Source organism: Astyanax mexicanus, chromosome 11 (assembly GCF_023375975.1).
Source record: "Astyanax mexicanus isolate ESR-SI-001 chromosome 11, AstMex3_surface, whole genome shotgun sequence".
Taxonomy (NCBI): Eukaryota; Metazoa; Chordata; class Actinopteri; order Characiformes; family Acestrorhamphidae; genus Astyanax; species Astyanax mexicanus.
Genome location: NC_064418.1, coordinates 46,794,828 through 46,866,916, shown reverse-complemented (window position 1 = coordinate 46,866,916; position 72,089 = coordinate 46,794,828). Strand labels below are relative to the sequence as shown.

Genomic DNA, 72,089 nt, shown 5'->3' with positions numbered 1-72,089 from the left:
TTCAATCTTCAGACCTGCAGGTGATTTTAAACATGATTTAGTCTCATTTTTATCTGTAGAAATCTCTCATAGTTAAATAAACTTGTTTTATATGATCCAGAACTACCTGTGACAGACAGACTGACTCCAGAGCTGCCAAAGTATTTACCATCAGGATCATCAGTGATGAATCTGAAGTTATATATCTGAGAATCACTCGCTTTCAGATCAGTGATTCTCACTGTGTGGTAGAGCTGGTTCTGGTTCTGGTGATACTGCACTCTCCCCTTATACTGATCATCATCTAGCAGATCTACAGGCTCAACTCCAGTCTCATTAATGAACCAGAATGATTCAGTCACTGTGAGTCCTCCAGGGTGTTTATAAAAGCAGGAGAGATCAACTGATGAACCTTCCAGAGCACACACACTATCAAGAGTGTACATCACGCCCCACTGCTTCTCACCCAGTTCACCTGGAACACAGAATTACAGTCAGTACAGTGCTGATCAGTCAGTACTGAAACAGTTCTGAGCAGTTAAATTAGAAACAGATAAATGAAGAATTATATTAACTAAACACATCAGTGGAAACAGCAGAACTGAAATACTGAGTGTGAGTAAAACACTGTAATATCTACCCTACCTGTGGGCAGGTCTGCACTGATTGTGGGCGGAGCTTCTATTCTAAAGCAGATAAATCAGTGACTGTGTTCTGCATTTGGTTCTATAGTGTAGTTTTAGTGTTTAGCTTCATTAACTTAATTACATTTTATTATATTTAGTTAAACTCATGAATCACTGAGGAAAGCAGGGCGTCTTCTGTCTTGTTTTTCCTGTTGATTATCTAGACAGACAATCTGTTTTAAATCTGAGGTTGTTTTGTTTTTGTTGTTTTGGTAAATGCTCAATCCTAAAGCAATATAACATGTTCATCCTGACATAATGTTTATTTTATTATTACATTTATACTGTGTCATAATATAAACAGTGTCTCTTATTTGATCTGGAAGAAGATGAAAGCACTAAATTTATTTCATAGCTTGATCAAAATAATAATAATAATAATAATAAGAAGAAGAGCTTAATATGTAAAGAATGTTTAATATATTGAAATGCATGAAAGGTGAAAGATGGAAAATTGCTTCACAATGCAGCACATTAAACATTAAACCGTGTATTTAAAACAATAAAAAATAATTAATAGAAAATTAACTAAAAAAGGGGTAATAATATATTTGAAATAAAACGTTAAAAAACAGTTCAGAAACTAAATATTAATAGTTTAAACATCAACTGAAGCACTGTTACTGGACTGAGTTCTCTGCTAGTTTATTTTTAATACCTAGTCCTGCTACAGTTTTTAAAAGGAAGTCAGGAAAATTCTGAAATTGGAAATATAAAAATGTTCAAATATTCTTTGTAAATAAATCCAATAAAATCACTCAAAAACTCAGTTTCAGAAAGTGAATCAGGATTGGGCTGTTTCTCAGTGTGGATCAGGTTTGGGGCGCTGAGTCCACAGAAAGCTGCTGGTGTTTCCCACACAGAAAAAAAAATTGCATTTGAAAAGAATTTACAGATGTCTACAGCATTGCTCTGCTTAAATACACGCAAGTGAACACAGCACGTGATATCAGGCTTACTCTCTGCAATGAAATATGCAGTCACTGTTCTTATAGCACTGATGAACTATATGCTTAAAAAGTATATCTTCAATATGACATGGACATTTATAACAATACAATAAAATATGATATTGTCCACTTCTACTACTGACCAATCAAAGCTGCTCGTTAGCATGACTTCATTGATGCTGTTGTGTTTGTGGCTGTGTTTCTGTAGGTTCCTCTATTACAGAAAATCTTTGCAAATTTGGTTTATTCATATTTATTTAGGTTTAATAATTAATTCTGAATAACCAACAAAAGCTGCATAAAATCACAGACTTACTACTGCTAAGAAGGATTAAGATTTTAGAATGGATAACATTTTGAGTAAGTGAGATCTGAAATGACTTTAGTATAAATGTTCTCTTCAATTTAATCAGCTCTCAATTAAAACCTTCAGCAGATAAAAACGTGGGAGGAGACTAAGAGGCAGTATCACAGTCAGCTTCTGCTTACAGCTAGAAAACTAGACCTCCTCTGATAAATACAGACTGAGACACACTACTGAGGCAGAGGGAGGAGAGGGGGGTGAGGTTACACCAAAAACACATGATTTATAAGGTTTTAGATTAAGAAGTGGAGTAGCTTCAGGGATTCTGTTATTTCATAACTTCACTTAAAATAATGAACACGAGAATTATTTGAATTAAAATGTTTATCTTTGTTTGGTCCCATCCTGAATAAAGTCTATTTACCAAAGTGTATTTACTGTACAGGAATCGAAAGTATTAAGATAAAGAAACTAATTATTCTACTGAAATCAATTTGGTACTCAGTATCTCAGAACTGCACAGAATACAGAAGAAACCTCATCGTTCTAAAGTAGAACCTGATTTCCTGGTTTTATCAACATAAATGATTCTCTTTAGTGACACTGAGAGACAGACTGACTCTGTACTTACAGTATGGAAGAGAGCAGACGTAGGTATAGACATTACAGGAGTATGCATACTGATCAGATGAACCGGTGGATTCAATCCAAACTGTGGCAGTAGCTGAACAACCAATGCTAGTTGGAGTGCTCTGCCAGTAACCTCCATCTGTGTGCCAGTAATCTGAGATCCAGCGTTGTTTTAACCAGTTGTAGTAACAGTTTCCACTGCAGGTGTGACTACAGGTCAATTTACTCACTCTGTGTCCTACAACCTGCTGATCCACCGTCCCCTGCTGAGCTACACACACACACACACACACACACACACACACACACAATTATTTTTTTTTTCCAGGAACCCTTGTTGTGGCACAAGGAGTGTGTGTGTGTGTGTGTGTGTGTGTGTGTGTGTTTGTGTATGTGTGTGTGTGTGTGTGTGTGTGTGTGTGTGTGTGTGTGTGTGTGTGTGTGTGTGTATGTGTGTGTGTGTGTTTATTTACCTGTTTGTCCAGATGAAGCTGGTATCTGGTGGCCTGGTGGAGAGAGTGTTAAATCCACAGTGTTAAATACTGCTGCTTATATTTAATATATAACATTAACAGAATCATGAGCTGCACAAAGACATGTGAAGGTAGATTTGATGAACACAGAAGAACTGAGCTCAGTTTAAAGTGTTTAAGAGATTTACAGTTTTAATTTCACAGCTCTGATCAGCAACATCTCCCCTTTAAAGCTATATTATATGTTTGCGGAAAAAAAAACAAAAAACATTTGTTTTTATAAATAATCTTTAAATCCTGAAAGTAATCAGTAGATTTAATGCTCTGATTACATAATGATTTGGACTGGACAGCATACAGTACCTGCCTGTCTACCCCTCTACCCCAGGACTTCTGCAGAAGGACAGAGCATGTTCATGAGGCACATTTTCAAATGTCACAGCCCATTTCAGACAGACACACTATTTACTGTGTGTTAGGAGCAAGCAATCCTTACAAGCTAACACAGCAAAGGATATTTGAAAAAAACAAGATAATCTTGTTTTTAACACCCTTGATTGGTGGACAAAACAATAAATTAGCAGATTTCCCAATACTTTAGTTAATATATTTCTGGATTTATTGAAGCTTTTAAAAACTATTCACAGAAACACTTATATACAGTTTATAGTCAATATAAAGTCCTTAAATAATGGTAATACCTTGCTAAAATTTTATTGCACCTTCTAACGCCAATCATGGTGCCAGTTCAAGGAGAAAGTCCCGCCTTTCATGAGAAACAGCCAATCAGCTTGCTGGTTTTGCAGAGCGCAGAGGAGGGTCAGTGTGGGGAAGCCCCCTGTCGCTGTGAGTTCAGGCAGCTAGTCGGAGCAGCTGACGTTAAAACTGATCTGGATATATAGTGATTTTTCTAAAAGAAAGGTAACGGAGCTAACCATGTGATTTTTCAGCAGAGAAACTGACCAGATAATTTACGAGAACACCAATATTAATTTATGATGTATTCAGTTTTTTTTTTTTTTTTAAAGATGGATTGTGCACTGCAGCATGTCCTTGTGTGTGTGATGAGTGGAACTATACACACGTTAAACATGAGCAGCGTGTTTAGGTTTATTTGTCAGTGGCACACCTTGGTTCCATCACACCATTTGGCGTAGATATTTCCAACTCCATTGCTATTTAAATGGTGCAGGTGCAAGGCATCAAAATGACTGTTGGCAGGGTATAAGATAGTAATTACCATCATAATGTGCCTTGCGCAGGGTGTAAGATAGGGCCCTTAATGTTCTATTGATAGATCAGTCTGATCTCCATCCATGAGCTAAATATAATCAGGTTCAGCAGGAAATCAATGATCCAGAACAGAAAAGCAAACCCACATCCAAGCAGCTGAACAGAATTAATACGAATATTTAGGAATGACCTAGGAAAGACCAAAGTCTCCTACAGAGAAAAGTGGAGTTTAAATTTCTCCACAATGATGTGAATGACTGAAATAGGTTTTACACACAGGTGATTCACATATTGGTTAAGATTATTCCATAAATAACATATGTTTATTGTTTATCATGGTTTAATATAGCATTGTGCTTAAAGATCTACAAACATTCACTTCAACAAATCTGCAACAATAAAGAAAATCAGTGAGATAAAAAAAAAACCTGATTCAGACTTAGTCTAAACACTTTCAGTTCACACTCATGGATATTAAACAGTTGAAACTAATTAAAATAAAAAAGATCTGAAATGGTAATAAATGTAAAAGTTTACCTGCCAGTAAAATGAGGATCACTGCTGCTGTGATATTTGCTGATCTTTGGGGAGACATGGCAGCATCACTCTTTAAACACAGCTGATATCAGAAGATCCAGAAGATCCTCAGTCCTACTGTCCTTCACTTCTGATCTGCTCTGGTCTAAATAGAGAGAAGAGTCAGAAGAAAAGATGACGGTGTGTTCTGCAGTTTCCATTCTGTCCTCACATCTCCCCATAGCTCAGAGCTACTTCCTGTCATCTGCTGCTCTTTTACACTTCGCTTAAGTATAAATAAAAAAAAGCTTAATTTATTTATTTATTGTGAGGACTATCTGATCATTCTCATATCATTATCAGTAAAGGATTAATGATGTTGAATTTGTATGAATAATAAGGCTGTAATAACTTGTGTAAAACCCTTATATAGAAGAGGTGCGGAGGTGTAAATGTGGTTAAAGGGTTATGAAACAGGAAACAGAAGATGAGAAATGAGAAATGGGCTCATTTCACACCATCAACAAGCGCAGTGTTTGACCACATGATTTTAGACACACTTTAGACAACCCTTAAACTGGGGAGCTCTTTATACAAGTTTAAGTTTAAGTCATATAATATTGTTTTCATACCGTAATAGTAATTTTCTTTTAAATCGTAATACATTGCATTTTTTGCAGTATTACAATATATTGAAACATATATAGATAATAATAAATATAATATTAATGTTACTCTTAACTGCTGGACAGGAGGCATTAAACCAATAATCAGAAAATAAATTTTCAGTCTTTAATTTCCACTGATTAAATTCAGGAGTTTCTGTGACTACCAGACTCTGATTATTTAATAATGATAAGTATAACATTTGCTGAATAAAAATACAGTTAGTGGGAACAGAATACAGGTGTTTCCGTTATTGTGTCCAGCCGAAGCTCTGAAACAGGGCAGGAGACAGCAGGTTCCAGTGGACTGAAGCAGAACTGAAAGAGAATCCTGACTGTTAGAACTTGCAGACCTTAAACTAGAGTAAATGTCCAACACTATTAAAATATGATGTATAAAACAATCTAATTAAACAGCTGGATGGAAATCTGGACACTGCTGACTTTAACATGGACTGACCTCATATTACTGACAGGTTGATCTACACAGGTGGAGTTTGGGAGGTAAACAGGTGGAGAACTGACTCCCTCTACTGGATTTATGGTGTTAAAACTGCATCTCTGTTCACTTCCTGCTCTCACTGCAGTCCTGTAACATAGCAAAGAGTCTTAACTATCAATACATAACTAAAAAACACAAAAAAAACTGATTAATAAAAACAATAACAACAATAATAATGATACATACAACAGTACTGCTTTATTACTTTATTTTCAGTCCATGTTAGAAATAACAAAAATGCATGAAAATTATGAAAAAAAGAAAATATATTTATATACAACTTTGAAAACATTAAGAGACCACTTCAGTTTGATAAAATAAAAATATTGTCATTTAGAGCATTTATTTGCAGAAAATGAAAAATGGCTGAAATAACAAAAAAAGCTTTCAGTCCTCAAAAATTCAATTCAAGCAGTTCAGCTTGGTTTGCTGGCTTTTGATAATCCATCTTCCTCTTGGTCATAATTTAAATTAGTTAAAATCAAAGAAACTTATACTTTTTAAGTGATCTCTTTTTTTCTCTCAGAGCTGTATATGTATGACAAATTTAAAATTAAGAAAATATATATATAAAAAACAGCCCAATATAAAAGTAAGTACAATATTGACTAAATTAGTTAAGACAAATGAAATAAAAGCATCTTAAGATATTCCTTATTTCTTACTGCTTTAGATAAAATATAAAAGTTCTCATTTTCTGAGAGACTCATGAAACTAATTTATATTTCTATATTTATTATATATAAAGAAACACTATTATACAGCAACAACTTTGATTACAAAGTTGATAAAACATTATTTACAGATAATACAATTTTATCCAATAGTGAGTTTATCCACTTTATTTTCTATGATTAGTGAGGGGGACTGAAAGAAGAGGAGAATTTCACTTAAACAGCAGAGATTCAAATACAAGACTAATAGACTAATAGATGAGAGTTTTGTGGAACTCCATATAACTTCTATCCACCACCAGACAGAGGAGCTTTGAGTGAATCTGACTGAATCTCTTTATGAGTTTAGGACAGAATCTGATGAGTGATGATCTCTAGCTGTCTAATCCCAGAAATGCTCCTCTGTTCCTCTATAAAGATCTGAATCTTCAGCAGTGAATAAAGAGGAACTGAACACGGCTGTTAGTTATTCTCCTCGTCTGGAGCTCCGCTCTGCACCGGGGGAGGACCAACAACCTGAACACAACACACACAGAAACTGTTATATACTGAACACACACACACACACACACACACACACACACACTGCAGGCTTACCATCAGAGTGTCGTACTCAGAGGACGTCCTGGTTGCAGGGTTGAGAGTTGAGTGTGTGTCGTTGGCAGAGTGTGTAGCGTGCTGAAGATAAAACAATATTAACATTATTCATAACTAAATATACTTCATTTGGTTGATGTTATATCAGTTATTTAGGATATCTGCAGGATAGAAACAGCTAATAGTAATAGTATAATGGTTTCTCTTTAACATTAAGAAAACACGTACAGTAATTTAACTAATTTAATATTTAATTATTACATGTTTTAAGATATTACATTATTTAGAGCATTTATTTGCAAAAAAAATTGAAATGGCTGAAATAACAAAAAAGATGCAGAACTTTCAGACCTCAAATAATGCAAAAAAAACAAAACAAGTTCATATTCATAAAGTTTTAAGAGTTCAGAAATCAATATTTGGTGGAATAACCCTGGTTTTTAATCACAGTTTTCATGCATCTTGGCATCATGTTCTCCTCCTCCAGTCTTACACACTGCTTTTGGATAACTTTATCCTGCTTTACTGCTGGTGCAAAAAAACAAGCAGTTCAGTTTGGTTTGATGGCTTGTGATCATCCATCTTCCTCTTAATTATATTTCAGAGGTTTTCAATTTGGTAAAATTAAAGAAATCATTTTTAAGTGGTCTCTTATTTTTTTTTCAGAGCTGTATATGACTATGTTTTGTCTTTTAAGGGATCCTGGGGGAATGCTGGTGGCAGGCTGAGATGTTTTGCGAAGAGATCTGTAACGTAATGATGGTCCACTGTGGATTAAATTCAATGTTACCTAATTATACTAATAATAAGAGCACACAAACACACACATACACTGCACTGACTTACTGTCAGAGTGTCGTACTCAGAGGACGAGGTGGTGGCGAGGTTTAGAGCTGTGTACGTGTCGTCTCCAGGCTTTGGAGTCTTTTAGAGAGAGATGAGGAAACACAGATTAAAGTCTATACTCAGTAAAACTCTATAGGAACATTTTCATAAAGAGCTTCAGTAGAATCTTCTCTCAGTACCTGAACATCAGCACCTCTCTCTGCTCTCCTCTTCCTCCTGATCTCACATTAAACACAAAACACATCTTTAACTGTTTCCATTTGAGGCTGAAGTTTTATGTTGAGGTTAAAACTGTATTTAGACAGATAGTTCAGATATTCAGTGTAATAATGAAAGAATAATGTTACTCACTGAACGCACAGAATAGCAGTAAGAAGAGAGAGAGCCAGAGCAGGAACCAATCCAACAGCTGCCCAGACTGCATTCTGCTTCCACCAATCAGCTAAAAGAGATAAATTAAATATTCAGCACACATTTTATACAGTCCACTCCAAAAGTATTGAAACAGTGAGGCCAATCCCTTTATTTGTATCGTAGACTGAAAATTACTTGAGTTTGACATTAAAAGATGAATATGAGAATATGAGAAATTAATATTTCCAGTTATTCACACCTGGATCTGAAACACACTTCAGAAGATAGCATCTTCTGTCTGAACCCACCTATTTTCATGTGAGCAAATGTCGTGGAACATGTGACTGTCAGGTGTGTTTTGTTGCCCAGGTGTGTACTGATACATTGAATTGCACTTATAGAAAAACAGAGCGGTATGTGAATGAAAATAAGCAATTGTGATGTAAAGAGAATGTGCACAAATCAGAGCCACTGTTCTCAGTCATTAGCTATGGTTCTGTCCAGAAAACTGAAAAGTAAATGAATATCTGAACTCACACACTGTATCATAGCGGAGACCGCGACCTTCAACAGCACAGCTGTAGCTGATCTCTCCACTGAACACAGCTACAGAGCAGGAGGCAGATCTACACTCAGATACAGGCTGTCTGTTCCTGTACCAGATGTAGTTGGAGTAGGACTGAGAGCTACACATCGAGCTACAGGTCAGTGTTACTGTCTGTCCTTCTGCAGGAGCAGCTGCAGCACCTTCCACTTTCACCTGCAGACCTTCAAACCCACCTGAAACAAAGAGACTCATAGAGTTTATCTGTGTGTAACAATAAACACACTAAACCAGGCCTTCCTGATATCAGTCCTGAATTACTGTATTTTTGTTCTTTTTTCACACACAGCTTCATTTGTTAGGACCTCCCTCCTTTCAGATGAAATATCTTAGACCACCTTTTCTGGGTTTACAGTTTAGTCTAAAGGACCAGAAGCAGAGCGAATTTTTCCCAGAATGCCCAGTTTATCCAGCTAGTATAATGTTTCACCAGAAACAATGATATTATTACCAAACCATTTACATTTCCATCAAATTACACCAAAAAGAGATCTGGAGATTAACTTTGTTTACTTTGAGAAGAACTGAATAGCTATGTTTTATCCACAAATTTAACCTCTGAGCTGCTGCAATACAGTCAGTGCACACCAGTTAACATTAAAATAAGATAAAATACTGTTTTAAACAGTATATGGTCACTAAAAAACACTAATGTTAGATGGCTGGGTAACAACTGATTCGATCACATTGGCAATTTTACACTCAGGCTTCAAACTAAGACACTCAGTATGAAACAACAACAATAAAAAACAACAATTTTACACAAAATCCAGACTTACTGAAAAAAAACAAGAAATAACTTCATACAGAGAGACGGTTAATGAGACCAACAGCATAATAACACCACATGATCAATTATAGTAATTAATAATGATGATTAATTAACCAGTTTCCTGACAGATGGACTACAACTTAGCTACTCCATGTGATGCAGAAAAGATGTTCCACCCAAAACTGTTAATCCCTTTATTAATTAATTCAAGGGTGAGGCTGTTCTGTCATTAAAATATATGGGGATGGGTGGATCTACACATCATACAACAGCCAGCTAGACCTGTAGTGATGTCACATGTGAGTGTACTGTGCAAATACTACAGTATCACATGTGCTCACTGGGGTGTTGAAACTTCTAATACAAAATATGAGAGTAACTGAATAAACTGAGTGTAGAATCCAGTAGAATCTGACAGTGAGATGATAACAGAGTGAGTGCAGTGTAAAGTGATGTCTTACAGACAGCAGCAGAGCGGATCTCCTCGTGTCCTTTCACAGCACAGGAGTAGCTGCCTGCATCCACAGTGCGGTCCCTCAGATACAGTACAGCTCTGTTCTGCTCAGATACAGGCTGTTCGTTCCTGTACCAGATGTAGGTGGGGTTAGTCAGAGTGCAGGTGGAGCTACAGGTCAGCTGCTTTCCTCCTTCCTGTGTGTCTGACACTTCAATCTTCAGACCTGCAGATGATTTTAAACATGATTTAGTCAAACCTTTATCTGTAGAAATCTCTCATAGTTAACTAAACTTGTTTTATGTGATCCAGAACTACCTGTGACAGACAGACGGACTCCAGATCTGCCAATGAATTTATCATCTGGATCATCAGTGATGAATCTGAACTTACCGGTAGTCTGTCTGTTTATGAGCTGAACATAATCAGGTTCTGCAGAAAATCAAAGACTCAAAACAGAAAGGCAAACCCACATCTGAGCAGCTGAACAGAAACTATATGAATATTTAGGAGTGGCCTGGTTAAAGTTTCTACAGAGAAAAGTGGAGTTTAAATTTCTCCACAATGATGTGAATGACTGAACTATGTTTTACACACAGGTGATTCACATATTGGTTAAGATTTACCCATAAATAAAATGTGTTTATTATTTATCATGGTTTAATATAGCATTGTGCTTAAAGATCTACAAACACTCACTGCAACAATAAAGAAAATCAGTGAGATAAAAAAAAACCTGACTCAGACTTAGTCTAAACACTTTCAGTTCACACACATGTATATTAAACACTTGAAACTAATTAATATGAAAAAGATCTGAAATGGTAATAAATGTAAAAGTTTACCTGCCAGTAAAATGAGGATCACTGCTGCTGTGATATTTGCTGATCTTTGGGGAGACATGGCAGCATCACTCTTTAAACACAGCTGATATCAGAAGATCCAGAAGATCCTCAGTCCTACTGTCCTTCACTTCTGATCTGCTCTGGTCTAAATAGAGAGAAGAGTCAGAAGAAAAGATGACGGCGTGTTCTGCAGTTTTCATTCTGTTCTCACATCTCCCCATAGCTCAGATCACTTCCTGTCCTCTGCTGCTCTTTTTTACTTCCCTTAAGATTGTAGGGACTTTCAAACATTATATTAAAATAGTCAGTAGATCAGTAAAGGGTTAATGATGTTCTGCTATCAGATTTGGGTTTTTATTTATCTGTGTGGAGAATTTGTATGAATAATAAAGCTGTAATCTCACTGTGCAGTGAATTCTACACTTAATACTCTAATATAGAAGAGATGCAGAGCTGTACATGTGAATGAGGCGTAATAAAACAGGAAACAGAAGATGAGAAATGAGATATGGGCTCATTTCACACCATCAACAAGTGCAGTGTTTGACCACATGACTTTAGACACACTTTAGACAACTCTTATACTGTGGAGCTCTTTATACAAGTTTATTACCAGTAGTTTTATTAATTTCTTTGACTGCTGCTGAAATATTACCATAATGATTAGTAGGGGTGTAAAAAAATATTAATATATTGAAGTATTACAACTTTATAATTGAAGTATTGTATTAATTCCTAAAAAAACTGTATAGATTTTGAATTAATGATTTATTTAGTATTATTTAGTGTCAGACAGTGGATCATTTGATTTTGTGTTTGAACCGGTTTGAAATAATGTTGGACTGATTTTACTGGATAAAAATTGTAATTTTGATAAAAGTCCATTTTTATTCATACAATATTGTGTTTCTCATACCATAATAATTTTCCTATTTTCTTTTAAATCTCAATATATTGCCTTTTTTTCAGTATAACAATATATTGAATCAGAATGTATTATTGTATCACTAGGTTCTTTCTAGTACACAGCTCTAGGTACAGATACAGATAATAATAACTATAATATTAATGTTACACTTACTGCTGGACAGGAGGCATGAAATAAACTATGTTTACTGATGTTTTATCCAAAGTCTGATCTGTAGCTTTAAAAAAAAAAAAAATAAAACATTGTCACTTCTTTGTTTAATCTACCAATTAATCAGAAAATCATTTTTCAGTTTTTTATTTCTTTGTGAAAAGAGAAGAAAACTGAGTCACTATGTGTTTATACTGTGTTGAATCTACACAGATTAGATACAGAAGTTTCTGTGACTGTCAGAATCTGAATATTTAATAATGATAAGTATAACATTTGCTGAATAAAAATACAGTTAGTGTGAACAGAATACAGGTGTTTCCGTTATTGTGTCCAGCCGTAGCTCTGAAACAGGGCAGGAGACAGCAGGTTCCAGTGGACTGAAGCAGAAATGAAAGGGAATCCTGACTGTTAGAACTTGCAAACCTTAAACTAGAGTAAATGTCCAACACTATTAAAATATGATGTATAAAACAATCTAATTAAACAGCTGGATGGAAATCTGGACCCTGCTGACTTTAACATGGACTGACCTCATATTACTGACAGGTTGATCTACACAGGTGGAGTTTGGGAGGTAAACAGGTGGAGAACTGACTCCCTCTACTGGATTTATGGTGTTAAAACTGCATCTCTGTTCACTTCCTGCTCTCACTGCAGTCCTGTAACATAGCAAACAGTCTTAACTATCAATACGTAACTAAAAAACACAAAAGAACTGATTAATAAAAACAATAACAACAATAATAATGATACATACAACAGTACTGCTTTATTACTTTATTTTTAGTCCATGTTAGAAATAACAATAATGCATGAAAATTATGAAAAAAGTAAATACATTTATATACAAAATAAGAGACCACTTCAGTTTGATAAAATAAAAATATTGTCATTTAGAGCATTTATTTGCAGAAAATGAAAAATGGCTGAAATAACAAAAAAAACTTTCAGACCTCAAAAATTCAATTCAAGCAGTTCAGCTTGGTTTGCTGGCTTTTGATAATCCATCTTCCTCTTGGTTATAATTTCAATTTGTTAAAATCAAAGAAACTCATAATTTTAAGTGGTTTCTTTTTTTTCTCAGAGCTGTATATGTATGACAAATTAAAAATTAAGAAAATATATATAAAAAACATCCCAATATAAAAGTAAGTACAATATTGACTAAATTAGTTAAGACAAACGAAATAAAAGCATCTTAAGATATTCCTTATTTCTTACTGCTTTAGATAAAATATAAAAGTTCTCATTTTCTGAGAGACTCATGAAACTAATTTATATTTCTATATTTATTATATATAAAGAAACACTATTATACAGCAACAACTTTGATTACAAAGTTGATAAAACATTATTTACAGATAATACAATTTTATCCAATAGTGAGTTTATCCACTTTGTTTTCTATGATTGGTGAGGGGGACTGAAAGAAGAGGAGAATTTCACTTAAACAGCAGAGATTCAAATACAAGACTAATAGACTAATAGATGAGAGTTTTGTGGAACTCCATATAACTTCTATCCACCACCAGACAGAGGAGCTTTGAGTGAATCTGACTGAATCTCTTTATGAGTTTAGGACAGAATCTGATGAGTGATGATCTCTAAAAGCTGTCTAATCCCAGAAATGCTCCTCTGTTCCTCTATAAAGATCTGAATCTTCAGCAGTGAATAAAGAGGAACTGAACACGGCTGTTAGTTATTCTCCTCGTCTGGAGCTCCGCTCTGCACCGGGGGAGGACCAACAACCTGAACACAACACACACAGAAACACACAGAAACTGTTATATACTGAACACACACACACACACACACACAAACACACACACTGCAGACTTACTATCAGAGTGTCGTACTCAGAGGACGTCCTGGTTGCAGGGTTGAGAGTTGAGTACGTATCGTTGGCAGAGTGTGTAGCGTGCTGAAGATAAAACAATATTAACATTATTCATAACTAAATATACTTTATTTGGTTGATGTTATATCAGTTATTTAGGATATCTGCAGGATAGAAACAGCTAATAGTAATAGTATAATGTTTCTCTTTAACATTAAGAAAACACGTACCAGTAATTTAACTAATTTAATATTTAATTATTACATGTTTTAAGATATTTCATTATTTAGAGCATTTATTTGCAAAACAATTTGAAATGGCTGAAATAACAAAAAAGATGCAGAACTTTCAGACCTCAAATAATGCAAAAAAAACAAAACAAGTTCATATTCATAAAGTTTTAAGAGTTCAGAAATCAATATTTGGTGGAATAACCCTGGTTTTTAATCACAGTTTTCATGCATCTTGGCATCATGTTCTCCTCCACCAGTCTTACACACTGCTTTTGGATAACTTTATCCTGCTTTACTGCTGGTGCAAAAAAACAAGCAGTTCAGTTTGGTTTGATGGCTTGTGATCATCCATCTTCCTCTTAATTATATTTCAGAGGTTTTCAATTTGGTAAAATTAAAGAAATCATTTTTAAGTGGTCTCTTATTTTTTTTCAGAGCTGTATATGACTATGTTTTGTCTTTTAAGGGATCCTGGGGGAATGCTGGTGGCAGGCTGAGATGTTTTGCGAAGAGATCTGTAACGTAATGATGGTCCACTGTGGATTAAATTCAATGTTACCTAATTATACTAATAATAAGAACACACAAACACACACATACACACATACACTGCACTGACTCACTGTCAGAGTGTCGTACTCAGAGGACGAGGTGGTGGCGAGGTTTAGAGCTGTGTACGTGTCGTCTCCAGGCTTTGGAGTCTTTTAGAGAGAGATGAGGAGACACAGATTAAAGTCTATATTCAGTAAAACTCTATAGGAACATTTTCATAAAGAGCTTCAGTAGAATCTTCTCTCAGTACCTGAACATCAGCACCTCTCTCTGCTCTCCTCTTCCTCCTGATCTCACATTAAACACAAAACACATCTTTAACTGTTTCCATTTGAGACAGAGGTTTTAGGTTGAGGTTAAAACTGTATTTAGACAGACAGTTCAGATATTCAGTGTAATAATAAAAGAATAATGTTACTCACTGAACGCACAGAACAGCAGTAAGAAGAGAGAGAGCCAGAGCAGGAACCAATCCAACAGCTGCCCAGACTGCATACTGCTTCCACCAATCAGCTAAAGGAACTAAATAAAACAATATACTGCAGTTTAGCTCCACCCAGCCTACACCAGTTTAGCTGTATATATACACTCCACTCCAAAAGTATTGAAACAGTGAGGCCAATCCCTTATTTGTATCGTAGACTAAAAACATTTGAGTTTGACATTAAAAGATGAATATGAGAATATGAGAAATTAATATTTCCAGTTATTTACAACTGGATCTGAAACACACTTCAGAAAACAGCACCTTCTGTCTGAACCCACCCATTTTTCACGTGAGCAAAAGTATTGGAACATGTGACTGTCAGGTGTGTTTTATTGCCCAGGTGTGTCCTGATACATTGATTATTCAATCAACAATTAGCGCTGAATATCAGATTCAGATTTGGGTTTTGCCTGTGCAGACTGAGCACTTACAGAAAAGCAGAGTGGTATGTGAATGAAAATAAGCAATTGTGATGTTAAGAGAAGGTGTAAAAATCAGAGCCATTGCAAAAATTTTGGCCATAGCCGGTTGGACATTCCATTTGTAATGTTCTGAAGAAGAAAGTCGTCACTGGTGTACTGCATTAAAGATGTTAAACAGGTAGACCAAGGAAAACTACAGCAATTAATGACATAAACATTGTGTCTGCTGTAAAGAAAGACGCTAAATCAACTATAATGACATCAGCAACAACCTACAGGTCAGAAGTCAGTCTAATTTTCATAGAAAAATTCATGCTTCCCCAGAAGATGAAAACCACTATTAGCAAGAAGAATAGGAAGGCCAGGCTGAGATTTGCCAAGAAGCACAGAGACATGCCTATTTACTGATTATGGACTGATGAGACAAAGATTAATCTTTACCAGTGTGATGGAAAGGCTAAAGTGTGAGAAAAAAGGATCTGCTCATGATCCCAAACATACCAGCTCATTTGTGAAACTCAGTGAACTCATTAATCTACATAAATTTTCGCAGCAGGAAAATTAACTCACAAATCTAAAGATTTTATTTTTTTTTTCTGTCAGTTTAAAAGAATCAGCAACCAAACGGACTGGGAGATATTTTATCATGCAGCAAGATAATAAAAAAGAATACAAAAGTTTAGTGATTTCAGTGATTCAAAGGATTGATGCAGTTATTGCAAGCAAAGTATTTTTGACTAAATATTAAATTCTTATTCACTTTAATCGTTTTAATATTTATCTGTTACAACAGTCTTGCTCACAAAAAATGATGGAAAAAAAAGCTGAAATATTGATCATATTTAATGTCAGATCCAATTATTTTCAGTCAACAGCAGGAATTGGCCTCACTGTTCCAGTACTTTTGAAGGGAGTGTATATGTAAATGACACCACAGAGAAACAAGTAGCGGAAGTAAAACTGATTTTCTTCAATTTAACACTGAATTTCCTACAATAATTTATGTCTTGATTGTTCACAAATAGCTGAAAATAGTGTAAAATTTATTAAACATATAACACACCTGTTGTAAACGGCCACTCTGATGAGTTGGATGATCCATATTGATTCTCTGCCAGACAGTAGAAAACTCCAGCTGTTTCAGCAGCTAAAGTTAAATTAGAGCCGTTTCTAAAAGGTTCAGAGCTGCTTCCTGTCTTCCTGAACCAGGTGTAGGAGCTGGCAGGGTTGGAGTCGCTGACGCACAACAGCGTGATCGAGCCGTTAAACCCGTTAAACTCAGATAGAGATGGAGGTCTGGGAGGATCTGAACAGCACAGAGACTGAGCTAATCACTGAACTTCTTACACTCAGAAGAAACAGGATCATACAGAACAAACTGCACTTACAGAACACGTCCAGACGGGCGGGTGCAGAGCTGTGCTGTCCGAGCTGGTTGAGAGCGGTGCAGTAGTACAGTCCGCTGTGCTGGGAGCTGATGTTGGTGATGCTGTAATTCTGGCCTGTTCCCAGTGATTCATTTACACTTTGTTTAAACCAGTTGAAGGTGAGAACAGGAGGATCTGCATCACTGCTGCAGGTCAGAGTCACTGAATCTCCCTCCTTTCTCCCTCCAGAGGGAAGAACAACCGCTCTGGTCTCTTTAGGAGAGTCTAAGTGGAAAACAGATATTAAAATACTCCTGATTATATATTAATCTTTAAATGCACTGAAAACTAAACATCATTGGCATGTTGGAAAAAGAATAAAGCTCTACTATCATATTTCAGTTTTACATGATCAGATAAACATGATAAAGCTGCATTCAGTTACATTAGCTATTTGTTTCAGTCCAGACGACTGACTGAGAGGTAAATAAGTGAATGTTAAAATCTGAACTCACACACTGGAGGAGAGCAGAGACCACGGCCTTCAACAGCACAGCTGTAGCTGATGTCTCCTCTGAACACAGCTACAGAGCAGGAGGAAGATCTACACTCAGATACATGCTGTCCGTTCCTGTACCAGGTGTAGGTGGGATTGATCAGAGAGCCAATCGGGCTACAGGTCAGTGTTACTGTCTGTCCTTCTGCAGGAGCAGCTGCAGCACCTTCCACTTTCACCTGCAGACTTTCAAACACACCTAAAACATAGAGACTCAGAATTAGTGACCCAAACTCTCAGACTGAGCAGGACAGATGTCGTAAACAGCACAATGAATAATAACTAGATTTATTCAGTTTAGTAACTGTTTTCGATATTGGATTGTTTACATTCTGTCCTGCTCCCAGTGCTTCATTTACTCTATGCTAAAACCAGTGTAAGGTGAGAACAGAAAGATCATGGAATCTCCCTCCTCTCTCTCTCCAGAGGGAAGATTGACCACTCTGGTGTCTTTAGCAGAATCTGAATGGAGAACAGAATTACACGTTAAAATACTCCTGATTATCTACAAATTACTAAACGGACTGAAACCTAACATATTACTGATATGCTGTAAGAATACAGAACCAAATTCTCAGGTCAAATTATCAGATAAACACGTTAAAGCTGCCTTTAGACACGTTAGCTGTGTTCTCGTTTAGATATCAGCCTAAAAGGTAAATTAGTGAACTCTGAATACTCTGACTGAGCAAGGGCGTAGGAGCAGGTTTCATATTGGGGGGGGAACACATTTGCTAATATGAACCAAAGCCTACCGTATAGTTTTCAAAAACAACATTTGTGGAATTACTTTTAATTACAAATAATCACATTTTTTCTGTATTCTGTTTATTATTAGTTACATCCAAGTAAAGGTGACTTTACAACCTAAACATTAGAAAATACTCCATTAAACATTAAAAATACTCCACTTTACATTTACTGTTGTTAAAAAAAAATACGTTCATATTATATACACATGACAAAAACTGATCAGTTATCACCTAAAATTTTAAATAATATAAGATTTGATGATGATTATGATTATTATTATTATTATTATTATTATTATTATTACTTTGTATTGGCATATCAATTCTGTTGTATATTTACATTTTCTTTGGGTCCTGCGCTTTTCATTTTTTTTTTACTGAAAGCACTTCTTTCCATGCTGTCCGTTTATAAAAAAGAATGTAACTTTACGTTTCATGGAGATTTTTGGCAGAAGTTAAGATAAACGTTAGACGTCAGGACTTGTGGTCTTACTGTGGTCGTACTGTGAACCACAACTGAACAGAAGCCAGGATGGATCAGTGTTTCTACACCCTGTTCCTGCATATTCCCACTGTTCTGCATATTCGAGTTTTCTCTGCTTTAAAGGTACCTAATAAAGTAAGTGGTGGTATACATAATGATTGATTTATGATCCATAGGGGCTAAGAGATTTTAACAGGTAAACTCAGTAAAATGACTGTTTATTAGCTAATCAGTTGGATCTGGTAGAAAACACAATTTTAGGGCAGAGATCATGGTTAAGAAACTGCTAAACATAAAGTTTTGTACTAAAGTCTGGCTATCCACTACATCCAGCTTCTAGCAAACTAGTTATCTAAATGAATTGTTGTTCATTATATCTCACAGTAAGTCCTGCAATCCTAAATTAATAAACACAGTTTGAAAATGAAATAGTGATTAGCTGATCAAGTACATCAGGGCAAGTTGAGCATTGCATATATAGTTATTTTTTTCTTCCTATTTAGGTAATTCCAAAGTTAAGCTAACTGACTAACACAGCTGAATTAATCACACAGTGAATTTAATCTGTGTGTTTTGATTCGGAGACGAGTCTTTTTAATCAGAAACAGTGTCATCACAGTTTACATGGTTAGCTCTGTTACCTTTCTTTAAAAAAAAATCGCCGTTTATCCAGATCTGTTTTAAAATCAGCTGCTGCTTCCCGATCACGCTGCTAAATCTCACAGCAAAGGGCGGGCTTCACCCCACCAGCACACTGACTTTACTCCGCGCGCCGAAAACCAGCAAGCTGATTGGCTGTTTCTACTGAAAGGCGGAACCCCCCCCCCGGTTCCTACCCCAATGTGACTGAATATAATCCAGTAGAATCTGACAGTGAGATGATAAGAGAGTGAGTGCAGTGTAAAGTGATGTCTTACAGACAGCAGCAGAGCGGATCTCCTCGTGTTCTTTCACAGCACAGGAGTAGCTGCCTGCATGCACAGTGCGGTCCCACAGATACAGTACAGCTCTGTTCTGCTCAGATACAGGCTGTTCGTTCCTGTACCAGATGTAGGTGGGGTTAGTCAGAGTGCAGGTGGAGCTACAGGTCAGCTGCTTTCCTCCTTCCTTTGTGTTCAACACACCAATCTTCGGATCTGCAGGTGATTTTAAACATTATTTAGTCAAATTTTTATCTGTGGAAATCTCTCATAGTTAAATAAACTTGTTTTATTTGATCCAGACCTACCTAAGACAGACAGACGGACTCCAGAGCTGCCAATTAATTTAACATCTGGATCATCAGTGAAGAATCTGAACTTATATATTTGAGCATCGCTCACTCTCAGATCAGTGATTGTCACTGTGTGGTAGAGCTGGTTCTGGTTCTGGTGATACTGCACTCTCCCCTTATACTGATCATACACTCGCAGATCTACAGGCTCAACTCCAGGCTGGTCATTAATGAACCAGAATGATTCAGTCACTGTGAGTCCTCCAGGGTGTTTATAAGAGCAGGAGAGATCAACTGATGAACCTTCCAGAGCACACACACTATCAGGAGTGTAAGTCACTCCCCACTGCTTCTCACCCAGATAACCTGGAACACACAGAGTCACAGTCAGTACAGTGCTGATCAGTCAGTACTGAAACAGTTCTGAACAGTAAAATCAGAAACAGATAAATGAAGAATAATATTTATTAAACACATCAGTGGGAACAGCAGAACTGAAATACTGAGTGTGAGTAAAACACTGTAATATCTACCCTACCTGTGGGCAGGTCTGCACTGATTGTGGGCGGAGCTTCTATTCTAAAGCAGATAAATCAGTGACTGTGTTCTGCTTTTGGTTCTATAGTGTAGTTTTAGTGTTCAGCTTCATTTACTTCATTACATTTTATTATATTTAGTTAAACTCATGAATCACTGAGGAAAGCAGGGCGTCTTCTGTCTTGTTTTTCCTGTTGATTATCTAGACAGACAATTTAATCCGTTTAAATCTGAAGTTGTTTTGCTTTTGTTGTTTTGGTAAATGCTCAATCCTGAAGCAATATAACATGTTCATACTAAAATAATGTTGTTTTTATTATTACATTTATACTGTGTCATTAATATTAACAGTGTCTCTTATTTGATCTGGAAGAAGATGAAAGCACTAAATTTATTTCACTGATTGATCATAATAATGATGATAATAATAATAATATTATTAATAATAATAATAATAATAATAAGAAGAAGAAGAAGAAGAAGAAGAAGAAGAGCTTAATTTGAATGTTTAATATATTGAAATGCATGAAAGGTGAAAGATGGAAAATTGCTTCACAATGCTGCACATTAAAACATTAAGCCGTGTATTCAAAACAATAAAAAAAGAATAGAAAAGGGGTAATAATGTATGTGAATATGTGTAGTATATATCTAAAAAAGGTAATAATAAAATGTTAAAAAACAGATTTCCTGCCCTGTTAGTTCTGGAGAAATCACTGCCTTGTTACATTTGTTGGAAATCAAGTACTGGTATCAAGTACTGAAAAGTCTGACAACCATCAAGACATGCCTGAAAATAATTTTTAAACTGTTTTTACACCAAAAATCTGAATCCTCTCCAGCTCACACTGTCTGTCAGAAACTAAATATTAATAGAATAATAATAATAGATGAACATCAATTAAAGCACTGCTACTGGACTGAGTGTTCTGACTTAGTCCTGCTATTTATTACATATTTGCCTTCTTTTTTCCATATTTCAGGCAGCTGAACATTTTAAAAAGTAGTCACGAAAATGTTCAAATTAGAAATATAAAAATATTCAACATAAATAAATAAAAACAAATAACTTAAAAACTCAGTGTTCAGAAAATGAATCAGGATAGGGGTCAGTGTGAAGCTGCTGGTGTTTCCCGGGCTTTCCACGGAAAAGCAATTTCTCATATCAGGCTTACTCTCTGAAATGAAATATGCAGTCACTGTTCTTACAGCACTGTTGTTAGCATGGCTTCACTGATGCTGTTGTGTTTGTGGCTGTGTTCCTCTTCTGCTGGTATTTAAAGGGTTCTGTAGGTTCCTCTATTTGAGAAAATCTTTATGCAACCTTTGTTTATTCATATTTATTTTAGTACTAATTATGTTTAATAATTAATTCTGGATAATCAAAAAAGCTGCATAAAATCACAGACTTACTACTGCTAAAAAAGATTAAGATTTTAGAATGGATAACATTTTGAGTAAGTGAGATCTGAAATGACTTTAGTTTAAATGTTCTCTTCAATTTAATCAGCTCTCAATTAAAACCTTCAGCAGATAAAAACGTGGGAGGAGACTAAGAGGCAGTATCACAGTCAGCTTCTGCTTACAGCTAGAAAACTAGACCTCCTCTGATAAATACAGACTGAGACACACTACTGAGTCAGAGGGAGGAGAGGGGGGTGAGGTTACACCAAAAAGACATGATTTATAAAGTGTTAGATTAAGAAGTGGAGTAGCTTCAGGGATTCAAGTTATTTCATAACTTCACAATAATTCAAATAATGAACACGAGAATTATCTGAATTAAAATGTTTATCTTTGTTCGGCCCATCCTGAATAAAGTTTTGAATAAAGTTTTACAAAAATGTATTTACTTTACAGGAATCGATAGTATTAAGATAAGGAAACTAATTATTCTACTGAAATCAAATGTTTGGTACTCAGTATCTCAGAACTGCACAGAATACTGAATGAACCTCATCGTTCTAAAGTAGAACCTGATTTCCTGGTTTTAAACAGTCTGAATGATTCTCTTTAGTGACACTGAGAGACAGAATGACTCTGTACTTACAGTATGAAGGAAGCTGGATGTTGTAATTGACCCTACAGGAGTATCTAGATGAACTGGTGGAGTCGATCCAAACTGTGGCAGTAGATGAACATCCAATTCTAGTTGGAGTCTGCCAGTAACCTTCATCTCTAAACCAGCTGTAGTAACAGTTTCCACTGCAGGTGGGACTACAGGTTAATTTCCTCACACTGTGTCCTACAACCTGCTGATCCACCGTCCCCCACTGAACTAAACACACACACACACACACATGCACAATTACAATGTTTTTTCAGAAATCCTTGTTTGTGGCACGTGTGTGCGTGTGTGTGTGTGTGTGTGTGTGTGTGTGTGTGTGTGTGTATGTGTGTGTATGTGTGTGTGTGTGTTTATTTACCTGTTTGTCCAGATGAAGCTGGTATCCAGTGGCCTGGTGGAGAGAGTGTTAAATCCACAGTGTTAAATACTGCTGCTTATATTTAATATATAACATTAACAGAATCATGAGCTGCACAAAGACATGTGAAGGTTGATGGAGATTTTTGATAAACACAGAAGAACTGAGCTCAGTTTATAGTGTTTCAGAGCTTTACAGTACTAACATCTCCCCCTTAAAACTATAGGACATAATTTATATAATTAATATTTTAATCCTGAAAGTAATCAGTAGATTTAATGCTCTGATTACATAATGACTTGGACTGGACAGCATACAGTACCTGCCTGTCTACCTCACTACCCCATAATTTCTGCAGTGCATTTCCAGAGCATGTTCATGAGGCAGATTTTTAAATGTCACAGCCCATTTCACACAAACACACACTATTTACTGTGCTAGGAGCTAGCCTTACAAGCTAACACAGCAGAGATCGTCTAAAAAAAACAAGATAATCTTGTTTTAACACCCTTGATTGGTGGACAAAACAAAAAATTAACAGCTCTCCCAATACTTTAGTTAATATAGTTCTGGATTCATTGAGTCTTTTAAAATCTATACTCAGAAACACTTATATATATATATAGTCTATAATCAATATAAAGTCCTCAAATAATGGTAATAGCCCTCCTAACATTCTTATTGCACCTTCTATCTTTAGCTAGAGAACAGTATGTGGGTGAAGAGTTAGTTATCTGATATTAAATGTGAGAAATTATTAATGTTTTTCATTCACTGTGAGGCTAAGCTTCACTCTCTACTGTCTGTGTGTGATGTGGTAAAGGCTTAGGGCCCAATTTTAGAGATATGTAGGTGAGCCATAAACCAATCAACATGTGTATTGATTTAAGGTGTGTCAGTGTGTCTTTGCTTTCGTAACGACAGGAAAAGTACACCTTGTGCGGCTTGAAGCTCGGAAAGGGCATGTACTTACTCTCTTAATTAATCATGGGTGTGTTTTGGGCGTAAAGTGAAATAAACCAATTAGTGTGTTACTTGACATTCGCTTTAAGAACCAGTTGAGGTCTGACTTTGGCATTTTGGTATTTTAATGTCGCAGATACCTGGACGTGTCCAGCTCTTCTCAGCAGAGGAAACCAATCAGATCATTTACGAGAACACCAATATTAATTTATTTTGTATAATGTTTATTTTTTATTTAAAAGATGAGTTTGTGCACTTCAGCATGTCCTTGTGTGTGTGATAAGTGGAAGTATACACACGTTGAGCAGATAGTAACTAACATCATAATGTGCCTTGCGCACGGTGTAAGAATAAGTGCCCTTAATTTTCTATTGATTGATCAGTCTGAACCATGGTTCTTCTAGTAGAAACTCATATAAACAGTAAACATGGTGGTGGTAGTGTTATTATTGTGAGGATGTTTTCCCATCTCAAAACCTGTACAACCTTATTTTATTAAATAAATCCTGAATTCAAATCCTGAATCCTGTATTAAAGAATTATTAATTAGTCTGTCTGTTTATGAGCTGAACATAATCAGGTTCTGCAGAAAATCAAAGACTCAAAACAGAAAAGCAAACCCACATCTGAGCAGCTGAACAGAAACTATATGAATATTTAGGAGAGGCCTGGTCAAAGTTTCTGCAGAGAAAAGTGGAGTTTAAATTTCTCCACAATGATGTGAATGACTGAAATATGTTTTACACACAGGTGATTCACATATTGGTTAAGATTTACCCATAAATAAAATGTGTTTATTATTTATCATGGATTAATATAGCATTGTGCTTAAAGATCTACACACACTCACTGCAACAATAAAGAAAATCAGTGACATAAAAAAAACTGATTCAGACTCTAAACACTTTTCAGTTCACACTCATGGATATTAAACATTTGAAACTAATTAAAATAAAAAAGATCAGAAATGGTAAATAAATGTAAAAGTTTACCTGCCAGTAAAATGAGGATCACTGCTGCTGTGATATTTGCTGATCTTTGGGGAGACATGGCAGCATCACTCTTTAAACACAGCTGATATCAGAAGATCCAGAAGATCCTCAGTCCTACTGTCCTTCACTTCTGATCTGCTCTGGTCTAAATAGAGAGAAGAGTCAGAAGAAAAGATGACGGCATGTTCTGCAGTTTTCATTCTGTCCTCACATCTCCCCATAGCTCAGATCACTTCCTGTCCTCTGCTGCTCTTTTATACTTTGCTTAAGACTGTCAGAATTTAATGGTCAATCATTAATTAATTAATTTATTTATTGTGAGGACTACATGATTGTTCTCAGTAAAGGGTTAACAATGTTGAATTTGTATGAATAATAAGGCTGTAATAACTTGTGTAATACACTAATATAGAAGAGGTGCAGAGGTGTAAATGTGGTTAAAGGGTAATGAAACAGGAAACAGAAGATGAGAAATGAGAAATGGGGTCATTTCACACCATCAACAAGTGCGGTGTTTGACCACATGATTTTAGACACTCTTTAGACAACTCTTATACTGGGGAGATCTTTATAAACGTTTAAGTTTAAGTCATATAATATTGTTTTCATACCATAATAGTAATTTTCTTTTAAATCGTAATACATTGCATTTTTGCAGTATTACGATATATTGAAACATATATAGATAATAATAAATATAATATTAATATTACTCTTAACTGCTGGACAGGAGGCATTAAACCAATTAATCAGAAAATAATTTTTCAGTCTTTAATTTCTTTGTGAAAAGAGAAGAAAACTGAGTCACTATGTGTTTATACTGTGTTAAATCTACACAGATTAGATACAGTAGTTTATGTGACTGTCAGACTCTGAATATTTAATAATAATAAGTATAACATTTGCTGAATAAAAATACAGTTAGTGTGAACAGAATACAGGTGTTTCCGTTATTGTGCCCAGCCCTAGCTCTGAAACAGGGCAGGAGACAGCAGGTTCCAGTGGACTGAAGGAGAAATGAAAGGGAATCCTGACTGTTAGAACTTGCAGACCTTAAACTAGAGTAAATGTCCAACACTATTAAAATATGATGTATAAAACAATCTAATTAAACAACAGTCCTGTAACATAGCAAAGAGTCTTAACTATCAATACGTAACTAAAAAACACACACAAAAAAACATATTAATAAAATTAATAACAATAATAATAATACATACAACAGTACTGCTTCATTACTTTATTTTCAGTCCATGTTAGAAATAACAAATATTGTCATTTAGAGCATTTATTTGCAGAAAATGAAAAATGGCTGAAATAACAAAAAAAGTTCAGCTTGGTTTGCTGGCTTTTGATAATCCATCTTCCTCTAGATTATAATTTCAATTTGTTAAAATCAAAGAAACTCATCATTTTTAAGTGGTCTCTCTTTTTTTTCTCTCAGAGCTGTATATGTATGACAAATATTAAAATAAAAAAATGTATATAAAAGTAAGTACAAAATTGAGTAAATTTGTTAAAACAAACAAAATAAAAGCATCTTAAGATATTACTTATTTCTTACCTCTTTAGATAAAATATAAAAGTTCTCATTTTCTGAGAGACTCATGAAACTAATTTATATTTCTATATTTATTATATATAAAGAAACACTATTATACAGCAACAACTTTTATTACAAAGTTGATAAAATATTATTTACAGATAATACAATTGTATACAATAGTGAGTTTATCCACTTTATTTTCTATGATTGGTGAGGGGGACTGAAAGAAGAGGAGAATTTCACTTAAACAGCAGAGATTCAAATTCAAGACTAATAGACTAATAGATGAGAGTTTTGTGGAACTCCATATAACTTCTATCCACCACCAGACAGAGGAGCTTTGAGTGAATCTGACTGAATCTCTTTATGAGTTTAGGACAGAATCTGATGAGTGATGATCTCTAAAAGCTGTCTAATCCCAGAAATGCTCCTCTGTTCCTCTATAAAGATCTGAATCTTCAGCAGTGAATAAAGAGGAACTGAACACGGCTGTTAGTTATTCTCCTCGTCTGGAGCTCCGCTCTGCACCGGGGGAGGACCAACAACCTGAACACAACACACACAGAAACACACAGAAACTGTTATATACTGAACACACACACACACACACACACACAGAAACACACACACAGAGATCACAGAAACTGTTAAATACTAAACACACACACACACACACACATTGCAGACTTACCATCAGAGTGTCGTACTCAGAGGACGTCCTGGTTGCAGGGTTGAGAGTTGAGTATGTGTCGTTGGCAGAGTGTGTAGCGTGCTGAAGATAAAACAATATTAACATTATTCATAACTAAATATACTTCATTTGGTTGATGTTATATCAGTTATTTAGGATATCTGCAGGATAGAAACAGCTAATAGTAATAGTATAATAGTTTCTCTTTAACATTAAGAAAACACGTACAGTAATTTAACTAATTTAATATTTAATTATTACATGTTTTAAGATATTACAGATGTATTTCAGTGTATTTTCAGTTCAGGAATCAGTGTTTTATAGTTACAGTATTTCTGTGTTTATCAGGTTGGTGCTTCATTTCTTTTTACTGGGAAAATACAAGTGATACCTGAGTGTTCCTGTTCTGCACTACGTGTGAACGTAGTCTGATCCCAAAAGAAGGTTTCAGAGATGGATTATTTTTGTTAACATCTTTTTATTCATTTTAAATTTTCTTACAATTAGTAAGAGACCACTCCAGTTTCTGAATCAGTTTCTCTGATTTGGCTATTTATAGGTTTATGTTTGAGTAGTTGATGCTCGCATCAAATTCAAAGCTCTTACAATCGCCTACAAGGTGATGACAGAACAGCTCCTTCCTACCTGCACTCGCTCCTGAAGGCTTACGCTACCTCCCGGCCGCTGCGCTCCTCCAATGAACGTCGCCTCGCTTTACCAAACATTCACACAAAGCAATCCAGACTGTTCTCATACAGAGTTCCCCAATGGTGGAACAAACTACATTCCACTACCAGATCAGGAGAATCTCTCACTATCTTTAATAAACTCCTGAAGACAGAGCTCTTCAAAGAGCACTTACTCTCCTAACACCTCTAACTAACTACCTTCTACTACCAGATCAGGAGAATCTCTCACTATCTTTAAGAAACTCCTGAAGACAGAGCTCTTCAAAGAGCACTTACTCTCTTAACACCTCTAACACACTAACTACTTCTAACCTCATTTCCTTCTTCCTCTCCTTCACTCCTCTATCCTATTATTCCCCTTTGTCCTCCTTTTATCCCTATCCAAAGATGTTTTACCTTTAAACTTATTTTACATTGTACTTGACTATTGTAAGTCGCTTTGGACAAAAGCGTCTGCCAAATGTAATGTAATGTAATGTAATGAGTAAAATGAACATTGTTGTTTTATTCTATAAACTACAGACAACATTTCTCCCAAATTCCAGATAATAATATTGTAATTTAGAGCATTTATTTGCAGAAAATGAGAAATGGCTGAAATAACAAAAAAGATGTAGAGTTTTCAGGCCTCAAATAATGCAAAGGAAAAAGACAAGTTCATATTCATAAAGTTTTAAGAGTTCAGAAATCAATATTTGGTGGAATAACCCTGGTTTTTAATCACAGTTTTCATGCATCTTGGCATCATGTTCTTCTCCACCGGTTTTACACACTGCTTTTGGATAACTTCATGCTGCTTCACTCTTGGTGCAAACATTCAAGCAGTTCAGTTTGGTTTGATGGTTTGTGATCATCCATCTTCCTCTTGATTGTATTCCAGAAGTTTTCAAATTGGTAAAATCAAAGAAACTCATCCTTTTTAGGTGGTCTTTAATTTTTTCCAGAGCTGTATATGACTATGTTTTGTATTTAAAGTAATCCTAGAGGAATGCTGGTGGCAGGCTGAGATGTTTTGCGAAGGGTCCACTGTGGATCGAATTCAATGTCATCTAAATGTACTATCAATAAGAACACACAAACACACACATACACTGCACTTACTGTCAGAGTGTCGTACTCAGATGATGTCCTGGTTGCAGGGTTCAGGGTTGAGTAGGTATCACTGGGGGAGTGTGTAGCATGCTGATGAAGCAAGATAAATCGACATTAAACATTGTTAATGTTCATAATGTACTATGTCTAACAAGAAATACACACAAACACACTGCACTGACTTACTGTCAGAGTGTCGTACTCAGAGGACGAGGTGGTGGCGAGGTTTAGAGCTGTGTACGTGTCGTCTCCAGGCTTTGGAGTCTTTTAGAGAGAGATGAGGAAACACAGATTAAAGTCTATATTCAGTAAAACTCTTTAGGAACATTTTCATAAACAGCTTCAGTAGAATCTTCTCTTAGTACCTGAACATCAGCACCTCTCTCTGCTCTCCTCTTCCTCCTGATCTCACATTAAACACAAAACACATCTTTAACTGTTTCCATTTGAGACTGAGGTTTTATGTTGAGGTTAAAACTGTATTTAGACAGACAGTTCAGATATTCAGTGTAATAATAAAAGAATAATGTTACTCACTGAATGCACAGAACAGCAGTAAGAAGAGAGAGAGCCAGAGCAGGAACCAATCCAACAGCTGCCCAGACTGCATACTGCTTCCACCAATCAGCTAAAAGAGATAAATTAAATATTCAGCACTCAACATTTAACTTGCTGCAGTTTAGCTCCACCTATTCAGCCTACAGCAGTTTAGCTCCACCTATGCAGAATTGTTAAGGTTTCAGATTTGGTATTTATATATGCAGTCCACTCCAAACGTACTGAAACAGTGAGGTCAATCCCTTCATTTGTGTTGTAGACTGAAAATGTTTTATGAATATGAGAATATGAAAATTTTACATTTCCAGTTATTTACATCTGGATCTGAAACACACTTCAGAAAACAACACCTTCTGTCTGAACCCACCTATTTTTCATGTGAGCAAAAGTATTGGAACATGTGACTGTCAGGTGTGTTTTATTGCCCAGGTGTGTCCTGATACATTGATTATTCAAATAACAAATAGCGCTGAATGTCAGACTCAGATTTGGCTTTTGCCTGTGCAGACTGAGCACTTACAGAAAACCAGAGCTGTATGTTAATGAAAATAAGCAATTGTGATGCAGAGAGAATGTGCAAAAATCAGAGCCATTGCAAAAATGTTGACAATAGCCGGTTGGACATTCCATTTGTAATGTTCTGTAGAAGAAAGTCGTCACTGGTGTACTGCATTAAAGATGTTAAACAGGTAGACCATGGAAAACTACAGCAATTAATGACATAAACATTGTGTCTGCTGTAAAGAAAGACGTTAAATCAACATTAATAGCATGAGCAACAACCTACAGGGCAGAAGTCAGTCTACTTTTCACAGAAAAATTCATACTTCCCCAGAAGATGAAAACCACTATTAGCAAGAAGAATAGGAAGGCCAGGCTGAGATTTGCCAAGAAGTACAGAAACAAGCCCATTTACTGATTATGGACTGATGAGACAAAAATTAACCTTTGATGGCCAGTGTGATGGAAAGGCTAAAGTGTGAGAAAAAAAGGGTCTGCTCATGATCCCAAACATACCAGCTCATTGGTGAAACTCAGTGAACTCATTAATCTACATAAATTTTCAGTCCAGATGACTGACTGAGAGGTAAATTAGTGAATGTGAAAATCTGAACTCACACACTGTAGCAGAGCGGAGACCACGGCCTTCAACAGCACAGCTGTAGCTGATCTCTCCACTGAACACAGCTACAGAGCAGGAGGAAGATCTACACTCAGATACAGGCTGTCCGTTCCTGTACCAGGTGTAGTTGGAGTAGGACTGAGAGCTACACATCGAGCTGCAGGTCAGTGTTACTGTCTGTCCTTCTGCAGGAGCAGCTGCAGCACCTTCCACTTTCACCTGCAGACCTTCAAACACACCTGAAACAAAGAGACTCATAGAGTTTATCTGTGTGTAACAATAAACACACTAAACCAGGCCTTCCTGATATCAGTCCTGAATTACTGTATTTTTGTTCTAAAGGACCAGATCCAGTGCAGATTTTACCCAGAATACCCAGATTATCAGCTAGTATAATGTGTAACCAGTAAAAAATATGTTATTACCAACCCATTTACATTTCCATCAAATTACACAAAAAACAGAACCAGAGCATAACTGTTTGCAGGACAGTCAGTGTATGAAACAACAACATAGCTCTATTTAAAAAAAATATAATTTTACACTAATGCCAGACTTATTGAAAAAGCAAGAAATAATATACAGAGAGTCGGTTAATAGGACCAACAGCACAATAACACCACATGATCAATAAAAGTGATTAATAATGGTGATTAATTAACTAGTTGCCAGACAGCCCAACAACGACTATCCATATAATGCAGAAAATAAGTTCCAGCCAAAACTGCTATTCACTTCATTCTTTCATTCAAATGTAACCCAGCGTTCTTACGATATAGCAGAACACAGTTTAATGTGGAATAAGACACTGGTGATGTAAAGAGGGCCAGGCTGTTTTGTCATTTTAATATATGGGGATGGGTGGGGCTACACATCATAGTACAGTCAGTCAGCACAGGCTCTAGACCTGTAATGACATCACATTTGAGAGATGATCCACTGTCTATGCTTATATACAGTCGCTGGTTCAGACAGTGTTTTACTGTGCAAATACTACAGTATCACATGTGCTCACTGGGGTGTTGCAACTTCTAATACAAAATATGAGAGTAACTGAATAAACTGAGTGTAGAATCCAGTAGAATCTGCCAGTGAGATGATAACAGAGTGAGTGCAGTGTAAAGTGATGTCTTACAGACAGCAGCAGAGCGGATCTCCTCGTGTCCTTTCACAGCACAGGAGTAGCTGCCTGCATCCACAGTGCGGTCCCTCAGATACAGTACAGCTCTGTTCTGCTCAGATACAGGCTGTCCGTTCCTGTACCAGATGTAGGTGGGGTTAGTCAGAGTGCAGGTGGAGCTACAGATCAGTACCTTTCCTCCTCCCTGTGTGTTCAACACACCAATCTTCAGACCTGCAGGTGATTTTAAACATGATTTAGTCTATTTTTTATCTGTAGAAATCTCTCATAGTTAAATAAACTTGTTTTAAATGATCCAGAACTACCTGTGACAGACAGACTGACTCCAGAGCTGCCAAAGTATTTACCATCAGGATCATCAGTGATGAATCTGAACTTATATATCTGAGAATCGCTCACTCTAAGATCAGTGATTCTCATTCTACACTGAGTCTGGTAATACTTCACTCTCCCCTTATACTGATCATCCTCTCGCAGATCTACATGCTGCTCATTAATGAACCAGAATGATTCAGTCACTGTGAGTCCTCCAGGGTGTTTATAAGAGCAGGAGAGATCAACTGATGAACCTTCCAGAGCACACACACTATCAGGAGTGTAAGTCACACCCCACTGCTTCTCACCCAGTTCACCTGGAACACAGAATCACAGTCAGTACAGTGCTGATCAGTCAGTACTGAAACAGTTCTGAACAGTTAAATCAGAAACAGATAAATGAAGAATAATATTAACTAAACACATCAGTGGGAACAGCAGACCTGAAATACTGAGTGTGAGTAAAACACTGTAATATCTACCCTACCTGTGGGCAGATCTGCACTGATTGTGGGCGGAGCTTCTATTCTAAATCAGATAAATTAGTGACTGTGTTCTGCTTTTGGTTCTATAGTGTAGTTTTAGTGTTCAGCTTCATTCACTTCATTACATTTTATTATATTTAGTTAAACTCATGAATCACTGAGGAAAGCAGGGCGTCTTCTGTCTTGTTTTTCCTGTTGATTATCTAGACCGACAATTTAATCTGTTTTAAATCTGAGGTTGTTTTGTTTTTGTTGTTTTGGTAAATGCTCAACCCTGAAGCAATATTACATGTTCATACTAAAATATTGTTGTTTTTTATTATTATTACCCGTGTCTCTCATTTGATCTGGAGGAAGATGAAAGCACTCTTTATTTATTTTAATAGCTTGATAATAATAATAATAATAATAATAAGAAGAAGAAGAAGAAGAAGAAGAAGAAGAAGATGAGCTTAATTTGTAGAGAATGTTTAATATATTGAAATGGATGAAAGGGGAAAGATGGAAAATTGCTTCACAATGCAGCACATTAAAACATTAAACCATGTATTTAAAACAATAAAAATAATAGAAAATTAACTAAAAAGGGGTAATAATATATGTAAAATAAAACGTTAAAAAACAAGATTTCCTGCCCTGTTAGTTCTGGAGAAATCACTGCCTTGTTACATTTGTTGGAAATCAAGTACTGGTATCAAGTACTGAAAAGTCTGACAACCATCAAGACATGCCTGAAAATAATTTTTAAATTGTTTTTACACCAAAAATCTGAATCCTCTCCAGCTCACACTGTCTGTCAGAAACTAAATATTAATAGAATAATAATAATAGATGAACATCAATTAAAGCACTGATACTGGACTGAGTTCTCTGCTGGTTCATTTTTAATACTTAGTCCTGCTATTTATTACATATTTGCATTCTTATTCCATATTTAAGGAAGCTGAACCCTTTAAAAAAAGTAGTCAGGAAAATTCTGAAATTGGAAATATAAAAATGTTTAAATATTCTATGTAAATAAACAAAATAAAATCACTTAAAAACTCAGTGTTCAGAAAGTGAATCAGTATTGGACTGTTTCTCAGTGTGGATCAGGTTTGGGGCGCTGAGTCCACAGAAAGCTGCTGGTTTTTCCCGGGCTTTACACGAAAAAGCAAATTTTGCACCTGAAAAGAATTTACAGATGTCTACAGCATTGCTCTGCTTAAAAACACGCAAGTGAACACAGCACGTGATATCAGACTTACTCTCTGCAATAAAATATGCAGTCTTATAGCACTTACTGTTCTTATAGCACTGATGAACTATATGCTGAAAAAGTATAACTTCAATATGACATGGACATTTATAACAATACAATAAAATATGATATTGTCCACTTCTAGAACTGACCAATCAAAGCTGCTCGTTAGCATGACTTCATTGATGCTGTTGTGTTTGTGCTTCTGTAGGTTCCTCTATTACAGAAAATCTTCATGCAACATTTATTTATTCATATTTATTTTTGTACTAATTAGGTTTAATAATTAATTCTGAATAACCAACATAAGCTGCATAAAATCACAGACTTACTACTGCTAAGAAGGATTAAGATTTTAGAATGGATAACATTTTGAGTTAAGTGAGATCTGAAATAACTTTAGTATAAATGTTCTCCTCAATTTAATCAGCTCTCAATTAAAACCTTCAGCAGATAAAAACGTGGGAGGAGACTAAGAGGCAGTATCACAGTCAGCTTCTGCTTACAGCTAGAAAACTAGACCTCCTCTGATAAATACAGACTGAGACACACTACTGAGTCAGAGGGAGGAGAGGGGGGTGAGGTTACACCAAAAACACATGATTTATAAAGTGTTAGATTAAGAAGTGGAGTAGCTTCAGGGATTCAAGTTATTTCATAACTTCACTTAAAATAATGAACATGAGAATTATCTGAATTAAAATGTTCATCTTTGTTTGGCCCATCCTGAATAAAGTTTTGAATAAAGTTTTACAAAAGTGTATTTACTGTACAGGAATCAATAGTATTAAGATAAGGAAACTAATTATTCTACTGAACTCAAATCTTTGGTACTCAGTTTCTCAGAACTGCACAGAATACAGAATGAACCTCATCGTTCTAAAGTAGAACCTGATTTCCTGGTTTTAAACAGCCTGAATGATTCTCTGACACTGAGAGACAGACTGACTCTGTACTTACAGTATGAAGGAAGCTGGATGTTGTAATTGACCCTACAGGAGTATCTAGATGAACTGGTGGAGTCGATCCAAACTGTGGCAATAGATGAACATCCAATGCTAGTTGGAGTCTGCCAGTAACCTTCATCTCTGAACCAATTGTAGTAACAGTTTCCACTGCAGGTGGGACTACAGGTCAATTTCCTCACTCTGTGTCCTACAACCTGTTGATCCACCGTCCCCCGCTGAACTAAACACACACACACACACACACATACACAATGTTTTTCAGAAAGCCTTGTTTGTGGCACATGTGTGTGTGTGTGTGTGTGTGTGTGTGTGTGTGTGTGTGTGTGTGTGTGTGTGTGTGTGTGTGTGTGTGTGTGTGTGTGTGTGTGTGTGTGTTATTTACCTGTTTGTTCGGATGATGCTGGTATCTGGTGGCCTGATGGAGAGAGTGTTAAATCCACAGTGTTAAATACTGCTGCTTATATTTAATATATAACATTAACAGAATCATGAGCTGCACAAAGACATGTGAAGGTTGATTTGATGAACACAGAAGAACTGAGCTCAGTTTAAAGGGTTTCAGAGATTTACAGTGTTAATTTCACAGCTCTGATCAGCAACATCTCTCCCATAAAGCTATAGGATATAATTAGTTACCATTTTATAAATACTCTTTTAATCCTGAAAGTAATCAGAAGATTTAATGCTCTGATTACATAATGACTTGGACTGGACAGCATACAGTACCTGCCTGTTTGCCGCTCTACTTCAGCCCCATGAAAATGCACTGGATATGCACTGCAGATTTTCACATGGTCACAGCACATTTCACACAGACACACATTATTGTGTATTAGGCGCCAGCCTTACAAGCTAACACAGCAGAGACTGTCTAAAGAAAAATAATTGTTTTTAACACCCTTGGTTTTGGACAAAACAAAAAATGAGCAAGTTTCCCAATACTTTTGGTTATATAGTTCAGGATTCTGGATACACAGAAATACACAGAAATATAGAGTCTATAGTCAATTCACGCTGTGTCAAGATCATTTATGGGAACACTAATATTCATTTATTTTGTATAATGTTTATTTTTTATTTAAAAGATGGGTTTGTGCACTGCTGTGTGTCCTTGTGTGTGTGTGATGAGTGGAAGTATACACACGTTGATCGTGTGCAGCGAGCCTGTGTTGCTAAGATAGCAATGAACGTCAGACATTTGTCTAGGTTCATTTGTCAGTCGCACACTTTGGTTCCACCACACCATTTGGGGTAGATATATTCGTAACTCCATTGCTTTTTAAATGATGCAGATGCAAGGCTTTAAAACAGACTGTTGGCAGGGTGTAAGATAGCAATTAACATCATAATGTGCCTTGCGCCGGGTGTACAGTAGGGCCTTTAATGTTCTATTGATAGATCAGTCTGAACTATTACACAGGTCCTGTAACATGTTTGACTTATTGCTAATTCTGTAGTTTCCAGTAGAAACTCATATAAACATTAAACATGGTGGTGGTAGTGTTATTAATGTGGGGAGGTTTTCTTGTCTCAGAACTTCAACAATATTCTGTTATTAAAGAAATCCAGAATTCAGTTCTGTATTAAATAATTATTAATTAGTCTGTCTGTTTATGAGCTGAACATAATCAGGTTCTGCAGAAAATCAAATACTCAAAACAGAAAAGCAAACCCACATCTGAGCAGCTGAACAGAAACTATATGAATATTTAGGAGTGGCCTGGCCAAAGTTTCTGCAGAGAAAAGTGGAGTTTAAATTTCTCCACAATGATGTGAATGACTGAAATATGTTTTAAACACAGGTGATTCACATATTCGTTAAGATTTATCCATAAATAAAATGTGTTTATTATGTATCATAGATTAATATAGCATTGTGCTTAAAGATCTACACACACTCACTGCAACAATAAAGAAAATCAGTGAGATAAAAAAACCTGACTCAGACTTAGTCTAAACACTTTCAGTTCACACACATGGATATTAAACACTTGAAACTAATTAATATGAAAAAGATCAGAAATGGTAATGAATGTAAAAGTTTACCTGCCAGTAAAATGAGGATCACTGCTGCTGTGATATTTGCTGATCTTTGGGGAGACATGGCAGCATCACTCTTTAAACACAGCTGATATCAGAAGATCCAGAAGATCCTCAGTCCTACTGTCCTTCACTTCTGATCTGCTCTGGTCTAAATAGAGAGAAGAGTCAGAAGAAAAGATGACGGTGTGTTCTGCAGTTTTAATTCTGTTCTCACATCTCCCCATTTAGCTCAGAGCTACTTCCTGTCCTCTGCTGCTCTTTTATACTTTGCTTAAGACTGTCAGAATTTAATGGTCAATCATTAATTAATTAATTTATTTATTTATTGTGAGGACTACATGATTGTTCTCAGTAAAGGGTTAATGATGTTGAATTTGTATGAATAATAAGGCTGTAATAACTTGTGTAATACACTAATATAGAAGAGGTGCAGAGGTGTAAATGTGGTTAAAGGGTAATGAAACAGGAAACAGAAGATGAGAAATGAGAAATGGGGTCATTTCACACCATCAACAAGTGCGGTGTTTGACCACATGACCTTAGACACACTTTAGACAACTCTTATACTGGGGAGCTCTTTATAAAAGTTTAAGTTTAAGTCATATAATATTGTTTTCATACCATAATAGTAATTTTCTTTTAAATCGTAATACATTGCATTTTTGCAGTATTACGATATATTGAAACATATATAGATAGTAATAAATATAATATTAATGTTACTCTTAACTGCTGGACAGGAGGCATTAAACCAATTAATCAGAAAATACATTTTCAGTCTTTAATTTCCACTGATTAAATTCAGGAGTTTCTGTGACTACCAGACTCTGAATATTTAATAATGATAAGTATAACATTTGCTGAATAAAAATACAGTTAGTGTGAACAGAATACAGGTGTTTCCATTATTGTGTCCAGCCGTAGCTCTGAAACAGGGCAGGAGACAGCAGGTTCCAGTGGACTGAAGCAGAAATGAAAGGGAATCCTGACTGTTAGAACTTGCAGACCTTAAACTAGAGTAAATGTCCAACACTATTAAAATATGATGTATAAAACAATCTAATTAAACAGCTGGATGGAAATCTGGACCCTGCTGACTTTAACATGGACTGACCTCATATTACTGACAGGTTGATCTACACAGGTGGAGTTTGGGAGGTAAACAGGTGGAGAACTGACTCCCTCTACTGGATTTATGGTGTTAAAACTGCATCTCTGTTCACTTCGTGCTCTCACTGCAGTCCTGTAACATAGCAAAGAGTCTTAACTATCAATAAGTAACTAAAAAAAAACACGCAAAAAATATATAAAAAACAACAATAAAAACACATACAACAGTACTGCTTTATTACTTTATTTTTAAATCCAATAAAAAATACATGAAAATAAAGAAAAGCAAGTAAATATATTGATATACAACTCTGGAAAAAATTAGGAGACCACTTCAATTTCTAATTTAGTTTCTCTGATTTTGCTATTTATAGGTTTATGTCTTAGTAAAATGAACATTGTTGTTTATTCTACAAACTACAGACAACATTCCTCCCAAATTCCAAATAAAAATATTGTCGTTTAGAGCATTTATTTGCAGAAAATGAGAAATGGCTGAAATAATAAAAAAAGAGCTCCAATAAACAAAAATATTATAACGTTTTAAGGGTTCAGAAATCAATATTTGGTGGAATAACCCTGGTATTCAATCACATTTTTTATGCATCTTGGCATCATGTTCTCCTCCTCCACCAGTCTTACACACTGCTTTTGGATAAATTTATGCTGCTTCACTCCTGGTGCAAAAATTCAAGCAGTTCAGTTTGGTTTGATGGCTTATGATCATCCATCTTCCTCTTGATTAAATTCCAGGGGGTTTTAATTTGGTAAAATCAAAGAAACTTATTATTTGTAAGTGGTCTCTTTTTTTTCCTGACAAACTTTAAATACAAACTTTTAAATACAAAACAAACTAAACAAAACATCTTAAAATATATTTCTTATTTCTTACCTCTTTAGATAAAATATAGATTTTCATTTTCTGAGAGACTCATGAAACTAATTTGTATGTCTATATGTATTATATATAAAGAAACACTATTATACAGCAACAACTTTGATTACAAAGTTGATAAAACATTATTTACAGATAATACAATTTTATCCAATAGTGAGTTTATCCACTTTATTTTCTATGATTGGTGAGGGGGACTGAAAGAAGAGGAGAATTTCACTTAAACAGCAGAGATTCAAATACAAGACTAATAGACTAATAGATGAGAGTTTTGTGGAACTCCATATAACTTCTATCCACCACCAGACAGAGGTGCTTTGAGTGAATCTGACTGAATCTCTTTATGAGTTTAGGACAGAATCTGATGAGTGATGATCTCTAAAAGCTGTCTAATCCCAGAAATGCTCCTCTGTTCCTCTATAAAGATCTGAATCTTCAGCAGTGAATAAAGAGGAACTGAACACGGCTGTTAGTTATTCTCCTCTTCTGGAGCTCCGCTCTGCACCGGGGGAGGACCAACAACCTGAACACAACACACACAGAAACACACAGAAACTGTTATATACTGAACACACACACACACACACAAACACACACACTGCAGACTTACCATCAGAGTGTCGTACTCAGAGGATGTCCTGGTTGCAGGGTTGAGAGTTGAGTATGTATCGTTGGCAGAGTGTGTAGCTTTGCTGAAGATAAAACAATATTAACATTATTCATAACTAAATATTCTTTATTTGGTTGATGTTATATCAGTTATTTAGGATATCTGCAGGATAGAAACAGCTAATAGTAATAGTATAATGGTTTCTCTTTAACATTAAGAAAACCTGTACCAGTAATTTAACTAATTTAATATTTAATTATTACATGTTTTAAGATATTACAGATGTATTTCAGTGTATTTTCAGTTCAGGAATCAGTGTTTTATAGTTTTACAGTATTTTTGTGTTTATCATTTTGGTGCTTCATCTCTTTGACTGGGAAAATACAGGTGATACCTGAGTGTTCCTGCTCTGCACTGTGTGAACGTAGTCTGATCCCAAAAGAAGGTTTCAGAGCTGGATTCTTTTTGTTAACATATTTTTATTCATTTTAAATTTTCTTACAATTAGTAAGAGACCACTCCAGTTTCTGAATCAGTTTCTCTGATTTTCTATTTATAGGTTTATGTTTGAGTAAAATGAACCTTGTTGTTTTATTCTATAAACTACGGACAACATTTCTCCCAAATTCCAGATAATAATATTGTAATTTAGAGCATTTATTTGTAGAAAATGAGAAATGGCTGAAATAACAAAAAAGATGCAGAGCTTTCAGGCCTCAAATAATGCAAAGAAAAAAGTTAATATTCATAAAGTTTTAAGAGATCAGAAATTAATATTTGGTGGAATAACCCTGGTTTTTAATGACAGTTTTCATGCATCTTGGCATGTTCTTCTCCACCAGTTTTACACACTGCTTTTGGATAACTTTATCCTGCTTCACTCCTGGTGTAAAAATTCAAGCAGTTCAGTTTGGTGGTTTGATGGCTTGTGATCATCCATCTTCCTCTTGATTATATTCCAGAAGTTTTCAAATTGGTAAAATCAAAGAAACTCATCATTTTTAAGCGGTCTCTTACTCAAATTCAATGTCAACTAAATATACTATCAATAAGAACACACAAACACACACATACACTGCACTGACTTACTGTCAGAGTGTCGTACTCAGATGATGTCCTGGTTGCAGGGTTCAGGGTTGAGTAGGTATCACTGGGGGAGTGTGTAGCATGCTGATGAAGCAAGATAAATCGACATTAAACATTGTTAATGTTCATAATGTACTATGTCTAACAAGAAATACACACATACACTGCACTGACTTACTGTCAGAGTGTCGTACTCAGAGGATGAGGTGGTGGCGAGGTTTAGAGCTGTGTACGTGTCGTCTCCAGGCTTTAGAGTCTTTTAGAGAGAGATGAGGAAACACAGATTAAAGTCTATATTCAGTAAAACTCTATAGGAACATTTTCATAAACAGCTTCAGTAGAATCTTCTCTCAGTACCTGAACATCAGCACCTCTCTCTGCTCTCCTCTTCCTCCTGATCTCACATTAAACACAAAACACATCTTTAACTGTTTCCATTTGAGGCTGAAGTTTATGTTGAGGTTAAAACTGTATTTAGACAGACAGTTCAAATATTCAGCGTAATAATAAAAGAATGATGTTACTCACTGAACGCACAGAACAGCAGTAAGAAGAGAGAGAGCCAGAGCAGGAACCAATCCAACAGCTGCCCAGGCTGCATACTGCTTCCACCAATCAGCTAAAAGAAATAAATTAAATATTCAGCACTCAACATTTAACTTGCTGCAGTTAAGCCCCACCTATTCAGCCTACAGCAGTTTAGCTCCACCTATGCAGAATTGTTAAGGTTTCAGATTTGGTATTTATATATACAGTCCACTCCAAACGTACTGAAACAGTGAGGTCAATCCCTTCATTTGTGTTGTAGACTGAAAATGTTTTATGAATATGAGAATATGAAAATTTTATATTTCCAGTTATTTACATCTGGATCTGAAACACACTTCAGAAAACAGCAACTTCTGTCTGAACCCACCCATTTTTCATGTGAGCAAAAGTATTGGAACATGTGACTGTCAGGTGTGTTTTATTGCCCAGGTGTGTCCTGATACATTGATTATTCAAACAACAATTAGCGCTGAATGTCAGATTCAGATTTGGGTTTTGCCTGTGTAGACTGAGCACTTACAGAAAAGCAGAGTGGTATGTGAATGAAAATAAGCAATTGTGATGTTAAGAGAAGGTGCAAAAATCAGAGCCATTGCAAAAATGTTGGCAATAGCCGGTTGGACATTCCATTTGTAATGTTCTGAAGAAGAAAGTCGTCACTGGTGTACTGCATTAAAGATGTTAAACAGGTAGACCATGGAAAACTACAGCAATTAATGACATAAACATTGTGTCTGCTGTAAAGAAAGACGCTAAATCAACTATAATAACATCAGCAATAACCTACAGGGCAGAAGTCAGACTAATTTTAATAGAAAATTCATGCTTCCCCAGAAGATGAAAACCACAATTAGCAAGAAGAATAGGAAGGCCAGGCTGGAATTTGCCAAGAAGTACAGAAACAAGCTTATTTACTGATTATGGACTGATGAGACAAAGATTAACCTTTACCAGTGTAATGGAAAGGCATAAGTGTGAGAAAAAAAGGATCTGCTCAAGATCCCAAACATACCAGCTCATTTGTGAATCTCAGTGAACTCATTAATCTACATTAATCTTTGCAGCAGGAAAATTAACTCACAAATCTAGAGAAACTTTTTTTTCTGTCAGTTTAAAAGAATCAGCAACCAAACGGACTGGGAGATACTTTATCATGCAGCAAGATAATAAAAAAGAATACAAAAGTTTAGTGATTTCAGTGATTCAAAGGATTGATGCAGTTATTGCAAGCAAAGTATTTTTGACTAAATATTAAATTATTATTCACTTTAATCTATTTTACATTTATGTGTTACAACAGTTTTGCTCACAAAAAAGGATGTGTTCAGGCAAAAGGTGCTATCTTCTGAACTGTTTATCAGATCCAGAAGTAAATACCTGGAAATTAAAGCCGAAATATTGATCATATTTAATGTCAAATCCAAATATTTTCAGTCTACAGCAGAAATTGGCCTCACTGTTCCAGTAGTTTTGGAGGGGAGTGTATATGTAAATGACACAAGTAGCAGAAGTAGAAAATATTTGTAATGAATAGCTGATAATAGTGCAAAAAGTGATTAATGAATCCATAACACTTCGGATGTAAACAATCAGTAGAAAACTCCAGCTGTTCCAGCAGCTAAAGTTAAATTAGAGCCGTTTCTAAAAGGTTCAGATCTGCTTCCTGTCTTCCTGAACCAGGTGTAGGAGCTGGCAGGGTTGGAGTCGCTGACGCACACCAGCGTGATCGAGCCGTTAAACCCGTTAAACTCAGATAGAGATGGAGGTCTGGGAGGATCTGAACAGCACAGAGACTGAGCTAATCACTGAACTTCTTACACTCAGAAGAAACAGGATCATACAGAACAAACTGCACTTACAGAACACGTCCAGACGGGCGGGTGCAGAGCTGTGCTGTCCGAGCTGGTTGAGAGCGGTGCAGTAGTACAGTCCGCTGTGCTGGGAGCTGATGTTGGTGATGCTGTAATTCTGGCCTGTTCCCAGTGATTCATTTACACTTTGTTTAAACCAGTTGAAGGTGAGAACAGGAGGATCTGCATCACTGCTGCAGGTCAGAGTCACTGAATCTCCCTCCTTTCTCTCTCCAGAGGGAAGAACAACCGCTCTGGTCTCTTTAGGAGAGTCTAAGTGGAAAACAGATATTAAAATACTCCTGATTATATATTAATCTTTAAATGGACTGAAAACTAAACACATCATTGGCATGTTGGAAAATGAATAAAGCTCTACTATAATATTTCAGTTTTACATGATCAGATAAACATGATAAAGCTGCCTTCAGTCACATTAGCTATTTGTTTCAGTCCAGACGACTGACTGAGAGGTAAATAAGTGAATGTTAAAATCTGTCCTTCTGCAGGAGCAGCTGCAGCACCTTCCACTTTCACCTGCAGACCTTCAAACCCACCTAAAACATAGAGACTCAGAATTAGTGACCCAAACTCTCAGACTGAGCAGGACAGATGTCGTAAACAGCACAATGAATAATAACTAGATTTATTCAGTTTAGTAACTGTTTTCGATATTGGATTGTTTACATTCTGTCCTGCTCCCAGTGCTTCATTTACTCTATGCTAAAACCAGTGTAAGGTGAGAACAGAAAGATCATGGAATCTCCCTCCTCTCTCTCTCCAGAGGGAAGATTGACCACTCTGGTGTCTTTAGCAGAATCTGAATGGAGAACAGAATTACACGTTAAAATACTCCTGATTATCTACAAATTACTAAACGGACTGAAACCTAACATATTACTGATATGCTGTAAGAATACAGAACCAGATTCTCAGGTCAAATTATCAGATAAACACGTTAAAGCTGCCTTTAGACACGTTAGCTGTGTTCTCGTTTAGATATCAGCCTAAAAGGTAAATTAGTGAACTCTGAATACTCTGACTGAGCAAGGGCGTAGGAGCAGGTTTCATATTGGGGGGGGAACACATTTGCTAATATGAACCAAAGCCTACCGTATAGTTTTCAAAAACAACATTTGTGGAATTAATTTTAATTACAAATAATCACATTTTTTCTGTATTCTGTTTATTATTAGTTACATCCAAGTAAAGGTGACTTTACAACCTAAACATTAGAAAATACTCCATTAAACATTAAAAATACTCCACTTTACATTTACTGTTGTTAAAAAAAAATACGTTCATATTATATACACATGACAAAAACTGATCAGTTATCACCTAAAATTTTAAAATAATATAAGATTTGATTATTATTATTATTTTTATAATTATTATTATTATTATTATTACTATGTATTGGCATATCAATTCTGTTGGCTTCACCACACCAGCACACTGACTTTACTCCGCGCATCGCAAAACCAGCAAGCTGATTGGCTGTTTCTACTGAAAGGCGGAACTTAATTCCTGAACCGGCTTCGTAATTGGCTTTAAGAGATTTCCCATTTACACACAGCGATCTGTCTCCTCATTAATAATACAGCTGAGTTGAGCGAAACTATATAATTTTTGGGGGGGGGGGGGCAAATCCACCTGTTTCTAATATCCCCCCAACCCCCCCCCCCCCCCCCCCCCCCCCGGTTCCTACGCCAATGTGACTGAATATAATCCAGTAGAATCTGACAGTGAGATGATAACAGAGTGAGTGCAGTGTAAAGTGATGTCTTACAGACAGCAGCAGAGCGGATCTCCTCGTGTCCTTTCACAGCACAGGAGTAGCTGACTGCATCCACAGTGCGGTCCCTCAGATACAGTACAGCTCTGTTCTGCTCAGATACAGGCTGTTCGTTCCTGTACCAGATGTAGGTGGGGTTAGTCAGAGCGCAGGTGGAGCTACAGATCAGCTGCTTTCCTCCTCCCTGTGTGTTCAACACTTCAATCTTCAGACCTGCAGGTGATTTTAAACATGATTTAGTAAATTTTTTTATCTGTAGAAATCTCTCATAATTAACTAAACTTGTTTTATATGATCCAGAACTACCTGTGACAGACAGACGGATTTCAGAGCTGCCAGTGTATTTACCACCAGGATCATCAGTGATGAATCTGAACTTATATATCTGAGAATCGCTCGCTCTCAGATCAGTGATTGTCACTGTGTGGTAGAGCTGGTTCTGGTTCTGGTAATACTGCACTCTCCCCTTATACTGATCATCATCTAGCAGATCTACAGGCTCAAATCCAGGCTGGTCATTAATGAACCAGAATGATTCAGTCACTGTGAGTCCTCCAGGGTGTTTATAGGAGCAGGAGAGACGAATTGATGAACCTTCCAGAGCACACACACTATCAGGAGTGTAAGTCACTCCCCACTGCTTCTCACCCAGTTCACCTGGAACACAGAGTCACAGTCAGTACAGTGCTGATCAGTCAGTACTGAAACAGTTCTGAACAGTTAAATCAGAAACAGATAAATGAAGAATAATATTAACTAAACACATCAGAGGGAACAGCAGAACTGAAATACTGAGTGTGAGTAAAACACTGTAATATCTACCCTACCTGTGGGCAGGTCTGCACTGATTGTGGGCGGAGCTTCTATTCTAAATCAGATAAATCAGTAATTGTGTTCTGCTTTTGGTTCTATAGTGTAGTTTTAGTGTTTAGCTTCATTTACTTAATTACATTTTATTATATTTAGTTAAACTCATGAATCACTGAGGAAAGCAGGGCGTCTTCTGTATTGTTTTTCCTGTTGATTATCTAGACAGACAATTTAATCCGTTTTAAATCTGAGGTTGTTTTGTTTTTGTTGTTTTGGTAAATGCTCAATCCTGAAGCAATATAACATTTTCAAACTAAAATAATGTTGTTTTTATTATTACATTTATACCGTGTCATTAATATTAACAGTGTCTCTTATTTGATCTGGAAGAAGATGAAAGCACTCTTAATTTATTTTAATAGCGTGATAATAATAATAATAATAATAATAATAATAATAATAATAATAATAATAAGAAGAAGAAGAAGAAGAAGAAGAAGAAGAAGAAGAAGAAGAAAAGCTTTATTTTCAGAGAATGTTTAATATATTGAAATGCTTGAAAGGCGAAAGATAGAAAATTGCTTCACAGTGCAGCACATTAAAACATTAAACTGTGTAATTAAACAATACAAATAGAATAGAAAATTTACTAAAAAAGGAGTAATAATATTTGTAAAATAAAACGTTAAAAAACAAGATTTCCTGCCCTGTTAGTTCTGGAGAAATCACTGCCTTGTTACATTTGTTGGAAATCAAGTACTGGTATCAAGTACTGAAAAGTCTGACAACCATCAAGACATGCCTGAAAATAATTTTTAAACTGTTTTTACACCAAAAATCTGAATCCTCTCCAGCTCACACTGTCAGTCAGAAACTAAATATTAATAGAATAATAATAATAGATGAACATCAATTAAAGCACTGCTACTGGACTGAGTGTTCTGACTTAGTCCTGCTATTTATTACATATTTTCCTTCTTTTTTCCATATTTCAGGCAGCTGAACATTTTAAAAAGTAGTCACGAAAATGTTCAAATTAGAAATATAAAAATATTCAACATAAATAAATAAAAACAAATAACTTAAAAACTCAGTGTTCAGAAAATGAATCAGGATAGGGGTCAGTGTGAAGCTGCTGGTGTTTCCCGGGCTTTACACGGAAAAGCAATTTCTCATATCAGGCTTACTCTCTGAAATGAAATATGCAGTCACTGTTCTTATAGCACTGTTGTTAGCATGGCTTCACTGATGCTGTTGTGTTTGTGGCTGTGTTCCTCTTCTGCTGGTATTTAAAGGGTTCTGTAGGTTTCTCTATTAGAGAAAATCTTTATGCAACCTTTGTTTATTCATATTTATTTTTGTACTAATTAGGTTTAATAATTAATTCTGAATAACCAACAAAAGCTGCATAAAATCACAGACTTACTACTGCTAAAAAAGATTAAGATTTTAGAATGGATAACATTTTGAGTTAAGTGAGATCTGAAATAACTTTAGTATAAATGTTCTCTTCAATTTAATCAGCTCTCAATTAAAACCTTCAGCAGATAAAAACGTGGGAGGAGACTAAGAGGCAGTATCACAGTCAGCTTCTGCTTACAGCTAGAAAACTAGACCTCCTCTGATAAATACAGCCTGAGACACACTACTGAGTCAGAGGGAGGAGAGGGGGGTGAGGTTACACCAAAAACACATGATTTATAAAGTGTTAGATTAAGAAGTGGAGTAGCTTCAGGGATTCAAGTTATTTCATAACTTCACTTGCAATAATAAACAAGAAAATTATCTGAATTATTATTATTATTTACTGTACAGGAATCGAAAGTATTAAGATAAGGAAACTAATTATTCTACTGAACTCAAATCTTTGGTACTCAGTTTCTCAGAACTGCACAGAATACAGAATGAACCTCATCGTTCTAAAGTAGAACCTGATTTCCTGGTTTTAAACAGCCTGAATGATTCTCTTTAGTGACACTGAGAGACAGACTGACTCTGTACTTACAATCTGGAAGAGGCTGGATGTTGTAAGTGACCCAACAAAGGTATCTAGATGAACTGGTGGATTCGATCCAAACTGTGGCAGTAGTTGAACATCCCATGTAAGTTGGAGTATACCAGTAACCTCCACCTGTGTACCGGTAGTCTGTGATCCAGCGTTGTCTGAACCAGCTGTAGTAACAGTTTCCACTGCAGGTGGGACTACAGGCTAATTTTCTCACTCCGTGTCCTACAACCTGCTGATCCACCGTCCCCTGCTGAGCTACACACACACACACACACACACACACAATTATTATTTTTTTTTTCAGGAACCCTTGTTGTGGCACAAGGAGTGTGTGTGTGTGTGTGTGTGTGTATGTGTGTGTGTGTGTGTGTTTGTTTGTGTGTGTTTATTTACCTCTTTGCCCAGATGAAGCTGGTATCTGGTGGCCTGGTGGAGAGAGTGTTAAATCCACAGTGTTAAATACTGCTGCTTATATTTAATATATAACATTAACAGAATCATGAGCTGCACAAAGACATGTGAAGGTTGATGGAGATTTTTGATAAACACAGAAGAACTGAGCTCAGTTTATAGTGTTTCAGAGCTTTACAGTATTAACATCTCCCCCTTAAAACTATAGGACATAATTTATATAATTAATCTTTTAATCCTGAAAGTAATCAGTAGATTTAATGCTCTGATTACATAATGACTTGGACTGGACAGCATACAGTACCTGCCTGTCTACCTCACTACCCCATAATTTCTGCAGTGCATTTCCAGAGCATGTTCATGAGGCAGATTTTTAAATGTCACAGCCCATTTCACACAAACACACACTATTTACTGTGCTAGGAGCTAGCCTTACAAGCTAACACAGCAGAGATCGTCTAAAAAAACAAGATAATCTTGTTTTAACACCCTTGATTGGTGGACAAAACAAAAAATTAACAGATTTCCCAATACTTTAGATAATATAGTTATAGATTCATTGAGTCTTTTAAAATCTATACACAGAAACACTTATATATATTTTATAGTCAATATAAAGTCCTCAAATAATGGTAATACCCTCCTAACATTCTTATTGCACCTTCTATCTTTAGCTAGAGAACAGTATGTGGGTGAAGAGTTAGTTATCTGATATTAAATGTGAGAGATTATTAAAGTTTGTCACATACACTGTGAGGCTAAGCTTCACTCTGTACTGTCTCTATGTGATTTGGTAAAGCCTTAGGGCCCTATTTAAGCAATCTGTAGGCGAGCCATCCACCGCTCAACATGTGTATTGATTTAGGGTGTGTCAGTGTGTCTTCGTTATCGTATCGTCAGGAAAAGTACACCTTGTGCGGCTCGAAGATCAGAAAGGGCATGTACTTACTCTCTTAATTAATCATGGGTGTGTTTTGGGCATAACGTAAAAAAAATAAAATCAGTGTGTTACTTGCCATCTGCTTTAAGAGCCAGGTGTGTTTTTGACTTTGGCATATTGGTATTTTAATGATGCAGATACCTGGACGTGTCCAGCTCTTCTCAGCAGAGGAAACTGACCAGATCATTTACAAGAACACCAATATTTATTTATTTTGTATTTTGTTTATTTTTTATTTAAAAGATGGGTTTGTGCACTGCTGCGTGTCCTTGTGTGTGTGTGATGAGTGGAAGAATACACACGGATAGCAATGAACGTCAGACATTTGTCTAGGTTCATTTTTCAGTGGCAGACCTTGTTTTTCCGCTGCCAAGAAAACAATACGCCAGACATTTACCTGAACACATCTCACTTCCAGACCACCACACCATTTGACATAGATATATTCGTAATCCCGTTGCTATTTAAATGACGCAGATGCAAGGCATTAAAACAAATGTGATGGTGGGGTGTAAGATAGCAATTAACATCACAATGTGCCTTGCGCAGGGTGAGAGATAGTGTTCTGTTGATAGACCAGTCTGAACTATCACATAGGTCCTGTGATATATTTGACATATTGCTAATTCTGTAGTTTCCAGTAGAAACTCATATAAACATTAAACATGGTGGTGGTAGTGTTATTAATGTGGGGAGGTTTTCTTGTCTCAGAACTTCAACAATATTCTGTTATTAAAGAAATCCTGAATTCAGTTCTGTATTAAATAATTATTAATTAGTCTGTCTGTTTATGAGCTGAACATAATCAGGTTCTGCAGAAAAGCAAACCCACATCTGAGCAGCTGAACAGAAACTATATGAATATTTAGGAGTGGCCTGGTCAAAGTTTCTGCAGAGAAAAGTGGAGTTTAAATTTGTCCACAATGATGTGAATGACTGAAATATGTTTTACACACAGGTGATTCACATATTGGTTAAGATTTATCCAAAAATAAAATGTGTTTATTATTTATCATGGATTAATTTAGCATTGTGCTTAAAGATCTACACACACTCACTGCAACAAATCTGCAACAATAAAGAAAATGAGTGAGATAAAAAAAAAACCTGACTCAGACTTAGTCTAAACACTTTCAGTTCACACACATCGATATTAAACATTTGAAACTAATTAATATGAAAAAGATCTGAAATGGTAATAAATGTAAAAGTTTACCTGCCAGTAAAATGAGGATCACTGCTGCTGTGATATTTGCTGATCTTTGGGGAGACATGGCAGCATCACTCTTTAAACACAGCTGATATCAGAAGATCCAGAAGATCATCAGTCCTACTGTCCTTCACTTCTGATCTGCTCTGGTCTAAATAGAGAGAAGAGTCAGAAGAAAAGATGACGGTGTGTTCTGCAGTTTCCATTCTGTCCTCACATCTCCCCATTTAGCTCAGAGCCACTTCCTGTCCTCTGCTGCTCTTTTTTACTCCCCTTAAGACTGAAGGGACTTTCAAACATAATATTAAAATAGTCAGTAGATCAGTAAAGGGTTAATGATGTTCTGCTATCAGGTTTGGGTTTTTATTTATCTGTGTGGAGAATTTGTATGAATAATAAAGCTGTAATCTCACCGTGCAGTGAATTCTACACTTAATACTCTAATATAGAAGAGATGCAGAGCTGTACATGTGAATGAGGCGTAATGAAACAGGAAACAGAAGATGAGAAATGAGAAATGGGCTCATTTCACACCATCAACAAGTGCGGTGTTTGACCACATGACTTAAGACACACTTTAGACACCTCTTATACTGGGGAGCTCTTTATACAAGTTTATTACCAGTAGTTTTAATAATTTATTTGACTGCTGCTGAAATATTAACATAATGATTAGTAGGGGTAAAAGAAAATATTAATATATTGAAGTATTGCAACTTTATAATTGAAGTATTGTATTCATTCCTAAAAACACTGTATAGATTTTGAATTAATTATTTATTTAGTATTATTTAGTGTCAGACAGTGAATCATTTAATTTTGTGTTTAAACCGGTTTGAAATAATGTTGGACTGATTTGCCTGGATAAAAACTGTGATTTCTATAAAAGTCAATTTTTATTCATACAATATTGTGTTTCTCATACCATAATAGTTTTCCTATTTTCTTTTAAATAGCAATACATTGCCCTTTTTTCAGTATAACCATATATTGAATCAGAATGTATTATTGTATCACTAGGTTCTTTCTAGTACACAGCTCTAGGTACAGATACAGATAATAATAACTATAATATTAATGTTACACTTACTGCTGGACAGGAGGCATGAAATAAACTATGTTTACTGATGTTTTATCCAAAATCTGATCTGTAGCTTTAAAAAAAATAAAATAAAACATTGTTACTTCCTTTGTTTAATCTACCAATTAATCAGAAAATCATTTTTCAGTTTTTATTTATTTGTGAAAAGAGAAGAAAACTGAGTCACTATGTGTTTATACTGTGTTAAATCTACACAGATTAGATACAGAAGTTTATGTGACTGTCAGACTCTGAATATTTAATAATAATAAGTATAACATTTGCTGAATAAAAATACAGTTAGTGGGAACAGAATACAGGTGTTTCCGTTATTGTGTCCAGCCGAAGCTCTGAAACAGGGCAGGAGACAGCAGGTTCCAGTGGACTGAAGCAGAAATGAAAGGGAATCCTGACTGTTAGAACTTGCAGACCTTAAACTAGAGTAAATGTCCAACACTATTAAAATATGATGTATAAAACAATCTAATTAAACAGCTGGATGGAAATCTGGACCCTGCTGACTTTAACATGGACTGACCTCATATTACTGACAGGTTGATCTACACAGGTGGAGTTTAGGAGGTAAACAGGTGGAGAACTGACTCCCTCTACTGGATTTATGGTGTTAAAACTGCATCTCTGTTCACTTCCTGCTCTCACTGCAGTCCTGTAACATAGCAAAGAGTCTTAACTATCAATACGTAACTAAAAAACACACAAAAACTGATTAATAAAAACAATAACAACAATAATAATGATACATACAACAGTACTGCTTTATTACTTTATTTTAAAATCCATGTTAGTAATAACAATAATATATTAAAATAATGAAAATAGTAAATATATATTTATATACAACTCTGGAAAAAATTAAGAGACCACTTCAGTTTCTGATTCAGTTTCTCTGATTTTGCTATTTATAGGTTTATGTTTGAGTAAAATGAACATTGTTGTTTTATTATCTAAACTATAGACAACATTTCTCCCAAATTCTAGATAAAAATATTGTCATTTAGAGCATTTATTTGTAGAAAATGAGAAATGGCTGAAATAACAAAACAAAAAAAAAAAACAGAGCTTTCAGACCTCAAATAATAATAATAATAATAAAAAATTATTATAAAGTTTTAAGGGTTCAGAAATCAATATGTGATGGAATAACCCTGGTTTTTAATCACATTTTTTATGCATCTTGGCATGTTCTCCTCCTCCTCCAGTCTTACACACTGCTTTTGGATAACTTTATGCCATTCCTGGTGCAAAAAATCAATTCAAGCAGCTCAGCTTTTCCTGACAAACTTTAAATAAAGAAAATATAAAAAACAGCCCAATATAATTAAAGTACAATATTGACTAAATCCGTTAAAACAAACAAAATAAAAGCATCTTAAGATATTCCTTATTTATTACATCTTTAGATAAGAGATAAAAATTCTCATTTTCTGAGAGACTAATTTATATTTCTATATTTATTACATATATATATAAAGAAACACTATTATACAGCAAAACCTTTTATTATAAACTGGATAAAACATTTTTTACACATAATATAATTTTATGCAATAGTTTAATAGTTAATTCATCTTATTTTTCATGATTGGTGAGGGGAACTAAAAGAAGAGGAGAATTTCACTTAAACAGCAGAGATACAAATACAAGACTAATAGACTAATAGATGAGAGTTTTGTGGAACTCCATATAACTTCTATCCACCACCAGACAGAGGAGCTTTGAGTGAATCTGACTGAATCTCTTTATGACTTTAGGACAGAATCTGATGAGTGATGAAAATTGTATGAATAGAAAATATTTTAAAAAACATTTTATTCAACAGCAAATTTCACAACCTCACAAGCTAAAAAAAACACACAAAAAAGCATTGTTGAAATAAAAAATATATATATATGGCTTTCCCCACAGCATATTTGAAGTTTATCAAAATATCTATTTAATTCAACAATAAAAAATGCAGATTCAAATATGTATAAAAGGACGGGACTCTTATTGTGACGTTCTAGCTCCGGTAAATCTTAATTGTGCCTGATTCACTTACCTGTTCCAGAAACAGAGCTGACCACATTTAGTAGGCTCAGAGTTAAAGTTAGAAGCTGACCCTCATCCATCTTAATCTTAGTTCTTCAAGTCTTCATAGTACATTTCTCACAGTCAATGATGAAACGTAAGTCATGCTGTTGTGTTTTTTTGCATGTATCTCCGTTTCTGTTTACTTCTTTATCCGTATATATGCTGAGCTAGTCAGGATATTGTCTGGATGTATTGTGTAGCCTACATTTCCTAGCATGTCTTAAGGTGTAGAGTATAATCCCTACATGATTCTAAGTTACATGTTATAAGTGTTTTAGCACTATCTGCCTCGATGTTATGTGAGAATATTTCGAGTTAAAGTTTCTTTGTCCTCGTGAAATACACGTCACGTGCGTGCTCTAGTTGCGCTACCTAATTTGGCCACTAGGGGGCTTCAGAGACTGTTTAATAGCTGCTCTATGACTGAGCTGTTCTCTTTATTAGAAATTCCCAGTAATTCAGGGTTGCATTGTAAAAGAAGTGTGGCACTTATGTACTTTATGTATGTAAAGTAAATGCAGACCTTTATTTTTATTTTATAGTGCCTTATTTCTTATTACTATTTCTTTTCTTTTCCTTTCCAGACTGTAGATGTATATGTAAACCTTAAAGGGGATGTCCAGTAAATGTGAATGTGAACCTGTGAATACATGTGAATTCAGATCTGAGCTTCTTCAGTAAATGTTATCATCACCTTAAAAAATAAACCTCATCGTCTCCTCATCATTCCCCTACCTGGCATTCTAATCGATGCCCCATCTTGGATAACTCCTAATACCTAAACGAACCTCCTATCCCGAAACCCTTCTCAATAAAATACTTAGGCCAGTTTTAAGCTCCATAACCTTTAACACACTTATGGGCTATCTTTGTTGTAATTTCACCAGGTTTTAATAGCCAGGGTAGATTCACACTTCTCTAATAATACTCTCGACTGCTAGAGAAGAGCTCTAAATATAGGTTTGTTTGCTAAAGCTTGTAAACCGCTGCACTGGAACTCGGTTACTGACCAAAGTATTGTGGGTTTGATGACCAAGTTCACTAAGCTGCCACTGTTTTAGGTTATACATTAAGAGCCATAAGAAAAAAAAACAGGTTATGAAAGTCTCATGCATGTTACAATATTGTGATAGGTTAAGGTAAAAGGAAATTGAGGTAAGACAGTTTTCCTGCACTAATACATTTCCGGTCAAACTTTACTTTAAGGAACACAAATTAGGCGCTTATTAATGTCTTATTATTTGCTTAATAAAGCCTTAATTAGACATTTGTAAATTATGTATTCACTACTTATTAGGCTTTATTCTGTGCAAGTGTTATTGGTGCTTAATTAGGGGTCTGTGATTGATTAAATATTTATTCAGTTCTTTTTAGTGTGTAATTAGTGATGAACAGAAGCTCATTTTAGAATATGGTACTTTAGTCACATCTTGGTCTATTAGTGATTATTAACCCCTTATTAACTCTTATAATAAACTCCAGCACAGCCATAACCTTACCAAACTCACACTCAGATCAAACTGCTGCCAATTATACACTAATAACATGTAGAATTAGCTAATAGTTAATGCTTAATAATCTGTTTACCAGGGTGCAGACATAACTGTTCACTGTGCACTATAAGAACTAATACAGCCATTATTAATCATTTCCACATAACAGACCACTAATTAAGCACCAATAACACTTAGAGTAAACACACAGAGTAAAGCCTAATAAGTAGAGAATAAATCATTTACAAATGTCTAATTAAGGCTTTATTAAGCAAATAATAAGACATTAATAAGCGCCTAATTTGTGTTCCTTAAAATAAAGTGTTACCACATTTCCTTGTAGGCAAAGGAGCAAGAATAACACACTAAAATTCATTTTGGTGAAAAACAAAACAATAATAAAGCAAAGTAAAATTACAAATACAATATTTACAACAAAAATGAAACAATGCTGTATATGATTTAAACGGATAAAGCCATTAAAACACCATAATCTGTAAAATAAATAAAAAAAATCCCTCCATGGTCACACCCTCCGAGATGCCTTATTATACTATTCATATTTTTTACCCTATTCTGCACTACTAGCTAATCTAATCTCACTAGCATCTCTAATCTCAATTGTGGGTTACCACTCAGAAGGTAAATTATCAAACTAAATCTGTAATATAATACCAGTACCAGTGTAAAATAGAGAGCACAAGATGTAAACAATGGATATTTTCCTCTGAATATTTTTATATAGTTTTAAAGTGAAGTGCTGTTTTAATATGGATCTGTGTATTTGCTCTTTACTTTAATAAACTGCATCTGTTTGGAGAGGCTGTATGTTGATGGTGGAAAATGTTAATCTTAGGCAGAGTTCTGGACCATGCTGTAGACTGGGGATTCTTCATACCTGCAACATTTAAAACATTGAGATTATATATTATTTTCGTGCGGTGGCAAACTCAAAACCAACTATCAGAGAATCCGTGACTAAGGGGTTTTAAGAACGCATACGTCAACATCAACAGAATCAATTCTACTTTCAAATACAGCTCTGGAATAAATGAATAGACCACTTCAGTTTCTGAATCAGTTTCTCTGATTTTGCTATTTATTGGTATATATTTGAGTAAAAAGAATATTGTTGTTTTATTCTATAAATACGGACAACATTTATCCCAAATTACAAACAGAAATATTGTCATTTAGAGCATTTATTTGCAGAAAGTGTAAAATGGCCGAACTAACAAAAACAGACGCAGAGCTTTCAGACCTCACATAATGCAAAGAAAACAAGTTCATATTTATCAAGTTTTAAGAGTTCAGAAATCAATATTTGGTGGAATAACCCTAGTTTTATATACAGTTTTCACAGTTTGTATTTTGGCATGTTCTCTTCCACCAGTCTTACACACTGCTTTTGGATAACTTTATGCCTTCACTCCTGGTGCAAAAATTCGAGCAGTTCAGTTTGGTTTGATGGCTTGTGATCATCAATCTTCCTCTTGTTTATATATTTCAGAGGTTTTTAATTTGGTAAAATCAAAGAAACTCATCATTTTTAAGTAATCTCTTTTTTTTTCCAGGGCTGTACATACACCTCTTAAACGAGTACTACTTTACACATCTTCACTTAAATAGCTTTAAACTCTAACTCTATAAATGATCAGACTGTTCTTCACACCCTTTTTTCACAGATTTGTGCTTCTAGGAAAACTAGTAAACAGTTTTATTTGTCTTTACAGTTCTGGAAACTGCAGTTTATTTTAATAAAAAAAAAGAAAAGTATGAAGTCAGCATGAAGCTGAAGGTTCTGCTTTCGAGTTGGTCTATCTGACAGTGTATGTGACATTAATAATCAGATTTCACAGAAAGCAGAGGTGGGTTGTGGGTGTGTAAAAGAGACAGAGTGGTTTTTAAAGAGAAGGAGAGATAGAGATATATGAGTGATCTGTATTGCTTACCGAGCAGTTTCTGCTCTAGCTTTGTTCACTGTGGAGTACTCAACTTCCTCTTCTTTATTAAAAGCGAGAGTCTGATGAACAGTGGGGCAGAGAGGCTCTTCCTGTGGGCGAGACTGTTTGAACTGAATGGTTGAGTACTGAACTTCATCTGAGGATGCAGCTCCTGTGCAGGGCCTGGAGGTCATAGCCAGGTCTGAGATGGTTTCATATACCGGAGCAGAAGCTGGCTGAGAGAGAGAAGAGAAGGAGAGAGAGAGTATTAACCCTCTATGGCATGATATATCCCTCAGGCCACAAGTCGTCTGATTGTTATTACAACATTTAATATCATATATTTTTCGCACTATAAGGCGCACCCAAAACCCTTTAATCTGCACCTTATGTATGAATAATTATACCCGTCAGGTATTAAGGAGCAGTAAAGCCACTCCGCTAAAGTACAGCGTTATACAGGAGTTTTTAGTGTAGTTCTCCAGCATCGAGACTGGAGCAGTATTAGCATTAGCCGCTAACGGCGCTAAGCGCTAGCTCTTTCACCGTTCAGAGGTGAATATATTGACTGTCTGCGTGTTTAATGTGTTAAAACCGCTAGCTAATTTTGTCCTGTCTTACCGAAACACTCGCTGTCGAGCAGCATTTACAGTTAGCCGCTAATGCTAATGCTGCTGCACCCAATCTTAGATCTTAAATCTTACTGTAAATAAACAGAAGCACTTTACCCTGGCAAATAAACAGTTTTCAGGAGAGAAATCTGTGTAGATTAAGAATTTTTAAGAATTACAATTTTGTTTACTTAGCTTAGATTTTAGTTACCTCCTACCACCACTCAGCAGCGAGACCTGATATTAGAATTAGAAGGGAAACATGGCGACACCCCTGTTCCTTACTAGTGTAGTGTTATAAGGAGGTGTATCTTATGTATGAAAATAGACCATAAAATAGACATTTTTGGTAGTGTGCCTTATAATCCGGTGCGCTGTATAGTGCAAAAAATACGGTACCTTATTTTTTCTGTATTTATTTATTTCATTTTAAATATAAAGTAACAAGGCATATCTACGTCCAATACAATGAAGCGTACAAGTAGGTCATAAATACAAATAGGTACATGTGCAAGAATGTGTAAAGAAGTATATTTGACTGTTTATATTCTTACTGCAACCTTACGTTCTTGTTGTAAGCTTACTAAAACTATTTTAATTTTGCATTTGGGCAACATTTTCTAGAACACTTCCTTTAGCACCACAATGGCAAAACAGTGGTGATAAAAATAATAAGCTTATTATCAAAATAATTAAAATGATGTTTTATTATTTTATATCACAATTTATATCACATTAATTAAAAATCTAATTTCTTACAGACTCTCATATACAACAATATAAAACTGAACTAATTAATCATTAGACTCATTAAGGATCTATATTTGATGCATTAGATATTTTATAATTGTTTCTCTGCTGTGTGTTCACTCCAGCATTAAAACTCACCCCGTCAGTGTTGTCTTCACTCCGGCTGTGGGACAGAGCTACTTTTCTCCTGTAAATGACATTAGTGTAAACACAACTTTTACCACAAAAATGCTCTTGTTCATATTTTATGACCATGTGTAGTGCCTTATGAAATCTTTTACATTGTTTAAACTCTATCTCTCTCTCTCTCAACCTGACAAAAGACTGCAGGAAACAAAGGGCTAATGTGTATTAGACTGTTCAGGATGTAGCATTAGAATATCTTAAATCTCAAATGTTCAGAAACTCTTACCTCATCCACAAAAGGACTGTGAGGAATATCAGAAACAAAACCACAAGGACTCCAGAAGCGATATATATTGCAGATGTTTTATCTGTATTAAAGTGGAGAACCCAACATGTTAAACAAGAGTAAAATGGACCAAAATGAAGTGTTTGATCAAGTTATCAAACAGACTGAAAACTAAAAGTCTTTACTAGAGCTTTAATAACCACCCATACAGAAAAAGGCAATAAAATCAACCTATAACACACCTGATGTAAACTGCAACTCTGATGAGTTGGATGATCCATATTGATTCTCTGCCAGACAGTAGAAAACTCCACCAGTTTCAGCAGGTAAAGTTAAATTAGAGCCGTTTCTAAAAGGTTCAGAGCTGCTTCCTGTCTTCCTGAACCAGGTGTAGGAGCTGGCAGGGTTGGAGTCGCTGACGCACACCAGCGTGATCGAGCCGTTAAACCCGTTAAACTCAGATAGAGATGGAGGTCTGGGAGGATCTGAACAGCACAGAGACTGAGCTAATCACTGAACTTCTTACACTCAGAAGAAACAGGATCATACAGAACAAACTGCACTTACAGAACACGTCCAGACGGGCGGGTGCAGAGCTGTGCTGTCCGAGCTGGTTGAGAGCGGCGCAGTAGTACAGTCCGCTGTGCTGGGAGCTGATGTTGGTGATGCTGTAATTCTGGCCTGTTCCCAGTGATTCATTTACACTTTGTTTAAACCAGTTGAAGGTGAGAACAGGAGGATCTGCATCACTGCTGCAGGTCAGAGTCACTGAATCTCCCTCCTTTCTCTCTCCAGAGGGAAGAACAACCACTCTGGTGTCATTGGGAGAATCTTAATGGAGAACAGATATTAATTTTTTTTCTGATTTTCTACAAACTACTAAATGGACAAAAACATAAATACATCACTAACACGCTGTAAGAATACATCTCTAATAGAATCTCAGTTTCCAATGATCAAATAAACATGACAAAGCTGCCTTCAGTCACATTAGCTGTGTTTCCATACAGACGACTGACTGAAAGGTAAATTAGTGAATGTTAAAATCTGAACTCACACACTGAAGCAGAGCTGAGATCACTGCCTTTAACAGCACAGCTGTAGCTGATCTCTCCTCTGACCACAGCTACAGAGCAGGAGGAAGATCTACACTCAGATACAGGCTGTATGTTCCTGTACCAGGTGTAGATGGAATAGGACTGAGAGCTACACATCAAGCTACAGGTCAGTGTTACTGTCTGTTCTTCTACAGGAGCAGCTGCAGCACCTTCCACTTTCACCTGCAGACCTTCAAACCCACCTGAAACAAAGAGACTCAGAATTAGTGACCCAAACTCTCAGCCTGAACAGGACAGATGTCATAAACAGCACAATGATAATAACTAGATCTAAATACACTGAAAACTAAATACATCACTGACATGCTGGAAGAATACAGAAAAACCTCTCAGATCAAATAATCAGATAAACATGATAAATCTGCCTTCAGACACATTAGCTGTGTTTCCGGTTAGAAGTCAGTCTGAGAGGTAAATTAGTGAATTCTGAATGAGAAACACAGTCAGGTTGTCTGTGTGTAACACTAAACCAGGTCTTCTGGATCTCAGTCCTGCAATCCTTCAAGCATATTATCGTTCTTGTATTATTGTTCTTTTCTTACACACTAGATTCAACTCCCCCTCTCCCAGACGAAGCATCTCAGACCACCTTCTCTGGGTTTACAGTTCAGTCTCAAAGACCAGAGGCACATCTGATTTTTCCCACAATACCCAGTTTTTCCAGTTAGTGTATTGTTTAACCAGTAAAAGTGCAGTTCAGGTATATTATTACCAAACCATTTACATTTCCATCAATTACAACAACAAAAAAAAAAAGAACCAAAGCTCAACTTTGTTTACTCTGAGTAGAACTGAACTGCTACGTTTTAATCACAAATTTAACCCCAGAGCTGCTGCAAGAGAGTCAGTGCACACCAGTTACCATTAAAACAAATATTGTTTAAAATGTTTAAACAGTATTTATTTTATCAAATAAATGTGATAAGACCGTTGTCTGAAATCAAGTACCAAGTACTACTGAGTCACTAAGTCAATAAACAACACTAATGTTGTTTCTCTATAATTTTACACTGACGTCTGTTAATGGGACCAAAGGCAAAATATCATCACATGATCAATAATTGTATGATTAATTAACTAGTGTCCTGACAGCTCAACTACAACTCAGCTACTCCACGTAATTCAGAAAAGATGTTCCTGTTAATCCATTTGTTCCTTAATCAAGCATAACCCCACCTTCTTACAATATAGCAGAATACAGCTTAAAACTTAAAGCAGAAATGTCATTAAAATATATGGGGATGGGTGAGGCTACACATCATACTACAGCCAGCCTGCAGAGGCTCTAGACTTGTGGTGACATCACTTTTGAGAGACGACGCACTGTCTGTGCTTATATACAGTAACTTGTTCAGACAGTGTTTTACTGCTCAAATACTACAGTATCACATGTGCTCACTGGGGTGTTGCAACTTCTAATACAAAATATGAGAGTAACTGAATAAACTGAGTGTAGAATCCAGTAGAATCTGACAGTGAGATGATAACAGAGTGAGTGCAGTGTAAAGTGATGTCTTACAGACAGCAGCAGAGCGGATCTCCTCGTGTTCTTTCACAGCACAGGAGTAGCTGCCTGCATCCACAGTGCGGTCCCTCAGATACAGTACAGCTCTGTTCTGCTCAGATACAGGCTGTCCGTTCCTGTACCAGATGTAGGTGGGGTTAGTCAGAGTGCAGGTGGAGCTACAGATCAGCTTCTTTCCTCCTCCCTCTGTGTTCAACACTTCAATCTTCAGATCTGCAGGAGATTTTAAATAAGATTTAGTCTATTTTTTATCTATTTTTTATCTCTCATAGTTAAATAAACTTGTTTTATATGATCCAGAACTACCTGTGACAGACAGACTGACTCCAGATCCAACAGTGTAAATACCATCCGGATCATCAGTGATGAATCTGAACCAGTATGTTCGAGCATCGTTCGCTCTCAGACCAGTGATTCTCATTCTACACTGAGTCTGGTTATACTGCACTCTGCCCTTATACTGATCATACAGTAGCAGATCTACAGGCTCAACTCCAGGCCAAACTAACCAGAATGATTCAGTCACTCTGAGTCCTCCAGGGTGTTTATAAGAGCAGAAGAGATCAACTGATGAACCTTCCAGAGCACACACACTATCAGGAGTGTATGTCACGCTCCACTGCTGCAGATCCAGTTTACCTGGAACACACAGAATTACAGTCAGTACAGTGCTGATCAGTCAGTACTGAAACAGTTCTGAACAGTTAAATTAGAAACAGATAAATGAAGAATAATATTAACTAAACACATCAGTGGGAACAGCAGACCTGAAATACTGAGTGTGAGTAAAATTAAGTGTGAGTAAAAGTAAGATTTTGTGAGGAAAGTGATTCAGTGCTTGTGTTTTAAATTGTTTTTGCAGGTTGACGTCAGTACGGGGGCTTTTCCTGGTTTTCTCGTTTTTTGTCTATATGTTTTTATTGGTAAATGCAGGTAATGGGGTAGAAGAACAGTTTCACATGCAGCATGCATATATAATAGATTACAGAGTAATCTATTGTATTTAAAAAATGTGAAATAAAGTTCTAAATGCTTTCAAGACAAATGACAACTTTAAAACATTAAGCCACGTATTTCAAACAAAAAAAAATAGAAAATGTAGAGATAAAATATTAATTTATAATAATAATATAAGTGAAAGTAAAAAATAATTGAAAATCTCTCAGTCAGTTCCACACACTACCTTCCTTTCAGTACCAATGAAAAAACATTTGTTGGAAAGATGTTCACTACTACATTACTTCATTACTTTTTTATTAAATTTAGCTGAGACATCGTCTAAAACAATAAACCACAATACATTATAATCTGCGGTGTGTAATCAGGTCTATGCTTTAGATAAGAATTGCAAGTTATATAAAGTGTTGTATAAATTATATAAATGTATATTTAATAAATAAAGTTAAATAAAAAACAGTTAATAACCATTTCATTTCTGCTGGTATTTAAATGGTTCTATAAAGACAGAAAATCTGATCAATCAAATGCACAGTTCTCACTATTGGGACAGGCCCATATCTGCCTGGCTTTCTCAGTTGCTGAAGAAGCAAATGAGTAAGGAGTTTGTCACTGTTTAGACACTTAGCTACTACTTTAGCTAGATTACTTTAAATTATATTTATTAAAAATTCTTTTTGATGGCTACTCTTTAAAAATACATAATAGGTCAACCAACTCCATCTGTAAATTTCTGTCTGTAGCTTTTAACTGAGAGAGTGTGCCTATCTAATGCTAACCTGCAGCATCTGAAGCTGTTCTTTTACACTGTTTTCTATTTCTCAATAAATACGTTTAATGAAGGTAGATAAACTGTTCCTTTCGATGTGCTGAAAAATCACATTTTCTGTGCATTATTGAGCCAAACATTACAAACCATTCATGATGAATTATCAGTTTTTGTCAATGAAGTAAAATATGTTGCAGTAATGGCTAATTTCAGTATGTCAGTACCAGTGTTGGGAGTAACGGCGTTAAAATAAACGGCGTTACTAACGCCGTTACTTTTTTCAGTAACGAGTAATCTAACTAATTACTCTGACTGTAACTATAACGCCGTTACCATTTTCGACACTCCGTTACTGCACGTTACTTTAGCAGCTGAATGAACTTTTTTAACTTTGCACATACAGACAAAGAGCCCTATCATACACCCCGAACAAGGCGTGTAGCGTGGCGCTTTGCCACTGTCAACAGTCTATTTTTAGGCCTTGCACGCGTCCTTAAAATAGCGTTGGACTTTGGAATATATTAACACCGATGGGCGTGGTGGTCTGGAAATGATGTGTGTTGAGGTAAATTTCTGGCGTGTTTCTATCTTGGCGGCGGAAAAAAGCTTAGCGCGATTGCTCACCCTGCGCTCCAAAATACTCCATACCATCACATCTTTACCACATAAAAATAAACCACACCCAGAGCCTTCAGCAATCAACTATGAAAAAATATATATACTTAAAAATCTGCACTGTAACTATAAATTATTATTAGTTATATTTATTTCTGTCAGTTATAAGGATTTATATTTATGTTTAGTACACAGACTAAATAACTGTAACTAGGCATTCTGCTGTTTAAAAATTTCAACAGATGCTTATTCTCACTCAAATGCTGGAGTTTTGAAATGGAAAATTAAAAGAGAAAATAATTTTGACTGAACATAAATTTATTTTAGTTAACTTTGCTATTATTTAACTGAATTTCACTTTTATATCTGAAAAACAAAGCACATTGTCAATCTGGCGCGTGGTGCTGCCCGTCAATTATATAAAAGTTAAAACATTTGAAATACACAGAAATATAATGCTATATGTTAGCATTCGTTTCTTATCACCAGGGCAAATTTATTAAAATATTAAATATATTAATTCATGAATTAAAATCTCGTCCAGCGCTCTGAAATGTCAGGCACGCTAAGTGGTGCTTGGCGCAGCGGCGCGGCATTGCGCGCAGAATAACCTCTGTCTTCTAAAAAAAGTTTTTATAAATAAGATCTGACAAGTATACTAAAATTAATGTTATTAAACTTACTAAAGCCAACAAATGTACTGTTAATTAATAAAGAGAAATCAGGCAAAATGCGCTGCGCCTCTCTCTCTCTCTCTCTTTCGCAGCGCGGAGCTGAATTCAACGCGAGGCTATAAATAATTTACAACTCAGTTCAGTTAAATAAAAATAAGTAAGGACCTGTAAGTTAATCAAATATTGTCAAATATAAAGGATAGGTTGAGGTTTTGGTGAGCTGTTTTCATGATTTGAAACTGAAACTAACCGAAACTTTTATTATTCTGCGCAAAAAGCCTGTGATTGTTTTAAATGAGTTTTTTAATGGATTTAAATGAGTTTTTTTTAACGGATTGTTGTTTTTGTCCATTCTTTTGTTTTGTTTATATATACATTTATTTCTTTGAGTGTGGTTTGGTTTGGTTAATTTTTATCCCCAGACGTGTATTTGTTTTTTTCCGTTTTTTTTTTTCAGTATTACATGTCTTAGTAATTTTCTTTGGTCCTGTGGAGTTTTTCGTTTCTTATTTTTTTTTATTCGTTAGACTATATTTTTGTCAACATTTTGGGTTTATTTTTGTTTGTTATTTTTCTAATAATAATAGTAATTACATCATTTATTTTCTTTCTTTATTCTTTATTTATTTATTTTTACAGGGCGAAGTAACGCAATAGTTACTTTTACTGGTAACTAGTTACTTTTATAGTGGAGTAACTCCGTTAGTAACTCAGTTACTTTTTTGGAGAAGTAACTAGTAACTATAACTAATTACTTTTTCAAAGTAACGTGCCCAACACTGGTCAGTACGATGACTTAATAACATGAGAAAATCCATTATTCTCTCCGTTCTCAGAACTGCACTGATAACAGAAGGAACCTCATCATTCTAAAGTAGAACCGGATTTCCTGGTTCTAAAAAAACTGAAATAGTCTTCAGTGACACTGAGAGACAGACTGACTCTGTACTTACAGAATGAAGGAGGCTGGGCGTAGTTACTGACTAAACAGGAGTATCTGTCCTGATTAGATGAACCGGTGGAGTCGATCCAAACTGTGGCACTGATTGAACATCCCAGGTAATTTTCAGTTCTCTGCTGGTTACCCCTGTACCAGCTGTAGTAACAGTATCCACTGCAGCGGCGATTACAGGTCTGTTTGACAGCTCTCTGTCCTACAACCTGCTGATTCACTGTCCCCTGTAGGACTAAACACACACACACACACACTTACAATCTTCTTGCTCTTAATCAGAATCATAGTTTGTGGTGAGTGTTTTTATTTACCTGTTTGTCCAGATGAAGCTTAAATCTATTAAATCCACAGTGTTAAATACCACTGCTAATAATCACATTATTGTATTTACAGAATCATGAGCTACGTGAGTAAGTGTGAAGATGGGTGGAGATCTGATAACCACAGATGAACTGAGCTCAGTTTAAGCATTTAATCAGAGCTTTACAAAATTATTCTCAAAGATCAGCCCTGATCTACAACATCTCCCCCCTTAAAGCTACAGAAAACAATTTGTCTGAAAAACTAAGTTTATTAAAAAAACACACAATATCTCACAAAAGGTACACCCTTCTCATTTTTGTAAATATTATGTTTTTCATTGGACAACACTGAAGATATGACACCTGCATATCTTACAGTGTAAAGTAGTCACTGTACAGCTTGTATAACTACTTCTATGGCTACTTTGCATGATATTAAAGTGTCATATCTTCAGTGATGTTCCATTAAAAAAGATATAATGTAATAATTACACAAAAATGCGAGGTGTGTATTCACTTTTGTGAGATACTGTAAGTCCCAGGTTTCAACAGGCCCTGGGTGTGATACTGAGTTATAGGGATCTGCTGTTGCCTAAACGTGAGAAAATGTTTGCTAAATGTGTTGCCAAGATAGCAATAAACGTCTGACAGTTATTGAGGTTTATTGAATAAACCTCTTGTTACTGAAGAAACCATGAATTCAGTTCTGTATCAGAGAACTATTAATTAGTTTGTCTGTTCATCCATGTCCATGAGCTGAACATAACCAGGTTCTGCAGAAAATCAAACATTCCAAACAGAAAATAAACTTTATGAATGTTTAGGAGTGGCCTGGCCAAAGTCTTCTACAGAGAAAGACAACGATGTCAACGACTGAAATTTGTGACACACAGGTGATTCACATATTGGTTAAAATTATTCCATAAATAAAATGTGTTTATTATTTATCATGGATTAATGTAGCATTGTGCTTAAAGATCTACACACACTCACTGCAACAAATCTGCAACAATAAAGGAAATCAGTGAGATAAAAAAACTTGACTCAGACTTAGTCTAAACACTTTTAGTTCACACATATGCATATGGATATTAAACATTTTAAACTAATTAAGATAAAAAAGATCAGAAATGGTAATAAATGTAAAAGTTTACCTGCCAGTAAAATGAGGATCACTGCTGCTGTGATATTTGCTGATCTTTGGGGAGACATGGCAGCATCACTCTTTAAACACAGCTGATATCAGAAGATCCAGAAGATCCTCAGTCCTACTGTCCTTCACTTCTGATCTGCTCTGGTCTAAATAGAGAGAAGAGTCAGAAGAAAAGATGACGGTGTGTTCTGCAGTTTTAATTCTGTCCTCACATCTCCCCATTTAGCTCAGATCACTTCCTGTCCTCTGCTGCTCTTTTATACTTCGCTTAAGACTGTCAGAATTTAAACGTCAATCATTAATTCATTTATTTATTTATTGTTAGGACTACCTGATCATTCTCATATCATTATCAGTAAAGGGTTAATGATGTTGAATTTGTATGAATAATAAGGCTGTAATAACTTGTGTAATACATTACTATAGAAGAGATGCAGAGCTGTAAATGTGGTTAAAGGTAATGAAACAGGAAACAGAAGATGAGAAATGAGATATGGGCTCATTTCACACCATCAACAAGTGCAGTGTTTGACCACATGACTTTAGACACACTTTAGACAACCTTTATACTGGGGAGCTCTTTATAAAAGTTTAAGTTTAAGTCATATAATATTGTTTTCATACCGTAATAGTAATTTTCTTTTAAATCGCAATACATTGCATTTTTTGAAGTATCACAATATATTGAATCAGAACGTATCGTATCGCTAAGTTGTTGCCAGTACACAGCTCTAAAAAAAACAGATACAGATAATAATAACTATAATATTAATGTTACACTTACTGCTGGACAGGAGCCATGAAATAAACTATGTTTACTGATGTTTTATCCAAAGTCTGATCTGTAGCTTAAAAAAAAAATAAAAATCATTGCCACTTCCTTGTTTAATCTACCAATTAATCAGAAAATCATTTTTCAGTCTTTTATTTCTTTGTGAAAAGAGAAGAAAACTGAGTCACTATGTGTTTATACTGTGTTGAATCTACACAGATTAGATACAGTAGTTTATGTAACTGTCAGACTCTGAATATTTAATAATGATAAGTATAACATTTGCTGAATAAAAATACAGTTAGTGTGAACAGAATACAGGTGTTTCCGTTATTGTGTCCAGCCGTAGCTCTGAAACAGGGCAGGAGACAGCAGGTTCCAGTGGACTGAAGCAGAAATGAAAGGGAATCCTGACTGTTAGAAATTGCAGACCTTAAACTAGAGTAAATGTCCAACACTATTAAAATATGATGTATAAAACAATCTAATTAAACAGCTGGATGGAAATCTGGACCCTGCTGACTTTAACATGGACTGACCTCATATTACTGACAGGTTGATCTACACAGGTGGAGTTTGGGAGGTAAACAGGTGGAGAACTGACTCCCTCTACTGGATTTATGGTGTTAAAACTGCATCTCTGTTCACTTCCTGCTCTCACTGCAGTCCTGTAACATAGCAAACAGTCTTAACTGTCAATACGTAACTAAAAAACACACAAAAAAAATTATAAAAAACAAAAATAACAATAACAATACATACAACAGTACTGCTTTGTTACTTTATTTTTAAATGCAATAAAAGAATACATGAAAATAAAGAAAAGTAAGTAAATATATTTATATACAACTCTGGAAAAAAATAAGAGACCACTTAGTTTCTAATTTAGTTTCTCTGATTTTGCTATTTATAGGTTTATGTTTGAGTAAAATGAACATTGTTGTTTTATTCTATAAATTACAGACAACATTTCACCCAAATTACAAATAAAAATATTGTCATTTAGAGCATTTATTTGCAGAAAATGAGAAATGGCTGAAACAACAAAAAGATGCAGAGCTTACAGACCTCAAATTATGCGATATAAACAAGTTCATATTCATAAAGAGTTTTAAGAGTTCAGAAATCAATATTTGGTGCAATAACCCTGTTTTTTATCGCAGTTTTCATGCATCTTGGCATCATGTTCTCCTCCACCAGTCTTACACACTGCTTTTGGATAACTTTATGCTGCTTTACTCCTGGTGCAAAAATTCAAGCAGTTCAGCTTTGTTTGATGGCTTGTGATCATCCATCTTTATATTATATTCCAGAGGTTTTCAATTTGGTAAAATCAAAGAAACTTATAATTTTTAAGTGGTCTTGATTACAAAGTTGATAAAACATTATTTACAGATAACACAATTTTATACAATAGTGAGTTTATCCATCTTGTTTTTCATGATTGGTGAGGGGGACTGAAAGAAGAGGAGAATTTCACTTAAACAGCAGAGATTCAAATACAAGACTAATAGACTAATAGATGAGAGTTTTGTGGAACTCCATATAACTTCTATCCACCACCAGACAGAGGAGCTTTGAGTGAATCTGACTGAATCTCTTTATGAGTTTAGGACAGAATCTGATGAGTGATGATCTCTAAAAGCAATCTAATCCCAGAAATGCTCCTCTGTTCCTCTATAAAGATCTGAATCTTCAGCAGTGAATAAAGAGGAACTGAACACGGCTGTTAGTTATTCTCCTCGTCTGGAGCTCCGCTCTGCACCGGGGGAGGACCAACAACCTGAACACAACACACACAGAAACACACAGAAACTGTTATATACTGAACACACACACACACACACACCATCAGAGTGTCGTACTCAGAGGACGTCCTGGTTGCAGGGTTGAGAGTTGAGTATGTGTCGTTGGCAGAGTGTGTAGCGTGCTGAAGATAAAACAATATTAACATTATTCATAACTAAATATACTTTATTTGGTTGATGTTATATCAGTTATTTAGGATATCTGCAGGATAGAAACAGCTAATAGTAATAGTATAATGGTTTCTCTTTAACATTAAGAAAACACGTACCAGTAATTTAACTAATTTAATATTTAATTATTACATGTTTTAAGATATTACAGATGTATTTCAGTGTAAACAGTTCAGGAATCAGTGTTTTATAGTTTTACAGTATTTTTGTGTTTATCAGGTTGGTGCTTCATCTCCTTTTACTGGGAAAATACAAGTGATACCTGAGTGCTCCTGCTCTGCACTGTGTGAACGTAGTCTGATCCCAAAAGAAAGTTTCAGAGCTGGATTCTTTTTGTTAACATCTTTTTATTCATCTTAAATTTTCTTACAATTAGTAAGAGACCACTCCAGTTTCTGAATCAGTTTCTCTGATTTTCTATTTATAGGTTTATGTTTGAGTAAAATGAACATTGTTGTTTTATTCTATAAACTACAGACAACATTTCTCCCAAATTCCAGATAATAATATTGTAATTTAGAGCATTTATTTGTAGAAAATGAGAAATGGCTGAAATAACAAAAAAGATGCAGAGCTTACAGACCTCAAATTATGCAAAGGAAAAAGTTCATATTCATAAAGTTTTAAGAGATTAGAAATCAATATTTGGTGGAATAACCCTGGTTTTTAATCACAGTTTTCATGCATCTTGGCATGTTCTCCTCCAACAGTCTTACACACTGCTTTTGGATAACTTTATGCTGCTTCACTCTTGGTGCAAACATTCAGGCAGTTCAGTTTGGTTTGATGGTTTGTGATCATCCATCTTCCTCTTGATTGTATTCCAGAAGTTTTCAAATTGGTAAAATCAAAGAAACTCATCCTTTTTAGGTGGTCTTTAATTTTTGTCCAGAGCTGTATATGACTATGTTTTGTATTTAAAGTAATCCTAGAGGAATGCTGGTGGCAGGCTGAGATGTTTTGCGAAGGGTCCACTGTGGATCGAATTCAATGTCAACTAAATGTACTATCAATAAGAACACACAAACACACACATACACTGCCCTTACTTACTGTCAGTGTCGTACTCAGATGATGTCCTGGTTGCAGGGTTCAGGGTTGAGTAGGTATCACTGGGGGAGTGTGTAGCATGCTGATGAAGCAAGATAAATCGACCTTAAACATTGTTAATGTTCATAATGTGCTATGTCTAACAAGAAATACACACAAACACACTGCATTGACTTACTGTCAGAGTGTCGTACTCAGAGGACGAGGTGGTGGCGAGGTTTAGAGCTGTGTACGTGTCGTCTCCAGGCTTTGGAGGCTTTTAGAGAGAGATGAGGAAACACAGATTAAAGTCTATATTCAGTAAAACTCTATAGGAACATTTTCATAAACAGCTTCAGTAGAATCTTCTCTCAGTACCTGAACATCAGCACCTCTCTCTGCTCTCCTCTTCCTCCTGATCTCACATTAAACACAAAACACATTTTTAACAGTTTCAATTTGAGGCTGAAGTTTTACGTTGAGGTTAAAACTATATTTAGACAGACAGTTCAGATATTCAGTGTAATAATAAAAGAATAATGTTACTCACTGAACGCACAGAACAGCAGTAAGAAGAGAGAGAGCCACAGCAGAAACCAATCCAACAGCTGCCCAGACTGCATTCTGCTTCCACCAATCAGCTAAAAGAGATAAATTAAATATTCAGCACTCAACATTTAACTTGCTGCAGTTAAGCCCCACCTATTCAGCCTACAGCAGTTTAGCTCCACCTATGCAGAATTGTTAAGGTTTCAGATTTGGTATTTATATATGCAGTCCACTCCAAAAGTACTGAAACAGTGAGGCCAATCCCTTAATTTGTGTTGTAGATTGAAAATGTTTTATGAATTTTAGAAATTAATATTTCCTGTTATTTCCTGGATCTGAAACACACTTCAGCAGATAGCACCTTCTGTCTGAACCCACCTATATTAATGTGAGCAAAAGTCTTGGAACATGTGACTGTCACGTGTGTTTTGTTGCCCAGGTGTTTCCTAAAACATTGATTATTCAATCAACAAATAGAGCTAAATGTCAGATTCAGATTTGGGTTTTGCCTGTGCAGATTGTGTACTTATAGAAAAACAGAGCGGTATGTGAATGAAAATAAGCAATTGTGATGTAATTAGAAGGTGCAAAAATCAAAGCCATTGCAAAAATGTTGGCAATAGCCAGTTGGACATTCCATTTGTAATGTTCTGAAGAAGAAAGTCGTCACTGGTGTACTGCATTAAAGATGTTAAACAGGTAGACCAAGGAAAACTACTGCAATGACCGCTCTGGTGCCTTTAGGAGAGTTTTTGTAGAGAACAGATATTAAAACTCTCCTGATTATCTACAAATTACTATATAGACTAAAACATATACAATACAGCTCTACTAGATTATCTCAGTTTACATGATCAGATAAACATGATGAAGCTGTTCTCAGTCATTAGCTATGGTTCTGTCCAGAAAATGAATATCTGAACTCACACACTGCATCATAGCGGAGACCGCGACCTTCAACAGCACAGCTGTAGCTGATCTCTCCACTGAACACAGCTACAGAGCAGGAGGCAGATCTACACTCAGATACAGGCTGTCCGTTCCTGTACCAGATGTAGTTGGAGTAGGACTGAGAGCTACACATCGAGCTACAGGTCAGTGTTACTGTCTGTTCTTCTGCAGGAGCAGCTGCAGCACCTTCCACTTTCACCAGTTAA

The 72,089-nt window shown here is 35.7% G+C and overlaps 1 protein-coding gene across 1 annotated transcript in view; it reads right to left on the bottom strand.

Moving 5' to 3' along the window:
• The window catches only part of LOC125804987 (sialoadhesin-like), a 3,860-nt gene extending 3,401 nt beyond the window's left edge, over positions 1–459 (bottom strand). Inside the window, exons 1-2 of the mRNA XM_049485124.1 lie at positions 107–459; positions 1–14 (exon numbers count right to left, since the gene is read on the bottom strand). The exon at positions 1–14 is cut by the window's left edge and continues 205 nt beyond it. Coding sequence (XP_049341081.1) covers positions 1–14; positions 107–425 — 333 coding nt within the window. The 5' untranslated portion in view covers positions 426–459. The remainder of the gene's footprint in view (positions 15–106) is intronic.
• Between the last annotated feature and the right edge of the window lie 71,630 nt (positions 460–72,089).